Source organism: Nuphar pumila, chromosome 4 (genome assembly GCF_984573655.1).
Source record: "Nuphar pumila chromosome 4, dmNupPumi1.hap1.1, whole genome shotgun sequence".
Classification (NCBI taxonomy): Eukaryota; Viridiplantae; Streptophyta; class Magnoliopsida; order Nymphaeales; family Nymphaeaceae; genus Nuphar; species Nuphar pumila.
Window position 1 is genome coordinate 115183990 of NC_143252.1, and position 72089 is coordinate 115256078.

General features: G+C 36.5%; 1 protein-coding gene and 1 long non-coding RNA gene across 2 annotated transcripts; one reads left to right on the top strand and one right to left on the bottom strand.

The window, feature by feature from the left end:
* The first annotated feature begins 19690 nt into the window (after positions 1–19690).
* LOC149840704 (uncharacterized) lies at positions 19691–24776 on the top strand. The gene is made up of 3 exons (XR_016431584.1): positions 19691–21064; positions 22952–23343; positions 23464–24776. It is a non-coding gene; the product is annotated as an uncharacterized LOC149840704 (long non-coding RNA).
* Positions 24777–25726: 950 nt separating this feature from the next.
* On the bottom strand, positions 25727–44590 carry LOC149840705 (uncharacterized). The gene is made up of 6 exons (XM_090004530.1): positions 44463–44590; positions 43318–43418; positions 40679–40756; positions 40426–40497; positions 27804–27901; positions 25727–27159 (listed from the first exon to the last, which is right to left on the bottom strand). Exons 1-6 carry the CDS (start codon positions 44478–44480, stop codon positions 26552–26554), a joined length of 975 nt encoding a protein of 324 aa, XP_089860656.1. The 5' UTR covers positions 44481–44590; the 3' UTR covers positions 25727–26551.
* Between the last annotated feature and the right edge of the window lie 27499 nt (positions 44591–72089).

Genomic DNA, 72089 nt, shown 5'->3' on the forward strand with positions numbered 1-72089 from the left:
AGTAGGTAGCCTTATGAAGTTGGGATAAAAGCTTGATGATGATGATTGTGCGTACAAGCCAACCAATCCCTTTATAGCTTACACTGAAGTGGTAGCAGGCTTGCACTCCATTCTTTAAGTAATCAACAAGCTAAAAGGCAACTTGGCTTGAACATACTTGCAAGCAAAATTTTAAAAAGAAAAAAAAAGAGCAAAGAGCAAAAAGTGAATAGTTTTTTTTTTCTATATGCAAGCTGGGGTTAGGCTGACTTAGGGGTGTCAATGGGTCTGGTTTACCCGGACCTGACCCAGACCAAACCTTATAGGGTCCGATATGGTGATTAATAATAAGATCCGATTAACCCGAGTCTGGATTCAAAGGTCCGATTAATACATAGATCAGGGTATAGTTTGTCAAATTTCGTACCAGACCTGTGCCCAACCCAAGTTTCAATTAAGACCCACAAATTTTCAATGTAAAAATAATAAAAATTATTATTTTACCTTTATGTAATTCTTATCAGGTCTGGGTATGGTTTTTCTTATATTAGACCGTGGTTTGAACCCGATATCATACCTGAAAATCGAGCTCAAGTCTGGTTCTACTTGGGTGCAAACCAAAACCGACCCGACACCCTAGGCAGACTGGAAGCAGATCCAACCATAGGTTCCGGGTCGGAGTAGGGTCAGAGCCGACTTGCATCTCTTAGATGTAAAAGGGCTAACTTTACAAACTGGGTCGGTTCGACCTGTGAAACTTAGATCCAATTTTCAAGGGTATTTCCGTCAATAAGAAAGAACGTGAGGGCCCACATGAGAGGGAGGCGGCCCCTTCGCGTGCGCTCCCACGCTCTTGAGTGGAGTGGGGTTGACATTTGGGCCCACATTCCCCCCCCCCCTGATTGACACGTGGAATTATCCAATTGGATGATGCCTTAAATTTAAAAAAAAGATCAACACGCAGCCAATCTCTCCCCCACATATTCCTGTGAATGCTTCCGTGCTACCAAATTACTAAAGTATCTTCATTTTTGTCGTTTATTAGGGTGTTGTCTTCTTTTTCTATCGTTCATTTTTTATTATCCCCATTATGCCCTTGTTTATTTTTAATAAAGTAAAAGAACATAGTACGGATGGATTTTACAAGTCGATCCATATGCGCAACCAAATAGAGCCAACTATATTTAACATGCTTAACTTTGGCAATATTTCATTCAAAAAATGATTATTTAAAAAAAACACTTTGACAATATCATATTTTATTAAGTACGTTTTTTTTTAAACCCTGTTGGATTGCAAGGAAAAAAGGTTTTTTAAAAGAAAGGATTTCAAACAGCGCCCAAACTTTTTAGTTTGAGAGTTTGTAAATTCATACCAAAGCTTTGGGTTAATCAAATTGCCTTAATCATAAACAATTACTCATGTTTTAAAGTTACCATTTTACCCCTATAACTCATATAAAAAAATTATTAATTTGCCCGTATGTCAACAGAATGTATTTAATGTAAAAAAGGTTTTCGTTTGCAATGATGCTTAAACTCATGCTAATTTTTTTTTTGAAACAAATTATATAACTATGTATAAATTCCACCAAGCCAATTCAACAAATGACCCAACCACTTATAGCACATTCGGGTCCGTGTTTGGTATGCATGATCGTCACTTGGCAAAACTTGAACCCAATAATTTATTATTTTACTGGGTTTGAGTATATTTTTATGAGTCAGAATACCAAACCTCTTGACAGTCTTAAAACCAATCAACATAACAATGACCCAACCCACTAATAGCACAACCAAGTTCATGTTTGAAAACTTGAAACTTTATTCATACCAAACACTGATTCAATTGTGCTATTAGTGGGTTGAGTCATTATTGGGTTTTGATTGCTTTGCTGAAATTTACACAAAGTTATATAAGTTGTTTTTTGAATTGTTAACATTTGGGTATTTGGTGCAGTGGTTAGCCTCTTGTTACGTTATCATTACAAACTGTACTTAGTCAAACTTTTAAAATAAAGGTAAATTGGTATTTTTATTTCATGAATTATATGTGTAAAATGGTAACTTCAAAACATGAGAATAATTCATGATTGGGGGCAATCAAGGAAAAACTTTGATGTGAATTTGCAAACTCTCAAACCTTCGGTGTGCAGATGAATTAGACTAAAAAAGTTTGAAGGTAATTAAAATTTCCATTTTTTTCTTTTTATGCGGGAAACCCTTGCCAAGCCACTTAATGGACCCACCCCCCCAAGGCAAACCTGAGTGGAGCCCACAGCCACTCAACCTTATGTAGCCCACTTTCGAAGGCACCTTGGATACAGCTGTGCACCAGTGGGGTTTGATCCTACAACTTCACCCTCAACGCCTTCACAATCACCTTGTTGGGCACATGGGCAACCCCCAAGGTGGTATAGCAAGGAGAAGGTTGAAAAAATAAGTTCTCTCAAAATGGTGTAGGGTTCTCTGAATTTGTTTTTGTGCATAGCATGCACTAAGAAAAGTTTCTTCAAAAAAGAGGTCACTTTAGATTTTTTTTTTTTTAGGAAAAATGTCTTGGAGTGGGGACATTTGACTATTTTTCTTTAGATAAACATCACCCAAAATCGATTCACATTTGAAATGAATCATCTATATCGCCCATTTTTCGTATCAATCTCCGCATTCATTCAAATAAGTTATGCATTACATCGTTGTTTGATTCCTATTTGCTGCCAACCTGATTGTCCTTGGGATCATAGTGATACTTATTAGCGATAAAAGATATTTTAATAATATATTTTTCGTTGTGGCTTGATTGGAAAGTCTCGTCAAAATTAATTAATTAATTACAACTACACAGGAAAGAAACACAAATTGATAAAAAAAAATGATCATAGTTTTTACATTTCATGAAATAATTTTGATGTATTGAATGTGACCACAAAACCATGATATTTTTCATTCATCACGCCCTTAACTAGATGCTTTTGTTGCCTATCAAAATACCATTTTTAGTCTATTTTCAAAAGAAAAAATGCAATGTTTATCACAGTGCTTGGATGTTAATCTCACAACTCTTACGTCTATTATGTACACAAGTAGAAAGACTTTTTGCAGAAGAAAAGGTTTCTGTCAATTACTCATAAATGCAAGGAAGCATGAACCGTGGTTTGGTAGAAGGTGGGTGGGCAGTGATCTTTGTGGTAGCGGTAGAACTCTGAAGGCTGGCCGGGGTTGTGACCTTCCTGCTCCTTGACCTCGTTTTCTCTTCTTGCTTCCCGACCTGAGGAAAGATAGATGAATTGCTTGCTGACCGAGAAGAGAGTATGCGCAAAGTAAAGGAGGGAATACTCTTTAAATAAAGTTCGGGATCTGTCTTTAAGTAATTTTGCTTTGATACCTCTTAGCAAGCCAGCTGATCCTTCTTTTGTTGATCTGGGCACTGATTTAGGGGTTCTTAGTTGGATTTCCCTGTTCGAAATGCTGGGTAGACCTTGAGTTTTCTGGCGAAACAAGTGAAGCACAGAGCCTTGGTGGGCGAAGGTGTGTGAAGCACAGAGCCTTGATGAGTAAGGGTGTGTGCTGCTTATGCCTTGGGGATGTGTGTGTTTCATTTTCTCCTCATGAGTGGCGGAGTTGCTCATGGGGCATACATGTGGGTTACAGGTTGCTGAAGGGCACTCTATGTCTTGTCTCCATGGTTGGAAGTGGTCGGCCATGGATGGTGCAGAGGCCTTGGGGGATGCATGAACTGCACGTCCGTGTGTGTAGCAGGTTTGGTATGCAAAAACAGAGTCCCTATACGATGTTCACCCAAGGGCTAAGGGGCAACAACTATATATAGTGTATTCTTATATGCTATGCTATTTAGCCTCGCGATACTTGGTTGTGGCTCAAAGGAGCAATTCACAAGGTTGATCGATGCAATGCACTATGGTGGGCTAAATGATATGCTGCGCGAGATAAGATCCTGAGCAAGTTGGTGTCTAGCAAAGATGTGGATATGCACAAGTGACATTGGTACTTGGCCTATAGTGCCTTGTATTGGAGAAGGCTGACTTCAGCATGCGAGTGTGTTGGAGAGCCGCACAGACGCGAGGCGAAATATTAATGCCTCAAATTATAGAAAACTAAAAGTCTGTGATAATTGGTATTAGATTTTGGTTGGTCATGCACATCGCTCTGACTTTATAAGGATGACGAAGGGCGGTGAGACCCGCTTGTACAATCGGTGGAACCCAAGCAATAAGTCTAAGGCCACAAAGGATCGGCCCTGGAGGCACATATTGCACCATTGGCAGTGACAATTTTGAGTGTCCCTAACTTTGAAGGGAGGGTTAAAACCCTCAAAGCAAAAGGTAGGCAGTTTGCAGATGTGGTGGAAGGCCTCTCGAAAGACGTTAAAACTCTAGTAGAGGTCCTTCGAGCCGAGGATATAAGCATTTGTCTTAATGTCATGATGAGGGCTTGTGGTAAAGGGGAATGGTAATGTGGGTCAAGGGGATACTTCCAAACGTGTGAAGATCCCTAAACCTAAGAAATACAAGGGTGCCCGTGATGCCAAAGAGCTGGAGAATTTCTTGTTTGATGTTGAACAAGACTTTTGGGTAGTACACCCTGAGTTGGAGGAGGAAAAGGTCTCGCTGGCCACATTTTGACTTTTTGATAATGCTAAGCTATGGTGGGGAACCCACCAAGAAGACATTGTCAATGGATGGGTTAAAAATATCTGAACTGAAGGGACAAGAGGAGGAATTCAATACTCTGATCTTCTTGGGGATTCATCACTGGCTAGGGGTTTAAAAAAAAGCATGGGGATCTATAACTAAGAGGGAGCAGCAGATCGTCGATTGAAGGGCCAGGTCAATCAACTTCTATTGGGACTTCTATTGTTTATTTTTTCGAAAAGAGGCACTCTTAGCAGCAAACTTGGCAGAAGGGGGCCCCTAGGATACACAGGAGATGTAAGATCCGCTAGTCGGGTCGACCAATGAATGATAGGCCAGAGGGAGGGGCTCATTCGACTAATCACTGATCCCTGGGCCTACCTAACACAAATTCCCTTGAAATAAGGGACTAGTTGATCGAAAAGTTCAGGCAGGAGTAGGACATTCCATACAAATCTTTTTGATCCACTAGCAGGTGGTCCTCTCCAATCAAATTTCTTCATTGATATGTAGGGTTAATTCTAAGGTTCCTTATTCCAGTTGCGAAAATGAAGAGAGCCCGCGATGCAATGTTTGACTTCGGTACATACGATTGCACATTCTTCGTTAAGGTCAAGTCTTCAGTTTCTTCACAGGGATAGCAGGGTAACTGTTTAGTTTCTGGATGTGTTTGATCCAAGGAGTGCAGATTTCTGCATCGATTTGATCCTGTTTGGGTAGATAGTGGTGCTACTTGGTTCGTTATAGGACAGACCGAGTTTTGCTCCAGGGGGGCTACTAATAGTATAGTAAATGTCCACTGATTTCTACAGATGTTTAGGAGAGTTTTGATTCACTCTCAGTTTAGCAGTCATAGGATTATCGATTGTCAGTTTTTGATGAGGTCAGAGTTTATCGTAGCAGATGCGTTCGAAGACAGAGATCAGAAGGTCGTTTCAGAGAGGTTATCGTGGCATATAGGCGGCAACTATACTTTTCTCAATCCATTTTAAATGGTGCCAGAGAGACTTGCTGGTCAGGATGTTCGACGATCGTGCTTTCTGTGTGTAGGCGAGCAGAGGGATCCAAGAGAGGGACATAAGCACTTCGATAGGTGCATTGCCCCTAGCCCACCCAATGCCCTCCCTCTCTCCTGACTCTTAATGAGAATCTGAGTTTAGGTTTCTGGAGGTTCTAGGGAAAGCATGATATGGTTGTTGGTCTGAATGTCTCGGTAGTATAAAGAGAAAAAGAAGTCCTTAATTGTCTATCCAAAGGTTCGCCTGTGTGTGTATTTAGCAGAATCAAGTGGGTAGGAATGATCTGAGTCTCCTAAGGTAAGGTAACAAAGGGGGTGACTAGGGTTGACCATAAAGAGCTCCATATTAGTAGTGTACAACCTGGCAGTTGTATCTATCAAGTAGTTAGTCGCTTGGTCATTTGCCGATACCTAATTCCCCTGGGTTGATCCTCATCTAGCGAGGGGAACCAACTGGTATGGATCAATGGATTACCCTGTCTTAATGGGTGTATTTCATTCTACATCCAGTCCCCGATCCTAAAGCAGACCGTCTATGCCATCATCACATCCGGATCTCCATCTATTCGCATACTGCCATATCAAGCATCCATTTGGGCATGATATAAAGTGGGTGGCACTTCCTATCCCACTCGTCAAAGTTGTTGGGGAAGCACTTGATGTAGAAAAAGTTGATCTGATCCTAGCTAGTGGTTTTAAACTCTTCGATGTCAAGCATGGTTTAGGGGCAGGGTTGACTAAAGATTTCATTTTAGATATGGAAACTAAAACTTAAAATCCACCATTTATTCTTCTTTCTTCAGTGAGGGAAATCCACCCAACACTATCAGAAGAGGTTTTAATATATGTGAGCCCCACCTCTCCCACTGGTTTATCAGGATCTTCTTCCCGGGATATTAATTCGGAATGGAAAGTCTGGAGACAAAAGAAGATTTTTTTCATATGATTGTACATCTGCACCATCATACATCCGTGTATAGTACTGGTGCACCCCAAAAACGGTGACAATTGACTCGCTCAGAGCCCTACAGCCCTGATTCCTCTACCAATCATAAAATAGCTCTACTTTGTTAACTCATAACAATAGAGGTTTTGTAGGGCTCATTATAATCACACGCTCAGCTCTACTTTTCATTAGTTAGAAAGGGTTAGATACAACAATTACAAAAGTAGCCTTGGGTAAAAGAAATCCTAATAATGTAGAATTAATGACAAGGTTGTGCCCTTCATTTAGAATACTTTTACTTGACAATACTCTCCCTCAAGCTAGAGCATAGATATCAATCATGCCAAGCTTGCCCAATATATCTTATAGCCTGTCCTTCCTAAGAGCTTGAGTAAACATATCAGCCAACTGATCCTCAAACTTCCCATACGGTGTACAGATTTCCTTTGTAGTTACCTTGTCTCTCACAAAATGATAGTCTACTTCCATATTAATTGTCCTCTCCTCATGGAAGACTGGGTTGGAGGAAATTTGTATCGCTGCCTTATTATCACAGTGCATGTCCATAGGAAGTTTCACATCGACCCCAACCTCTGTAATGAGAGTTTTTCACCAAGTTAGTTCACATGCTGTAAGCACTATAACTTTGTACTCTACCTCTGCACTAGATCTTGCCACATCTTGCTTCTGACTCTTCCAAGTAACAATTTTTTCTCTAATGAGGGTGCAATAACCAGAAGTAGATCGTCTATCACTAGGAGAACCAACTCAATCTGCATATGAGTTTATAAACTTCTATGTGTAAGAAGCATACAAGATCCCTCCCTCGTCCAGGTGATGCCTTTTTCTAAGAATCCTGTGAACAACTTCCAATTGTGACCTCCGGGGAGCATGCATGAACTGACTTACCACCCGACAACATATGGAAGATTTGGTCTGAGGATGGTCAAATAGTTGAGCTTACCTACCAGTCTCTGATAGTGACCCGGGTCCTCCAATAGTTCTTTGTCATCTGGACTTAAATGGTGATGAAGTTCCATGGAAGAAGAAATTGGTTTCACTCCCAATTTCCCAGTTTCCTTTAGCAAATCAAGTGTATACTTACATTAGGAAATGAAGATCCATTTCTGTGAGCGAGCAACTTCAATCCCTAGGAAGTACTTCAAAGGTCCAAGATCTTTGATATCAAAGACTTCGTCGTTGTACTTTTTCAGTTCTCTTGTAGACTCATTATCTTCATCAGTAAGGACAATGTCATCCACATAAACCAATAAGATAGATAATAGTACTTTTCTTCCACTTCTTGACAAAGACCGAATGATCAATATTCCTTCTGTTAAAACCAATATCTAACATAGCAGCACTGAACCTCTCAAACCACGCTTAGGGTGATTGCTTGAGTCCAAGGTTGTCTTCACTACACACTTTCCCTTCCTCTCCCTGGCCTAAAAAACCAGGTGGTGGTAAAATAGAAACTTTCGCCAGAAGCGCTTCGTGCAAAAAGACATTCTTAACATCTAATTGGTGCAAATCTGTTATCATGAAAAAATTTACTTTTACAAGTCAAACTTACCTTTTAAAAAAGATTTTGAAAATAACTTGTCTTCGTTTTAAAAATGCAGAAAAATTCTGTAGAATGGGACTCGCATGTTGGTACAAGGTTCAACCGTTCTTGGCACCATAACTATGGGTAATCAAACCAATTATCAATCATGTGCTTTGCTTTGCTCAACTGTCAGGCAACCAAAGGGGACATAGGGGAGATGGAACAACGTCCAAGCGAACCCAGCAGCAACAACCTACTTCTCATCAAAGACAGTTCCACTCCCAAACCTAGCAACAATCTCAAGTTCAGAGTCAACCACCTCAACAACAAGACTCTTGTGCTCTACTCCAATTAGGGCAACAAACAAAAATCTCCTTCATCCCAACAACATCAAAATTAGCAACCATACCAGTCCCATTGCTTCAATAGTCCAGAGTGCTCCTATTCAACAGTCCAATTTCCAAGGTCAAATCAATGGCCAACGTAGGCATCGACAATGGACTCGTGCTACCCTGACCGGGTTATCTTTGACAAGTTAAGTGCATTATTAATGATGTGCTTGCCTACCAATCGACCGCCTCTAGAATCGATGCCTCTAGGCATTGACCCCATATTATAAATTCCATCATTATGTTGGGCATAGCACTAACAACTCTTAGGCATTTTGTTCAAGTTGTTTAGGCTAAGATCCAACTTGATGGGAATTCTACCCAACCCTCAACATCTACCGCTGCTCCATCGAACCCGAATCTGAATATGATCAGGAAGTGGGTTCGTGAACCATGTTCAGAGAGGGGCAAGGCTCCCATGGAGAGCCAAACGTCTTTAAGCATGCCAAAACCAACAACAAGTTAGCGTTAATCAGATTACTCATCTTTATGGTGCAGTGCCACCCTGTTAGGAAAACTTTGACAAGTAGTCTACGAAACCTAAACAACCAACCGCTAGTGACGATTTCTCCTCCTATGGTTATGCCCACTTTTGTAGCAAAAAATCCTCAACCATTTGCTATGACTACAAACATCTCAGTCCTCAAGGTGGCAGATCCTCGAGAACTGCTAAACACAAAAAAAGAATATGAACTGGAAGGGGAAGCAGTACTAACATAGGTTGGTTCAAACTAGATAGAAGGGCAAGCAAGCAGACATAGCTCTTGAACTATTTATCTTTGCTCAAGACTCCCTTTTACTTGACTAAGGGATCAAACTTACAAAAGGGTAAGGTGGGCTAGGCAGACATAGGAACTCCGTAAAGGCAATAAAAAATAGAGGATAGAGAGCGCATGAGCTTTTTTCATTTTGCTTCAAAAGCTTCCACTCTGGAAGATCCTCGCTTTTCTCAATTTCACATGGATGGGCACAATCCACTCAAAAATCCACTTCCACTATGGAGAGAATTGTGGTTGGTAAGAAGATTGAGATCTCGTGTTGCTATTTCAGTTAGCCTGAGCCTACTCACTTTTTAAAGAAAACTACCTATCATTTTGTTCCGCAGAAGCAGGAAGTGTTTGAACATTGACTATTTGACTTATTATCACATTTACTAGAAAAAGAATGGACATTCTTTCCATAATGATTTTAGTTAAGAATGGTGATGAAACTCATTTCAATAGTACAAAAAGAGGTCAAACGAAGGCTATAAGTGGATTGGGGAGGGTCCCGCACTACGAGTGATTGAAACTTGGTGAATGCCACATAAGACAGGTTGTAGGAAACACTCGCTTATGGAGGGCCTGGTCCTAAGCTTGAGTGAAAAGCCCATTTCGACACAAAACTTTCCTTCTCACAAAAAAAAAACCAAAAAAAAAACACACGCTTTCTTTTTTGGATCCAAATTAGAGGGTGGCAAAAAAGCCAGGTTTTCATGAAATGTTCCATTTTTGAAGTCAAGTGATGAGTCAAACTTTGTTGATGCTACAATGATCGATAAATCATGATTGTGAAAAGTAGAGGGAGGTAGAGTTCCGAGGGAGACTTGGTGAATGTCCATTGATGAGGGGGCCTAAAGCAAGGGTTTGGTCAAACCTTTTGGACAAGTGCTTACGCTCAGCCTTTGCTTTGACTGCCTGTCACATATGGAGGTTTCAATTTGCCTCCCAAGAGGCTTTTTGCCATCATATCAACTTCCTCAATCTTTGTTCATGTGTGCTTTCTTACTGATAAATTGGAAGGGTCAAAGCAACTTCCTATGAATGGGAGGGGTCTCCATTTTGCCTTTGAAGCTCAAACAATGGTCTTATTTTCTGAATCAAAGAACACGGGTCAAAGATTGGTTGATTGATTCATTTTTTACTAAAAAAGTGTCTTCTAGAGAAAGTCCAAGAGTTGAATAAAAAGAATAAGTTGAATAAAAAGATGTAAATGATGAGTCAAAATAGCATATTAATGAGTTGCTAAGCAATGGGGAACAAAACTTCTCTCAAACATCCGTCTTTGACTACTCAACCATCGAAAGAAGGACAAATAGTGTAATAGGGCAGATGTTGCTGAAGTAAAGGCCATTTTGTTGGGGTGATTGGCAATTTTGATTTTTAAAAAAGAATCTCAAGCTCAACCATATGCTTTGGATCATATATTAAATGGATGATTGGCTTTTGCAACTACAGGGGGTTCTTATTGCATTTGCGGGTCCGTTCTCTTAGGTACCTTTTGTTGATGCAGAGGACAATGCAAACAAACTGCTTTCTCTGACGATAGAAAGGGAAAGAGGTGCCATTATGAGAACAAAGAATAGAACCTACCTTGGAAAGAGCGGAAAGCCTAAGCCAGCCTAAGCTCTTTCATTTCCACATACGCTATTTGTAGTGAAGTTCTTTGCCTTAACTTCATACCAACTGAATCTCGATTCAAGTAGAAGCAAGGGGTCATGAGTGAAGATTAGAATCGTTCCATTCATTCTGTAGCATAACATTAGAAGTAACTAAGTCATCACTGCATCTTGTTGTTCTAAAAGAAGAAAGAAGATTAGCAAAGGACAAGAAGGAATGAAGCGAAAAAGATGATTGATTGATGAATGAACAAGATCTAATGAATGCTTAAATCAAAGCAGAGGTTTTATGCCTTATTTTTTTGGGGCTCTCCAACACCTCTAGCCCGCTGCCATGCATGCCCAAATAAGTTTTTTTAGTCCTTTTTCCTTTTCTTTTTGTTACCATATTCAGGCTTCAACTCAGAGACCCTGACTAGGGTTTCAACCATGTGGTTCAAACTTGGTCAGTCTGCCCAGACTAGCGTGCCCCAAGTCTGAGTCTATTCAGAAGAGACCTGGGCACTCATTTTGTTCCAGCCGCAAATCTCCTAGCCACTGGGCGGCTGCATTGTGCTGGGTGCACTCACTCGGCTGGGCCGAGTTGGGTGCAGCCCAGGTGAACCCTAGAGCAACCCAACACCCTGGGGTTTGCTCAGAACCAGACCTGCTTGCGTACAATATATATATATATAATAATGAAAAACATTTCCAAGTCAAATCGATATTTCAAAAAAAATGCATAGGCTTTTCCCTTGTTACTTCAGTTTTTAGCTCACGTTTTTGGGCTGAGCAGGTGAGCCCAGATCAGCTGGCCAGCAAGTTGACCAGACTGTGTGTCAGCCCCGTTGTGGCAGCAACTCGTGGCTGCCCGGTTCAGCTGCTGGGTGCCTCAGCCGCATGAGCTCGGACAACTTGCACATGCTTAGTGTGTATGGTTTTCCTTCAGCAGTGGGCTGAGTACCTGCCACTCCAACCTCTGCCCAACAGGAGTTGCAACTTGTGCACTTGCATAGCAAGCCTCTGAACTCCGCCTACACGAGAACCAACATGTGCCGGTGTGCACCTTAGCATTAGGGAAACCAACCCGTGGGTCCCTTCGCCAGCCACTTTCTAGCGTTAGGACGGCGGGTTGACAACACCATAAGTGTTGGTTTTTTCCTACGATTACAGCTTTGTGTCAGCACCATATGTGCTGCAAAAGTTCTACGGTAGTGTGTGACACAACATCATGCTTCAGGCTGCAAATTTTTTTGTTGTATTATGCTAGTTGGCAGCACCTTGTGCACAACAATTTCCTTGTATTACTACGCTTGCTGGCAGCAGTTAGCAGGTTGTATTTTCCCTACACACTTTGAGTGCATGGCAGCAAAGGGTTTGCTATGTTTTCTCTATGCAATTGGCACACATTTGGCAACACCTAGCTACTGCAGTTTTCTTGCATCATTGGCGCTTTTGGGCAGCACCTTGGCTGCCGAGGTTGCGGCAGTTAGAGCACCCCTTAGACAATATATATACACTTTTGTGTAGTGTTGCAAATTCATCGCACCTACGACATCATTTGGATGCATTCATATTCCTATTAAATAGCATAATTCGAGTCAGATAAAGATTATTGCAACATGAATGTGATGTATCACACTTTTTTCTAAGCATGGTTGTGAACTTTCCAATCTTGAATATGACATTCAAGTGTTGTAGCTTTTTCACAATATATGTGATAAAATGACTTATGTCACGTGCACTTGTCGCACATCTTGACACATTGCAAGTATACAGATGAGCATGATATGACATGAAAATATTGATGTTATAGCACGAATAAACACTTATCACTTGCACATCATGTCACTGAACTCAAATGGATTGATTGAATTATGCTTTTAGTTAAGTGCCTATGCCTATGGTTGAGCTATGAATGTGTAATGTTACTACTTGTATAAATGTCTTGAATAGACTCTTGTATGATTCACATCACATGGATGTATATGCATATTTGATACTTGACTCATCCTAAATGACAAGGGGACATGAGCATCACAATAGGGTTATGACACACGTTTGCAAATCTAGATGCATGTTTGGAACTCCATGGCGAGTTGTGTGAGGCTTGAGCACGTGAATGGGCAAGCTAGACCTTTATGTGTTGTTCGTGTTTGCTCTGCGGGGAACACAAGGCCAGATGGGCCTAAGTACCTCGAAATGAGGAAATGTTTACTAACTAAAGCCCTAAAAAGATAAACCGCCCAATTACCCATTCACAAAATAGTTCACTTTAGAGAGGGTAGATGGTACAACCCTGAGTGATCGATTGATTTTATGACATGTTTAAGGAGTAAATGCATCCTTTGACTTCCAGTCACTTAGAGTTAGAGAGGTCGAGGTGACCTATTGAGGTGCCTCAGCTACTACAGTAGTGTGGATTGTAATTCATTACCTATGTGAGGTTTTCTCTCGGCCACGGGACGACCGCATGAGATTTACTCGGTCTGTAGGTACCTCGGTTATCACATAACATAGAATAATAAACGCCAACAATATTTTTTACAGAATGTGAGGTTCCTTCGCATACCCGAATGAGTAATCAAGACAAAACAATTAAACTAACTTGCTAACTACTGACTCATGAATCAATGCTTATGTCATAGTTCAATTCTTAGTTGTTTAAATGCTTAATTTCACCGTCTCAGCATGCTAGTTACTTAATATGTTACCTATTGCTCCTCTTGCTTACTGTTCTTTACTTGTTACAATTGCACCTGTTTAATTATTGCAAATGTTTCTTACTGTTCCATCATGCTAAAGTTACTTATATTGTTATAATAGTTAGCCATGTTGATATTTGCATTCATGCTATACTACTTATGTTTTTCATAAATGGATAGTTGTGGATATTATCTCACTAACCCGTAAGAGTACTGACCCCATTTCATGGGGATACAAGTGATGATTGCTAGAGTTGTGATCGCGACAGATGTGCGGCAGAGACTTTGGACCCACACCTTGGACATACACAGTCTTGGCGGTTGGTTTGGGAAATCCTCTATTTTGTTTTGTGAGACCCTTTTATAAATAAATTGATGTATATCCTCTTGGTTTCATTTTGTAAATCAATAGTGAAGGAAAGTTTCTATTTGTTGATCATTCTGTAACTCGCTCAAATTTTTCAACTGATTTCTCTTATAGTTTTTTTTGCTTGCGCAATGTTTTCAAAAAAAAACTCTAAAAATTTAAGGATTTTTCAAGTTGGGATTTTGAGGCGTTACACTCTGAACTCACTCACTCTTCTTTCTGCCTAGTCATACGGAGTTCTTAGAGTATAGGAGGAATGATTAAATGAATATTGTCGTTATCTAATAAGAGTCTCTATCGTCCCTGTATTGTATTATATCATATAAGTAGCTCCAGATAGGGGATGACTTCTTTTCCATAATAAGTAGAAAGAACCACTCTATAGAAGGAGAGTCAGAACATCTTAGTCACTGACTGGTCAACCATCGATGGCAAGATTGTTTCCACTTTGTTCAACATATACTTACTACAGTCAAAGACAGATCTCAAGAACGAAACACATCACTGGTAATGAAAGGCAAGCGCTTGTGCTCAATAGAATCTCTCTCGTTCGTCTCTCAATCAATTAGGTTTTCGATAAAAAAGAAGGGTTTCTATGCTTGGCTATCTTTTGTTTCAGGAGAAAGAGTTCAAGTATTTTAGAGACCATTCCAGTGAGTCTTTCTATGTTAGATGGAGATGATGTGCCTTTTTTTGAAGCAAGGACCATTTTCTTAGTCCTTTAAAACTAGCTAGTAGGGCATCTTTACATCATTAAGATACCTGGGTATATACCAACATCCAGCAATAAGTCAGTTTACTGCACAGGCTAGGTCTGATCGACAACATACTCTGAATCTAGAGTAGTATGTAAGGAAGAGTTTCCGGCGAGAGGGTAGGCAAGAAGACATTCCGCTCAGGGACATAAAGCACGAAGTAATGCATAGTGAATGTGAAAAGCTTAGTGTTTATTGAAAATATTCCCATTAGTCTTATAGTTAAGTCAAAGCAAAGTCCAATACAGGCTCTTTGTGACCAACCACATAGTCAAACATCTACTATAAGCAAGTGTGCTCTTCAACTATAAGGCAGCAACAGCAGCATGGAACCCGCAGAGATCCGCCCGAGAGTCCAACTGATGGTCCACGACCACCCTGCCTAAAGTGACACACCTTCAAAAGCTATGGACATGCTCATGTGCTAGCGAGGTCTCGTCCGGGGCCTTCATCTCAACACCTTCACAACCTGCACCTTGCCGGCCGCATGGGCGACCCCGCCGCGGTAGGATGATGCAATCATGATTCATCAATTACGCTTGAATAGTAAATCGACCTCTTCTGATGTGGGTTGGAAAATTTTGTTGGGGAGAAGGGAAGTAGTTCCAAAATATCAACTTAATTTGACATCACACAAGGAGGGTGTTGCTAGTTGACTAGATGCAAAAATGAAAGGCAACCACATGTTCCCTTGTTCTCGTGGGCTAGGAATTGAAGTGCATGGAGACAAATAAGACTGAGGAATTCACAAATGTAGCAAGAATTTCTTGTGTCTAACTACATTCCCTTGCATACATTATTATTTAATTAATCTCCATAAGTTGACCCCTTAAATGTTTTTGAATTAAAATATTTCTCAAAGATCTCGCATGCAATAAAATTCTCAAGAAAAGACAAAGTTTGGTGACTAGATGTTTCGTAAGATTTAGACAATGGGGATCACCTAGAGACAAAATAATACTTACCGATTTAAACGATTTTAATCAAGATTAATAAATGCAAAGCAAATAAAGAGCATAAATATTGGATCAAGCTTCTGTAATATAGAATAAAGTAGAACAAGGAAGATGCCGTACACTTCTTGTGTTTGTGTCAATGTTGTCAGCATCGGTATCGGCCCTGAATCGTTTGGCCAACGATTCAGTTGTATTGGCAATACCGATACTCAAGTGAATCGTTTTGTATCTGCCAAAAAATAATAAAAAATCATTACATGTCAATCATAACATGACACATGTTAAAACCATTAAAATAATGTTTAAAAATACTAAACAATTAATTTTTAGTATATTTTTACATTTATTAAAAATAGCCGAATCAGGGGTGATGCGCATCTATTTTCTGCTGCCTATACGATATGTGTCAGTTGATACAGGCCGATACTCACCTATACTGATAACATTGGTTTGTGTGTTGCTTGTTGCGTTTGTGTCTGTAGTTCTGTACACGAGAGGACAGTTGCAGCAAGGCTGCGTCTGGTGCAATCACATTGCACATTTTTGAAGTGCTACTGTACCTGAACACCCTCAATGTTTCCCATACAGCCTGTCAGCTGATAGTCGTAGGGCTGTCAACAGGTCAGGCTTGCATCGGATATCAGACCAGACTCAAACCGAAATTACAGGGCAATATGTGGGTTGGGTTTAGGTCATGATTTTTGCTGGGTACTTGACCCGAGTATTTTATATGTATCTTTAATAAAAATATTTTTTTTACGCAGATCTGGGTTTAGCATTTCGTTTTTATGACCTGACAAAACCCGAATCCGAACTTGAAACTGGTAACTTGTTATTTGGGCAGGTTCAGGTATACCATGATGGGTCAGATACCTGACGCATTGACAGCCCTCATTTTTTTTTTTTGAAATGTGCAATGTGATTGCACCTGATCTTTTTTCAGTCAGGACACCTTAACAAATGGGCCTTGCACGTAGCGCAACTAAATCAAAATCATGTGTGGTTTTAGCTGTGTGTGACATAAGGCTGGAACATAATCTAAAGAAACGATAGTACCATACTCTGTAGCAAAATTTCATACATACAAGCTTTATATGATCAATCTCATCATACAGATGCATTGGGAGTAGTTCATTTATTAAGAATCACACTTAGATTGAGTGGTTTTCACAGGAAATTATGATTTATTCAATCATAGAGTAGTGCTTTAAGAGGCATTTAATTAATAATTTTATAGTTATGCATGCATGCAATTATGTATTTGTGTTCTTCACCAACATTCGAAATCTTTTGCTATTATGATGAAAAGCATGAGGCTAAAATGAAAACAAGGGGATTAATATATAGCAAATTCACATTTAAAACAATTCAGTTAAGTCAAATGCCTGCCTTTAGGCACTTAATTTATAGCGAATTCACATTTAAAACACTTCAGTCAAGACTAATGCTTACCTTTCCAAGAAATTGAGTAGATGATCCCTTGTGTAATCACTGTACTATTTATACCTTTTAAAATAATGTACTTTTTCGTAATAGTAGTTATCAAGACTAGAAGATAAGTAGTGACATTCAAAAATAAAAAAGAGAAAGGTGAAAGGTTTGGTTCTAAAGCGTTAACTAAAGTTAGGTGACAATGAAAGTAACTTGGGTGGTGATGTGAGCAATTATGTTGAAAAGGTAGGCGTTTAGGTTCTCAAAAATATTTGAAATCTGAGGTGGCTAAAAATAAAATTGTCTTATGTTAACTGCCTGTATGTAAATTATTCTAATACAAACCAAAATTTCAGACAAGTTAATAAACAAATTATTAATAGATGAAAAATTTTCAAAAAAGCACCGAAGTTTTGAATGATAATAAAAAAACACCTACGGTTTTTAAAATCACACCTAAAAATTTTGTTGTTAATCAAAATGTAGTGTCTTCAACCTTTAAACCTGTTTTTAAATATTTTACCAGCTCTCTCTTTCTCCCTCCAATTATTCTCCATTCTTTCTCAGGTGAAAAGATCAGGTGCAATATGATGCACAAATTTTGGTGCAGTCATATTACTCTCGATCCGGACTCCTTTCTCAGCCACCACAGCTTTCTTTTCCAGTCTCTATATCAGCTTGGTGCCACCACCATTATCATCATCATCATCTCTCTCTCTCTCTCTCTCTATATATATATATATATATATATATATATATATATATATATATATATATATATGCACGCACACAGTTCCTTCTCCTTTGGGCTTCTTTCTTTTCTACTCTCCGATCCCATATCTTTTATTTTCATTTCTTTGTTATTTTTTTTTATATTTACACGGAAAAACAGCCTTCAGGATCATAAACCTAGACTGCCTGCCTAGTGGGCTAGGCCCCTTTCCACTATGCCAAACCCCTTTGGGGCCTTTCCTTGTTATTGTTTATTTATGTATATTTCATTTTCTCACATCTCCTTTAATTAACCACCCATCGTTCTTCACTTTTATTATTCTTTTATTTTCTGTTATACCCACCTACCTTTGTGTTTTTTATATTTTATCAACATAGTAACAATGAAGAGACTTCAATGACAGGCCAAATTAAGAGAAAAACTTGGTGGCAACCATTGAGAAGGGTATATGAGAGAGAGGATTTTGAATAAAGCAAGAGTAAAAATGTAAAGTTGACTTCCTAACCTTATTTGAGTTAATATAAAGAAAAAATTTCAAATACACGACAACCTTTTGGCTCTATTTTATGCGTCCACCAAACTTTTGGAGGTTTTCAATTATGCACCAAAGGTTTCTCACTGTTAATCAAATGCCCCTTCCTAAACTGCCGTTCGTTGGCTTTTGAGTTAACACTAACAGACTAACTATTATTTTAAAGTTACTATTTTCCCCTTGCAGCAATTGAACTGAAGGTTTGGGCTTTTCTTCATGTTTTGATTAAAATGACTTTTTTTCCTCCAAAATTGCATGGATAAAATGGTCATTTTAACAGTTAAGAAAGGTTGTTGACTGTAACTGATTTGGGTGTTATTTGTCTTAACCTAGGCAAAACAACAACAACAACTACGCCTTCATCCCAAAACAATTGGGGTCGGGTCAGCGATATGAACCAAAAAAGAAATTCATTTTGGGTCTTCCACATGAATCCTTTTCCTTCAATCATTTCTATCTAATGCCATGTCCTCGGTGAGGTTCAGAGCATTCATATCCTTTTCTATCATCTCCATCCAAGTCTTTTTAGGCCTACCCTGACCTTTTTTAACTAATATATTTTTCCATTTATCCAACCTTCTAACTGAAGCATCATTAAGCTTTCACCGAATATGTCCAAACCACCGTAAACGATTCTCTCGCATCTTATTTTCAATGGGTACAACACCTACCTTCTTAAGTATCTTCTCGTTCTGAATCTTATCTTTTATTGTATTTCTACACATCCATCTAAGCATCTGCATCTCAGCTACACTCATTTTTTTTGAATATGATGTTTCTCTTAACCCAGGCAAAACCTTGGGTGGATAACTGAAAACTCCATGGGGCGTTTGCATGTATTGCTGCGGAAATGGAATCGGACACCCACAGAAACGGTTTCTGCTAAAAACCTACCTCCAGCATATAAAATGGCATGCCCGACGAGGGTTTTCCATGAAAACACACGTTTCTGGTGTTTGTGTTATCAATGTGGGTCCTGCCAGAACGCACACCCGTCGATCTATGAGTTTCTGCGAAGAAGAATCCACTTTCCGTGACACACAAACTCGTCCTTCAGCGTTTGGTGTGCAAATGAATTCCATCCAAAAGTTTTGGTGTGCATTTAAAAATTTTCTTAATTATAAACCCAGGTAATTTACTCACCAGCCTATATTTTTAATATGGAAAAATAGGTTTGGTGCGTTTTTAACAATATGAAACCCTTAGGTGTGTTTTCTTATTACTGGCAATTGTTTAGGAGCTGTTTTATCTTTTTCTTTTTTTAAATATCAAATAAGGGTAAAAAGGACTTTTTTTATTTAGCCTTCCTCGCCCGAGGCACACGCCGATCGCGGACCACCGAGGAATTGCCGAGGAGCATCCTTCGTCATCGCCCCATTGCTTCCCACGCCCTTAAATTCCCGCCTTCTGCATAAGCCCTCTCCCTGTATCGTCCCTCTTTACAAATTAGGGTTAGGGTTTTTCTTCTCCTTTTTCTTGTCTTCTCTCTCTCACAAATTAGGGTTAGAGTTTCCTTCCAGTTCCTGATCCGTTCTTGCTAAGTGATTTCTTTTTCTTTTTTTGTCAGTTTTGTTTTCCTGTTTCGGTTTCTTGGTTCATTTCTCGTTTATTTTGTGTTCTGGTTGATTTCAGCCATGGCTCGGCCTCCTTGATTTTTTTCCATTCGTTCATTTTCGGGTCGAATTTTGAAGTTTTTCTCATCTTGGGTTTTGCCGATTCGTTCCTTTTTGCACTCGCTCGATATATATAATGGATCTCTTTTTGGGCAGTTTTTAGCGCTTGATTATCGTAAAAATTCATCGATTTTCTTGGGTTTTGTTTAAGGTGGTGGTTTTTCGTGCGTTTCTCTTTGATGTGTCTTCTGGGTTCTCGAACTTGATCTTTTAGGGAGGAATTGTGGTTGAGATTTCGATCTTTAGTCTTCTAGTTTTCGGGCGAGATCGGCTAAGAGTTTGAAAAAATTCTGGTTTTCTTTCTCTTTTGTTCGTCTTTTCTGGGTGTTTTTTTTTTTTCAAAAAAAGTTTGTTAAGTGAGATCGTTAGTTGAGCAGGAAACCCCTGGAAATTTGGTTGTCTTTCTCTTTTGTTCGTCTTTTTTTGGATCTGTGTCCGTTAAATCTTGTTTATCTCTGAAGAGCTGACCCCATCTGGAATTGCTTGAAAATTTTGGCATCAGGGATTTTGGTTTTGAAGCACTAAGATATCATCTTTAAGTGTTTCTTCGCCTTCCCTTTTTATTGAATTGAAACCCGTTTCATTGTTGTAGTTTCTGGTACCACCATCATGCTCCTGAAGACCTCTTTGGATTGTCTCTGCCAGAAAATTGCAGTTTTAGTGTTCGTTCTCTAAAATTGAGAGCTTTATTGGATCTGGGAGCGTCTGTTTGTCATTGTTTTCCTGATGGGTTTGGTTTATCTAGGCTGCTTTGATCCTTTTATTTAATCCTTTATCTGCTTCTGCATTGGAATTGATAATCCCCATAGTTTTATCTTCGGAATTTGGTACCCAAAATTCTGTAGTTTGTTTGCTTTCCTAGGCGACCTACAAAAGAAGGTATTATAAGGGAATGGAAGTGTTGATGTGCCAGTTAGCCAATGTAACCAGATTTCGAGCGTTTATCCACAAGGGAAAAATCACGGATGAGACGGATATAATGATTGAGAGAATTGCAGTCTTCTTCCATCTTCTATATGATTGCCAGGTCGGTCATTTCTATCTCCTCGATGTTCTCTCCTGTGATTCATGTTAATTGCATCATTTCACTGTTGAGGTTGCGCTGTTGTTGTGAGTGTTAGCAATCTTTCAGGCCTAGTGAAGCTTTCCCTTAGTTTTTGTGATTGTTTGGAGGTGGTTCCGTTACTTTTCTCGAATCTTTTTCTCCGCCTTGTTCTTTATCTGTCGTTGGAACATTGTGGAGAATTTAGATGTTATGAAGCATTTGACCAAGTTCATGTTCTGAATAAACTTTATCATTAGTAAAAATGAAGAACACAGAAAGGTCGTTCTTTGTCACGCCTTCAAGAGAATCAAAACTCATTATAGCACTATAGATTGCTTGGGTTCTTTTACTAGAAAAAGTTAACTGGATAACATCTCTTGGATCCACGTCACAGTGCTTTGCGTGTGAAACATGACATGTGGATGGAAAATTAGAAAAGGAAAGAGGAAAAAAGAAAAGCACTGCCTGGATAAAGTAACTTGATCCTTGATACTAGATCAAACGTTACTGAAGAAGCTTGGGACATCACAATTTGAACTACTAGAGATGAAAGAATGATGCATGGAGAAATTTAAACTTCCAATTCATGTTAGGACCATTGTTGTCAAGGAAGGTGGAGATGTGCTTCTGCTTTTCCATGGAGAAGTTTGCCATATCCTACATGGAGGAATGAGTCCCCATATTTGAACCCTTTTTTCAGTTAATGACAGAAAGGTTCCTTCTTTTGTTTGGTTGGCACCAAGAATTCATGGAAAGCATATTTATGCATTCTAAAGGTGACCGTATTTTTACCCCAGGGTTTTCATCTTGGCTTTTGTGAGATGCGGATGGAACCAAACAAGATGTAACTGTGAGGCACTTAATTAAGCCCTTAGCAGCTTGCAAAAAACTTTGTCTTTAAATAGTTTATTTGTTCTCCAATGAGGTCATGTTTGGTATCTGTAGAATATTTCTACCATATGAGCTTGAATTCTTAGATTGAAAATTGTCCCTTTCTATTTAGCAGAGACGCCTTCACTAATGATACCTTTAGAAGCTAGAGAGTGGTGGTGAGATAGGTTGATGCAAATTACGAGATGTACTGATGGGTGGTGATGATGCTTTTAAAACACAATTTGAACACAGTGAATTAAAATAATATTTTAAGAGCTGTAGATGCCGATTTTATTTGATTTTTCTCAACTTTTCTACAACACAGAACCTTATTGTTTTCTTCTTCGCCAATACATTTCATGAACAAGGAGGTCTTTTTGATGCATGAGATGTGTTATGGGGTTCATATATTGTAAACACTCCAGCATTGCTGGGAAGTGTCAGACACATATCGAGTATGAAGAACTTGTAAGTGGCTTTTAAGATATCAAAGGACATTGAGTCTTAATGTGCTGCGGTCCATTCAAAACTTTTATGTTGTTGAGAACTAATTGGCCACAGTTAATCATGATCTTTATATAGAACATTTTCTGTTTGAAACTATGAATCTAAATGCTAGCTACTAAAGCTTTATAATGTTTGTTTTCTTGTATTATATTGGTTTTATCATTGGAATGTTTTGTCGTCTTCTCTATTAATTGTGACATGCTTGAGTGGGTTTGGAATCTTTGAACTAACAAAGTGAGATTATATTGCCATTTTCTATTAGTATCTTTTCCCATAAAAATTCATCTACATATTTAAGATGCCTGTAAACATAGTATATACTATTTCATGAATTTGGCATGTTCAGGCAAAGTACATTTAGCTAACAGTGCTGCAATCATATTGTTATCCTTTTGTAATTCAATTCTATTTGTTTCTTTTTCCTTATCTCAGATTTAAGGTGCATGGAATTGTAGTCCATAACAAAGTTCATGAATTTGACATGTGCAGGCTAAGTATTTCCGCCAGCTTCTTAAACCTGTAACGTAACAATCTAGTGATCAGTAAATTTTTTGGAGGAAGCACCAAGGGACAGTTAATGGAAAAGTGTTCATAACTATTTGTGGTCAACATCACTCCTTGATACGAAACACCATTCTCCTTTCAATTCTGAGGTTTGCTCAGCAGTTCTATTGACATGTTGATCAGGATCTGTCCCTTTGCATCCCATTTGTGTTTTTGCTCTTCATAGAGCATAGTTTAAAGCAAGTTGATACAAAATTTCACTGTGATTGCCACAAATTACGTGTGATAGTCTTTAAGACTAACATTCAGGTTGTTATTGAAGTTTGATTATTTCTATCTGGGACTGGTTGGTGTCTAATTGAAAGCACTTGGAACAGGTAAGTATTTCCAATGTCAGAGGACTAAATATGTTATTTCACACCTTATGACATCATTCAATTGGTTTTATTCTTTAATCCTTTTAGCAGGCCTTGATTGTGTATTTTATTTTGTTGCAGCCACATGGGGCCTATGCCACTTCAGGAAGCGTAGACAATTTAAGTGACCTATGCTAGTCACCTGTCATGGAAGTGGTCAGCTGGTGCCGTCTTGAGCCTCAAGGATTTACAGCATTTTCTGGACAACCATTTTGATTTACCGTAGTTCCAGTTTTGTCCCTTAGGGAGTATAAAACAAAGCTTGATCTGGGTCCTTCAGTAACCCTTTCAACATTGATAAGCAGGAAGATCTTGTATTGCATGAGATGACGCCGCATCATGATTTACACGGGCATCCTGATGATGACTGGCGGAAGAGATTTGTAATAGTTGATCAGACGGGAGGTACTTGCAGGATAGTGTCTCATCCAATTATGTTCAGTGGTGCCATGCGCCCATTGCATGACACAAGGTTATCGACTTCCCGTAGCTGTGATATTGAGAAAAATGCAGCAAGCATGTTGCCTACTTTTCTATCAGTGTCTTTCCCAAACCTTGTGGATTCATCATCAAATGGTAAAGTAGACCTACATACTTTTAAAAGCAGTGAAACTACACTTTGTCAATCATTTGACAAATGCAATTGGAAGTTGCTGGACGACATGCCTGAGCATGAATCTGGCAGTCAATCTTCCTGTTCCAGCAACGATTGGAGAGAAAAATCTGAAGACATAGATGCTTTATTGAGCTCTGATGAAGAGGTGAGCACTGGGCGATGTCCAAGCATGGCCGACAAGACAACTTCAGAGGAGATATCTGATTGTGGCAGTGACAAGTTAGTGAACAAGTTGGAGTTGTCGGATGATGAGGATGAAGAAGTTAACTCGAGGGCGTCAACATGCAATTTGTTCAACAATAAGGAGTTCTTTGGAGCACCAAGCAAGTCTTCAGAAACTCAAAGTAAGCGCAAAAAGGTCTGTCGTTATCATGAAGATCCCAAATCAGTTAAGAGATGGACCCCATCATTCAAAAATATCTCGAGAAGACAGTGTCAGGTGGAACCCTGTTTTGCTGAGAAGTGTACTTTCGAAGCGGCAGATGATGAATGCCCAGCTGGTTCTGGATGAGGCTATTAAAACTGAAATCATTTCAATAGAAAGTGAAGTGTCAGGGTCATTGCTCCTCTGGTCAAAAGAGCCATTAAAAGATAGTGCAGACAAAGCTACCTTTCCTGCATAGACATCTTACAGGCACTGTGATCAGAACCGTTTGTGGCTCATGACAAGGTTCAGCCTCCTGAACTCAGGATCACTCGAGTTACTGGAGTTAAAGGAACATGCTAGAGTGGACTTTCTGTGGACAGTAAAAACCAATAATAAGATAGTGTTAGCAGTGGATTTTCTTGTGTATACGGGTTTGGTCTGTTGGTGTCATGGTTTCATGCATCAACAAGGTCTATGTTCAGGTTTGCTGTGTTGGTTGATTGTTCTCAACGTTCTCCATTCACGTCTGTTTCTTTTGCCTAAATTTGCATCTTTTTTTTTTTTAAAGTACCTCCCCTCTTTGGTTTGGGCAGGCTTTGGTATTACTTGTTGCAGGGTTCAAATTTAGAGACCCCCTTTCTAGCACCAGGCTCTGTTTGGTAGCTGGAGATGAGAGTGGAGATGGGGAATCCCACACATGGGAGTGTGTCCCATTTCCAACTACTTACTGAAAGGGATGTAGTTGACAAATCTACTTTTTATCTCCCCCATTTCTACCTCCACTCTCATGTCCACTACCTTCTCCGTTGCATCTCTGGCTCCCAAATAGAGCCTTATGTGACATCTTGGTCCTGCTAATCACATTACAACTTCAAAATTTATGAATGTTTCTTGGTGAAATTTTGTCCAGGATGACAGTTCTATTTTCAGACAGTGATTTTGGTATCAGTGTTTTTGACTTTCTCCTGCTCATGATATGGATTTCTGCTTTGAAATGCTTTCTGGTGCCGCCACTAACAAATAGGAAGTAGGAGGTATTGTTATGCACCCCAGTGTGAGCGCCGCAAGATGGTATATCAAAAGCAAATAGTCTTTTTCAGAAATACATGATCATAATCCAGTTGCAAATCCTATCAATGAATATAGGAAACGATGAATTAATAGGTAACCAACATCTCGAAAACCATGTCTATGCAAGTTTTCAGATCAGGCTGTTGCCATTTTAAGTTCATTTGAGCTCTTTCATCCGGGCATTGCTGCCTATACCTGTTTGTCAGTTCTAATGCAAAATAGTGACCGAATGCAAGTTATGCAGAAAAATGAAACCAAGAAAAATATGAATAGCTTAACAAAATAAGTACGAAGAAAATTCAATTTACTCTTATAAACAGTCTCATCAGTTCCGTAACTGTAGTTGTGCATGTATCCCCCAACGTTATGAAATGTGCTACAGTATGCACAGGGGCGACCAATACATAGAAAAGCAGCAAGCAGATTCTTCAAACCATGTTGCAAATGCTTATGAAATTTCCAAAGCTAATGTGAACGTCTTACAGATGCACCAGCATACTTCAGTCTCTTCATCGGAGATGGGGCCATAGTACAGAAGCTATTCTCACCTGATGGGCATCAAGCATTATCTATGAGGGCATAAAAAAAAAAGAAATGCTAACATTCAGGATCGGTTCCTTAATTGAGTTGTCTCTGAGACATGATGTAAGTTTCCCGTATTCTTAGACTGCTCAATAGCATAAGCCAACAACCTTGCAAGGGCCACAAGCTAAATATGAGGGAAGTTGAATTTAATCGGACAAAAGAACAGTTACTGCAAAAACCAAGCCAGAAACCAATCTTTGGTAGGAATACACTTCTCATATATCTATATCAACCCAAAGTTTCTGACTCGATCTGGAAGATATAAGACTAATGGTCCAAGCCTTTTTCTTAGCTTCCTTGGACTAACCATGCCAATCACTAGGCTTGACTATTCAGCCAACTATTAAATCTTTGAACACATCTTCAGATGTAAAATGTGCACACTAGCATCATGCCAACAACAAATAGCAGGCCACAATGAATCTCATCAGTAGACCAGGCCCTTTGAACTTCATCCATTGTTACAGTGGTATGTTTTTGTGGATTCAACGGTAAGAGAAGTCAAAATTTTCTTTCAACTAGAAATCTTCTCAACCTCTTGATCTGCCTGACTTCTGGTCCTTAATTAAACCACCACAATTAAGTGGAAGATTGTTTGCTTCCTTTGCTGAAGGAAGCCCCAAAGCTTGGGCAAATATTCTCTTTGCTGCTCCCAGATGTTCTGAATTCTCCCTGACACCAGTCCTTCCCCTTCTTTCGTTCTGCAAAACCTCACCACTAGAGCTTTCACTTCCAATGGCTGATATAGTGATAATCTCTCCTGCATTCAGTTTTAAGCTTTGGTTATGCAATGGACGGGATCCCTGCACAGATTCTATATTCATATCTGCAATACATGCACTTCCAAAGCCATCAGAAATGACTGTACTCTTCTCTACTAAACCACCACAAATATCATTTTGCTTTTGGCACTCTGTATCCAGTGAAGTGGAATAGATCCTATGCCCCAGTGCATGAGCAATCATTCTCCTAGCAACCACGGGGACATTTCGTGGCTTCGATGTGGTAGGTTCCTTCATGTCAGAGTCATTACCCTTGCCTGATGAAAAGATGCGTTTACGTGCAGCCAGATAAGCTGATTCTCTCTCCTCGAGGGACATTGAAGGTGAAAAGGAAGCCCTTTGCATGATCTTGGAGTCTGCAAGGTGCAAAAAGCAGGACTGAGTCAACTGACTGGATGGAACAGCAACATGACAAAAACACAATGAAACAATGCACTTGCAATTTGAATGGCCACATCCATGCTAGTACCAAATATAATTAAATTCATTAACTATATATTACCCACTGTTGCAAGAAGAACATATCAACCACAGCAACAGTAACCAATTTCTTTTGCAATCAGTCATATCAAGCACTTAGATGATTTCCTGAAGAGAACAAGGTACAAACAGTTCCAGACCACCATTTGACATAGCAATTAAAAGATGGTCCACCTTTAACCAATTCGGCCTAGAGAAGTAAGGATAAATACCATGATTTTCAAATATGAGCCACCATTGTGTAAGGATATGCCTTTATGACTCAAGACTCGAGGCTTAAGCTCCATCCCCCAACAACTACTATGTACATTGTCCATGTGCACATCTTACATCCATTTAATGGTTTCATTAGATTTCTTGGACAATTTGCTAGAATATTCTTCCTTATTGTGGTTTTTTTCTCTGTGGTTCATCTCATCTTCTAGAGGGAGGAATCAACAAAATAGAAAAATGACAAAACATAAAAGGGGTGTGTGGGGGTGGGGGTGGGGGTGGTCCGGCAATGGGAATACAATTTCACCTGGTAGGACTTCTTTCCGTCTTAGCAATTGATGGGAAGCCATTGGAGATTGATGCTGATCATACTGCCATAAGATGTCACTAACCAAAACAGCAGGTCTACAACACAATCATTCAGCATAAGACACATGTTAACAATCAATTTTAAATCACAAATATCAGGGTGTAATTATACAATAAAAATGAACAATAAACAACCACAGGAAACTCATACTTAATTTTTAAGAACCAATAATATTTGAATCAAATACTTTAACAGCTAACTAGCAAATTGAAAATGAAAAAGCAATGCATGTGAAAAAGTAAAAGAAAAAATCCCTGGACATTTTCTGGAACCATTTCCAGTTAAAAGCTGAGACAGTAAATGGACATACAACATAACAACAAGAATTGACATACTGATCTCTTTAAGATGGGATTAGTTAGTGACTTTAGCGTGTGGAAATATAGCATTATATGTGTAATGAGTATGCGACATTGTAGGAACAAAGTGCAAAAGCACATAAGTCCAATAGTGGATAATACAAAGGAACAAAGGTGTCACGGGCCTATTTCCTTCAATAGGCCAGCGCGGCACAACGATCCTTCCTTACTGCCGCAAGCCTACTTATCGCTCGCTTGCCAGTCATGGAAGCTTGTAATCAGAGTGCAAGAGAGCAAGAGAGAATAGATGGAGAAGAATTGCAATCACAAGAAGCAATCACAACGAGGGTGAACAAAAGAAAGCTCAACGCATTTTATTCATTCACAATTTTGCCCGCAGGCACATTACAGTTCAAGTATACGAGCTACCCCTTCGGGGTATTGATTCACCTGAACCGGGCAGCTTACATCAAACTCAGCAAAAGCGAACAGACTCTATACGCAACTTTACAATGTAAGTCACAAAGGAACATGCTCCTCCCTTCAAATCATGTGTCGTCCTCGGTGCCGTTTGTTTCATGGTAAGGCCTGACTTCAGTCGGGTAGCGGTTGTTCATCCGAAAAGCTGGCTCCCACGTAGGTTCCGTTGTTTCTTCCCACTGCACTAGGTATTTCTTCGCTTCGCCCAAGTAGTTGACCTTATGGCGAAGGATCTGTCTGAGGTGCTTCTTGGCCCGTTATATTGTCGGAGCCCTCTGCATGATGGGAGCACGTTATGGCACGCTGCGTTCTAGATCTCCATCGTCTAGATGAAACTGCTTGAGGTTGCACACGTGGAACACCGGGTACACCTTGAAATCTGGGGGCAACTCCAGCTTGCACGCCAGTTTGCCCACCTTCTTTGTGATGGTGAATGATCCTTCATACTTTCTGATTAGTTCGTGGTGCCGCCCGCGGAAGATACTTGTGCGACCATGATAAAACTTCACCAACACTTGGTCCCCAACTTGAAACTCAGCGGCCCGACGATGCTTGTCTGCCCACTTCTTCATTCTCTTTGTCGCCTTGTGTAGAAATGCATTCGCCAACTCATTCTACTTGTGCCAGTCTCGAACAAACTAAAGGATGACCTTCCCTTTTCTTGCGCAGTAAGAGTGTGCGGGGTCAGTGGATGTTGCCCCGTAGCTATCTCAAATGGGTTGTGGCCGAAAGACTCGCTATTCTGCAGATTATAACAAAACTGTGTCACGTCCAGGAGCTTTACCCATTTTTTTTTATTGATACTAACAAAGTGCCTAAGGTACTGCTCGAGTATCCCGTTGATGCGCTCTGTTTGCCCATCTGTCTGCAGATGGAAGCTTGTTGAAAACAACAAATTAGAGCCAAGTAGCCAAAATACTTTACGTCAGAACTTGCCCGTGAACCAAGCATCGCGATTACTCACAATGCTCTTTGGTATGCCCCAGTACTTCACCACATGCCTTACAAACAACTCTGTATGGCACTCCTTCAAAGTTGGGATGAAGGTGACATACTTTGAGAAATGATCCACCACAACCGAGATAGAACTGAAGCCCTCTACCTTTGGCAGACTAACAATGAAGTCCATAAAGATGCTATCTCAAGGACGTTCCGAAATTGGTAGAGGCTCAAGGAGACCGACAATCTTCTGGTTTGTCTTCTTATCTTGTTGGCAGATGAGGCATGTTCGCATATACCCCTCCACGTCGTCTCTCATCTGCGGCCAATAGTAGCCGCGCTCAAGGAGTACTAAGGTCCGCTCCTAACCAGGATGGTCGACTCATAGTGTATCATGGCACTCCTTAAGCAGTTCTCAGCGGAGGCTTCCCCACTGCGGCACGAAGACGCGTCCTCCTTTTGTCACAAGGAGGTTATCTTGTAGTCAAAATCGTCGAGTCTTCCCTAACTGTGCTAGAGAAATAAGGTACTGTGTTGTCAGATCCAGCTGTGTACCTTCGCAGATGCGGCTCAGCAATGCGCCCTCCAAATGCACTTTAGAAGGCTCCGCGCACACAGCTGTCAGTTCAGCCCTGTGGCTCAAGGCATCCGCCACAACATTGGTCTTTCCAACCTTGTACTCCAAGGCAAAGTCGAACTCAGCCAAAAACATCTACCACCGAGCTTGCTTAGGCGTCAACTTCTTATGTATCTGAAAATAGTTCATGGCCATATTGTCCGTCTTGACGACAAACTGAGCACCTAGAAAGTAGTGTCGCTAAGTCCTGAGGCAATACACGATGATTATCATCTCACATTCATGCACCATGTAACGCCTTTCTGCATCCTTTAGCTTACGACTCTCATATGTGATCGGATGACCATCCTGCATAATAACTCCGCCAATGGCAAAGTCTGAGGCGTCTGTGTAGACCTTAAAGGGTTTTGAGTGATCAGGCAGTCGCAACACTGGCTCCCTCACTAAGGCTTTTTTCAAGCCATCGAAGGCATCTTGGAACGCTCCTGTCCAGAGCCATGCCCGATTCTTCTTTAACAAATCTGTGAGAAGCGCAGCAATGAGGGGATTGTAATGAGATATTGCAAAAATATAAAGAGTGCTTATAAGCACTTGCAACAATGAATAAAAGAGACAATATCACAAGTCCACTAAGGGACAATACAAGCACAAGCCTTTAAGAAGGCAACAATATAAAAAGCCTCTTATTGAAAAGAGAGAGCTCTCAAGAATGAAAATATACAAGGGGTTCACCCCTATTTATACAAAAGGGAGAGGAGAGAGAGGGAGGCCAAAGACTCAAAAGAAGAGCCCAAAAGGTGGCTCCCATGGAGTCATTGGGAGCCCCCAACGGTCACATTTGTGACCGTTGGGGGCTCCAACGACTCTATGGTTGGAGCCCCTTTTGGTCCTTAAAAAATACAAAAAAATAAAAGTAAAAAATAAAAAAAGAAAAATACATTTTAACAAAAACCGAAAATAGTTGTTTTCTAAAACAACTATGTGAAATTACAAAAATACCCCTATTGGGTATTGATGTAATATAATATATGTATATATATATTATATATATATATAAGAGGTACATTTTAACACCCCCCCCTCAAAATTTACGGGGAAATAACGGAAAGTTTGCCAAGAAGGAACATGAAGCGAGGAGCCGGAAGAGCTTTAGTAAAGAAGTCCGCCAACTGATATTCTGAAGTGGCATACGGTAGAGCAATTGTTCCTCGTAAGAATTCGTCGCGAACATAGTGGCAATCCATTTTGATATGTTTTGTACGCTCATGGAAGGTATGATTGCTCGCAATATAGATGACACTCTTGTTGTCGCAAGATAATTTTGAGGCTTCGGTAATATCAACCCGCATGTCTTTAAGCAGACTGCGAAGCCATACAAGTTCCATTGTCGTGGTTGCCATAGCCCGATACTCAGCTTCAGTGGATGATAGCGAGACTTTCTACTGCTTCTTGCATCGCCAGGCAATCAAAGAGTCCCTTAAAAAGATACAAAAACTAGTAGTTGAGACTCGATCATTGAGATTACCTCCCCAATCTGCATCAGTATAAGCAAGAAGATTCAAGGAAGAAAAGGAGGATATAAATAGCCCTTTATTGATGGTATTCCGAATGTAGCGGATGATCCGGAGAACAACACTCATATGCACAGTTGTAGGAGCATGCTGAAATTGGCTAACTGAATGAACCGCATGGGCGATATCTGGTCTGGTGATGGTTAAATAGGTAAGAGACCCAATGAGTTGTCTGTAGGGTGTGGGGTCTTCCAAAAGAACCCCATCCTCCAACCATAATTTGGCATTAATAACCTCGAGAGTCTCTACTTTCTTGTCATCAGAAATCCCAGACTTAGAACAGATATCTGCAGCAAGCTTCATCTGTGACAAAATATATCCTCGAGAAGAGTATGCAACTTCAATTCCAAGAAAATATCTAAGAAAACCTAAATCAGACATATTAAAATTAGTTTTTAACATATTTTTAACATCAATAATACTATTTTGATCATTCCCAGTGATGATCATATCATCAACATAAAGTAACAATATTACAATACTAGTACCTGCATTTTTAACAAAAAGAGCAGTGTCAGTATAACAAGAGTGAAATCCTAATTTTATCATGATATCACTGAAACGATCATACCAAGCCTTAGGAGCTTCTTTAAGGCCATACAATGCCTTCAAAAGCCGAAGTATTTGACCTTGCTTAATATTAATTCCGGGTGGCGGATCCATGTAAACTTCTTCACTCAAACTTCCATTTAAAAAAGCATTTTTTACGTCAAGTTGATAAATAAGCCATTTTTTGGTTGATGCGATAACTATTAAGGTCCTGACACTGGTCATTCGAGCTACAGGAGCAAATGTTTCTTCATAATCAATGCCATATTCTTGGGAGTATCCCTTAGCGACTAATCTAGCTTTATATCATTCCAAATAGCCATCGCTTTTAGTTTTAACTTTGAAGACCCAACGACACCCAATAGGTTTTTTGTGTGAGGGTAGATTAACTATTTCCCAAGTATTAGCCTTTTTTAATGCATTTAGTTCAACTTGCATTGCTTCAACCCAATGTGGTATAGATTTAACTTGATTATAGTGAGCAGGTTCAAAATAAGAATGTAGGGTTATTAAACACGCCCTATAGTTGGGTGTTAAGGAATCATAGGATACAAACCTATTTGGGGGTATTGATATTCTAGAAGAATGTCTAACTTGTGGTTCCTCAGAAGATTCAGAAATTTGAGAGTATTTTTTGAGAGCACTAATAGGATTTTCTTGATTTCTTCTTGAGTAAACATTCATATTTGTATCACTATCATTTGAGGGTATTATATCAAGATGGGACGCCTCACATGTATCCTCTATGTTTTCAAGAAAATCTTCTTGTATGTCATCAATAAGATCATATAAAAATATGTAATCAATTTCATTTGTTTCTTCTATTTTATCAAAACCGTTCTCTTCTTCTAGAAATGTTACATCTTTTGAAACATATAGTTTATCATTCTTAAAATCATAACATCTATACCCTTTTTTATTTTCACCATATCTTAGAAAAACACATTCAATTGCTTTTGGAGATAACTTATCCCTTTTATGTAATAGGACAAAACATTTGCAACCAAAAATACGAAGACGATTGAAATCGGGTGAAAGTTTAAAGAGCTTTTCATAGGGAGAAGCATTTTTTAATTTAGAAAAGGGCATTCTATTGATTAGATAAGTTGCGGTTAGAACGGCTTCGGCCCAAAACTTCTTTGGAATATTCATAAAAACAAGTAATGTTCTAGCGGTTTCTATAATGTGCCTAGGTTTCCTTTCCGCTAGGCCGTTTTGTTAAGGAGTCCTAGGACATGACTTTTGATGGCAAATTCTATTTTGGGTTAAATAGTTTTGAAATTCGTGAGATAAATATTCGCCACCGGAATCAGATCTTAAAATAGATATGTTATTTTGGAATTGATTTTGATTTTTTTTATGAAAATCTCTAAAGAAGGTAAATACTTCTGATTTATGACTAAGAAAATAAATCCAAACATACTGAGTAAAATCATCAATAAAAGTAACATAATACGAATAGCCTCCTTTAGACATAACCGGAGAAGGCCCCCAAACATCCGAATGCACCAATTCAAAAGGTCTTGATGAAAGAAAAGTTCTAGTTGAAAATGGAATAGACTTCATTTTTCCAAAAATGCAATCTTTGCAATTAATTTCTTTTTTCTTACAAAATTTGTTTCCAAAAGGAAAGAGATACATTTTGGAATAACTTGGATGACCAAGTCTTTTATACCAAGTTTCCATGTTTTTTTCTTAGACATAAGAACAAAAATAATTTGTAGGGAGATCAAGATAGTCTATATAATAGAGGTCTCCCTTTCTATGGCCTTGCCCAATCCGCTTCTCGGACCGGAGATCCTGCACAAAGCAACCATTAGATGAGAAAGATATTTCACATCCATGATCGGCAATTTGAGAGACCGAAAAAAGGTTTAAATTTAGTTTGGGAATAACTCTTACTTTTGGAACACAAAAATTTTGAGAATCTTTAAAAGAGCCAATACTTGAAATTTTTAAAAAGGTTCCATCGGCCGTAGAGACACAAGAGTCCTTTGAATTGGTGCAAACATCAATAAGTGCATTTTCATGGGGGGTCATATGAAAAGAGGCTCCGGAGTCAAGAATCCAAGAATACATATCGGGTGATGATGTAGAAGCAATAGCCGCACCCGATGTGGAGGAAGAAACTTTTAGAATTTGTTGGAGAGCCATAGATATTTGTCCAAGAGTTTCCTTGAGGTCATTGTTCTTGCCTTCATCTTCTTTGGTGGTAGTTTCTTCAAGAGAGGCCACCTTAGGCTTGAAAGTTCCATTAAGCTTTGGGCAAGCGGGTTTAATGTGACCCGGCTCATAGCAATGATGACAAACAATCATTTTTCTTCCTCCATTGTAGTTTCCTTGTTTCCCAAAATGAGGAGGTTTATAGGTTCTTACATTGTTAACCGGTTTTGATACGGCAAGTACTTCATCAACATGCTTACTCATGCCAAGCCTTGTCTCCTCTTGAGTGATTTCGGCAATAGCATCCTCAATAGGAGGAAAAATAGATCTATGGAGAAGTGAGGATCTCACTTGCTCAAATTCGGGACGTAGCCCAAAAAGAAATTGAAACAATCGTTCTTGTTCGATTTGTTTTTGTCTTAAATCAATATCTTCCATAGAAACCCATTTTGGCTCTAAAAGAGCCAATTTATCCCATAGTGGGTTTAGGGCACTATAATAGTCTTGAATGCTAGAATCACCTTGTTTGGTGGTTCTAATCTTTTCTTGCAAGAAGTATGCTCTTGCAAGATCCTTTTGGGTATACATACCCTTCATAAAGGACCAAGCCTCATTGGCTCTACGAAATTTAGCTATATTAGCACATACTTTAAGCTCAACATTGTTCATAAACCATGCAAGGATTTTTGTGTGATTGTTTTCCTAATCTTCCACTTCTTTTTTATGGTTTTTAATGGCCTTGAGGCGAGCATCTCCTTCAAGAGCCTTTTCTTAACCTCCTTCGTTCTTCGTGAGCATAAGCTTAGGTTCTGAAACGGTACCCTTGACAAAACCCCAAAGTTTCTTTCCTTTGAGATTATTTTCCATTGTCGATGCCCACATCATATAATTCTTTCCATTGAGCTTGAAGGATAGAGAAATCTTTGCCTCCATGATGTTGCCAAGAAATGAGAAGAGATCCACCAAATATGAAATACACGAACCACACCTTTCCTTCAAGAATCGAGTGGTTCTGATACCATGTAATGAGATATTGCGGAAATATAAAGAGTGCTTATAAGCACTTACAACAATGAATAAAAGAGACAATATCACAAGTCCACTAAGGGACAATACAAGCACAAGCCTTTAAGAAGGCAACAATATAAAAAGCCTCTTATTGAAAAGAGAGAGAGAGCTCTCAAAAATGAAAATATACAAGGGGGGGCTCCCATGGAGACGTTGGGAGCCCCCAACGATCACATTTGTGACCGTTGGGGGCTCCAACGACTCTATGGTTGGAGCCCCTCTTTGGTTCTAAAAAATACAAAAATAAAACCAAAAAAATAAATAAAGAAATTTACATTTAAACAAAATAGTTGTTTTCTAAAACAACTATGTAAAATTACAAAAATACCCCTATTGGGTATTGATGTAATATATATATTTATATATATATATATATTTATATATATATATATATACGTGTATATATATATATATAAGAGGTACATTTTAACAGAGGTGTCATATGAAAGGAGGCTCCTGAATCAAGGATCCAAGAAAACATACATGGAGGAGAAGATGAGGCTATCACAACACCCGATGTGGATAGAGATTTAAGTAATTGTTGAAGTGATTCCGATAGTTGAACAAATGAAAAAAAATATCTTCCCTTACTTTGTCCATCCTTCTTTGGTATGGATTCTTCAACGGAAGCCACCTTAATTTTTGAAGAATCATTCAACTTGGGGCAATTAGGTCTTATGTGCCCCAATTCATGGCAATAATGACAAATAGCCTTTTTATAGTTATCATTATAAGTATTTTGCCTCCCAAAGTGTGGAGGCTTGTAAGATTTCACATGATTGTCGGGTTTAGAAACGGCCAACACTTCATCTACTCCCTTAATCATACCAACACGAGTTTCTTCTTTGCATATTTCAGCAACGACATCTTTCAAAGGAAGAAGTTTAGATCGATGGAAGAGAAAAAATCTTACTTATTCAAAATTGGGCCTAAGCCCATGCAAAAATTAGAAAAAGTGCTCATTTCCATTTGTTTCCTTCTTATCTCAACATCCTAACTAGCAACCCATTTGGGTTCAAGAAAGGATAATTCGTCCAATAGAGGACCAAGAGTACTAAAGTAGTCACGGACATTCATGTCCCCTTGTTTGATGGTACGTATTTTTTCTTAAAGAAAAAATTGTCTTCTAAGGTATTTTGGGGTATACATACCTTTCATAAAGAACCATGACTCATTACCTTTCCGAAACTTAGCAATGTTGGCACATATTTTGAGCTCAACATTGTTCATAAACCATGCAAGAAATTTTGCATGTTTGCTTTCTCAATTCTCTACCTTAGATTGATGATTTTCAATGGCTTTGATTCGAGCATCTCCTTTAACGCTTTTTCTTGATTTGCTTCCAACTTAGTGAGTTCTAGTTGAGGCTCTAGAATAGAGTCCATCACGTATCCCCAAAACTTCTAGCCTTTGAGGTTATTTTTCATAGTAGACACCCATATCATGTAGTTGAAACCATTTAATTTGAATGAGAGATCTATTTTTTGTTCATTCTTCATTTTCATTTGATAGAAAAAGGAAGAGAAAATATGAAAAACCATAAAAAAAGCTCCTCTACCTTGAGTTCCGCAAGCACAACCAACCCATGAACACTTTCCTAAAGGACCAAGAGCTTTGATACCACGTAATGAAGTATATGAAATTATAGGAACAAAGTGCAAAAGCACATATAAGTCCAATAGTGGATAATGCAAAGGCACGATATAAGTAGAAGAGTGCAAAGACACAAGTCCAATATGAGACAATACAAAGAGCCAACACAGGGCTATACAAACAAGTAAAAGAATATAATCTTATTGAAAATATGCTTAGAAAGCATTGAAAAATAGGGGAAAACACATCTCTTATTTATATACAAACAACAAGGAGGGAGGCCATTGGGAGCTCCCCACATAGAGTTGTTGGGGAGCTCTCAACGGTCATATTTATGACCGTTGGGGCCCCAACAACTCTATGGACTGGAGCCCCCCAATGGCAAAGGAAACTACCAGTGTTGTGAAAAGCGTTGAGGCGTAGCGAGGCGCTCCACCAAAATCTGAGGCGAGGCGTAAGCCTTGAAGCGCAAAGCGTAAGCCTCAAAAAATTTTTTTTTTAAATCTTAAAAAAACTATAAAAATTATCTAAAATTATAAATAAATAAGAAATGTTTTATTGATGAAGCACCAACCAACACGAAATAAAAAATCTCAAATAAATACGGAAAAAAATATGAGATAATTAGTATAAAAAAAATAATGTCTATATTTTTTTATAGAAAGAAAAATTTAGACAAAACCTTAGCTTATATTAGTATCTTTTCTGGGGTACATTAATTCACGGGAAACAGAACTAGGAGACAGAATTCTGCACAGAATTTCATATCAACAATAACTAATCATACTTCACAGAATATTTGCAATGTTGAGAGAAAAAACTGAAGCAAAACATCAATGAGAGAGACATCAACTGGAGGAAATCAAGGCAACATGATAATGTAAGAATCGCTATAGTTTATAGTGGCTTTTTTTTCTTTGACTTAGACCTTAGTTGAGATTATGGCTGAAGAGACAAATAAAATAGAGTTGCATACGATTTAGTGTTGGTTGCAGTGAGGTGGTCTACTCTATACCATTCTGACAATGAGATGAGCACCATAAGGTGAATTCTATCATAAGGAGTTGAAATTGAAACAAATGATGTATACGTCTCAATTTGAAAAAAGAAGAAATTTGTTATTTCTGCACCATCCACCACAGGTAATACTGTTGGGAATGAGAAAATTTGCTCTACTGGTCCTAAGTCATGCTTTTGAGAGTGACTTCCTCTGACCCAATGACAGCTGCTCACTCTCAGTTGCTTGAACAAATTCAGCAGCTGCTTGCTCAATTTATAACTACTTATTCTTTATCGACAGCGAAAGTTGGGGTTAGGCAGACCCCTACCAGTTAATACAACCATACCATTTGGGGTTCGAACTTGCAACGTCCCAACTCAAGGAGACGTGCACTGACTACATATTCTCCTTCCTTGCTTTGCTTCTTCCCTTACTGTTATGGATCCCACAGTTTTTTTTGAGCCATCCATTTTCTAGAAAAACAGCATCTAGAGCATACAAAATGGACAATGGAGTAAGCACAAGTTCCCTCTGAGAGAACCATCGGTGGTTTTGCATGGCTGAACAACATCTAAGGGGTCGGTAAAGGGTACCCCTGACCTCACAGAATTCCCGGTAGCTCTGTAATGGCTTGGGTGTTGGTGACCCCACCCAGGGTTTACCTTTCAGTGGGATCCCCCCATTAAGTGACCCAGTTCTCAGCGAGAGTTCCTTGTCATTAAAAAAAAGTCTGAGAGAGAGAGAGAGATGGGAAAGGGGCTGCGAGAGAGGGAGAGAGGCTGCGAGAGAGAGGGAGAGATTGTGAGAGACGAGGGACAGAGGGGCTGCGAGAGACTATTTAGGGCCCCCGACCCTCGTTAGGGTCGGGGGCAAGATTTTAATTATGGTCAAATGAGGGCTTTGACCCTCATTTGACCATAATAATAAGGCGTGCACGCCTCACCCTGAGGCGCGCCTCGCCTCGAGGCGTACGCCTCAAAGGCCTTGAGGCGTACGCCTCAAAGGCCTTGAGGCGTACGCCTCTGTGCATTTGCGCCTCAAGCCTGCGCCTCAAGGCACAAAGGCCCTCGCCTTGAGGCGAGGCGCGCTTTTTGCGCCTTGAGGCGCGTTTTTAATAACACTGGAAACTACAAAAAAAAATAATAATAAAGAATAATAAAAAAAGAAAAAGATAACTGTTTCTAATAAACAGCTATACTTGCATGTGAAAAGACTAAAATACCCCTATAGGGCAAACTATTACAATATATATATATATATATATATATATATATATGCATACATATATATTTTAATAATATGTATGCCAAAATATTCATTTGCAGAGTAGAGAATTACTATGTAAGCTTTGTCCTGATTGCAACTCTCAAATGGCATGACAATTAAGCATTATATCTACATAGAATATTCATTTGCAGAGGGTAGAGAATGCATTAGAAACTATGTAAGCTTTGTTCAGATCATAGTTTTAAAACCCAATAACTTGTCACTGGGCTCATCCATGATTGAATTGTGACTCAGCCGGGTCAACCCGGTGACTCGGTCGGGTCATGTTAAAATATGTAAATATATGTATACACTATGTATATTTTATAGCATATTACTAATATATTGTATATAATATGCATTATATAATATTTTTATATTAGCAACATATAATTTTATTAATATATGTGTAACCATTTTTTTATGTATTATATACATAATATTTATATTATATTTCATATAATATATATAAATATTATATATAGGTGACTCGGTCAAGTCATGACAAAACTTGGCCGAGTCATGCTAAAACTTGACAGACTCAGTCAAGTCAGCCCATGACTCACCGAGTTTTGTTCATTTCTGGATCATTCGCTGGTTCGACCCAGTAAATGACCGAGTCAAACAAGTCACTGGGTTGACTTGGCGTGGTTTTAAACAATGGCCAATATTGATGCAAATTGGCCTGAATCGACTCGTATCGGCCCAAAATAGATTCGATAAGGGCCGACTTGGACCTCAAACGATTTTTAATCTTTTAATATTTTTAAAAAAAGTTTTAGTATTTCTTAAATTTTTTAATATTTTAATAATATTTTTTTAAAATTTTAATGAATTTTTACGTTAGAAAACTAAAAATGGCTGATTAAGCTTGAGTTGGTTCAAGTCCAAATCGGCTGATTATCTGAATTGATTTGATAATCGTTTTGGATCAGAAACCGATACTGACAACAGTGGTCCTGGTCTTTAGAAACAAAATATTGTCAAGCATCAAACAACAAAAAGAAAGTAGGATAAAAAAGGCATGGAAAAAATGCCTGGAAATTCAACACACATTGCAGACTCTGGAGATCGCTCCAAAACCAAATGCCGATCATCTCCTTCTCCTATAGATTCATGGGCAAACCTGGGAAACATAAAAAACAAATAGTAACTTATAATATAAAAAAGACAGGCACACGGTAAACAACATTTGAAAAGCTAAAAGCGAAAGAAATTTCTGCAAGACAAAAATAATCTGTATAAGAAAAACAATGATTTTTAGAAACAAGAATTTAGGGCAGAACAAATGTGAGAAACAGGTATACCCAAATATATCTGCTAGTCGATGAAGAAGCATGCGGTGATAAGAAGACATCGGTTCCAGCTCCAAAACCCCATTTGGACTAAGAACCAAAAAAGTTAGATTGTTGCATAATGTAAGAATGAATCAATATAAACATAATTCCAAAATAAAGAACCATTGTAAACATAATTTCAAAACAAACTTTGGGTCTAAACATATTGATAATATAAGATATTCTTGGCCAACTTCATACTACACACTAGATCTCTGTCATATGTAACTCATAAAGATACCAAGGAAGAGAAACAAAATATGACACATTCACTAGAAAGCAGTCTGATTGTGGCCTAACATATAAATCCATGACACATTCACTAGAAAGCAGTCCGCCTGTGGCTTAACATATAAATCCAATATATGGTCACTGCTACTACTCAATGCGTGTGTGGCACACGCGGATGCGTAGATGCATGGGCAGTGCTTGTGTTGTGTCAAAGTTGTTCAAGTTAAGATCTGCACAATCTCAATTAACATATTAGGTAACTCTAACTATTTATGGACATGCTTAAAAGTTTAAATTATCTTCTTTCAGCTTGGGCTGCCATTGAACGTTGTAAATGAACTTGATTAAGAGCTTCAAATTTTAGTTCTACATCATGGCCAAACGAGCAGATGCCCAATCTATGATTAGAAAACTTATCCATGGCAAGAAAGTAGAATACCCTTCAGAGAGGGAAGGGTGAACATAAAAGGAGAATTCCTTTGGTTAACTACCTAGTAGGAAAGGGATCCAGTATCATTAATTGCCGAACAGGAAAACATAGCACACAAATTCATTTGGGAAAGGTAATAGTATGGCCAGTACTCAAATGAGAACAGTTAAAAGCATCTCCAGTACCCATCTGCTAAGCAAGATGATTTATCCACATGGACATCTACATCTGTTAATATGATTCCCAAGCCTTGCTCCATAAAAATTCCTATGCTAGCATAAGGTATTTGTCATTTTAACCCACCCTTATAGAGAGTATAGATCCTGAGAATCAACAATCACAATATTGAATAGGGAAATAGATACCATATGCTATGTCACACAGATACTTCACTTAGCATGCATATCCCGTGTTAGAGATTGCATGACACTTAGACACACTATGAAACTTCATGGACACAGTCAAAACAGTATCGGACACAGTCAACATTATGTCATTAATGTTATCTATTTCCTTTTATTATCTCGATTACTTATTTTAAAAGTAAAAGAATTAAAAAAATTCATCAATTACATTACATTTTAATTTCAACTTAGTTTCATTATTTGATGTAGGAACAAATCATGGTCACAAACATCTCCAATGTATGGAAATGTTCCTACAATAAGAATAAATTTATATCTTCTCTTTTTTCCTTTTTTATACTTTGTCACTGACTCTGCTGGTAGCTTCATATCATGTATACTAAGGGCATTCCCGTTAGCAGGATATGATGTGCATGAAAAGGGTTCAAAAGAACATAGTCAGAATGAGGTAGCATAATGGTTTTTTTTAATTATGAATGGGTTCCCTTCCTCCTTATGGTTGTGTGAGCCTCTGCACATAGCACCAGACAATTAAAATATATCCCATGGCCTATTGGAAAAAGGATATACTGGAAACATCAAGCCCCAAACATCAGTCTCCAGTGTTAGTGCATCAGATTTCTATTATCAATGTGTTCCATTCCTCCTTACAAATGTGTGAACTTCTGAAGATTAGGAAAAGAAAATTCAAATATGACCCAAGGAACAGTCCATTTTAAAAAAGACATCAGAAACAACATCAGAAACATTAGGCCCCAAGCATCAGATGTCACATCCTTCACCTGCAGGTATTGTTTCCAGCAATTCATTTATGCTTACCATTTTTACACTATCGATCTCTGGAAAATAGGCACATATTCAAAAAAATAAGAACTCTTCCACTGTCTTTACTGTTTGATAAATCTTAAACATTTCATACATCCAAAAAATGTCTTCCTTTATCTCTCTTGTTTCTCAACAACCCCAATGAACCTCCAGATAGTTAAGGATGACTTTGTCCAATTTTCTAATAAATAATATTGTTGCCTCATTTCATCTGAACAGAAGTACAACCCCCCTCAATAACCTGTTCTTTTCATCAATCGAAAAGGAAACACATGGCCACATCGTGATAACATGAAGCATTTTTAATATGGTAACCATAGCATGCATCCTGAGAAAATCAACACAGTAACAGTAAAACGGCATCACTAGTATGAGCTCTACTGAACTTTCTCCTTTTTATTTGTTACCTACCCAATAAGAACATGCCGTACTATAGGATGTTGGTGAACAAGAAAAAACTTGGAAACATGCCAAAAGTTATAAGCCATAGAAAATAAACAAACGTTAAAATTACTACAATGACACACCAAGAAATGTTTGGATTCCTTGACCCCTGCATAGGTCAACCTAGACTAAATCAAATGATTTAGAAACTTGAAGGAAGACTATCTTATTATTACAGAAAACACATTCTTCATTTAGAACTTTGAAAGAAAACAATCTTAATATCACAAGACACATTCTGGAAGCTGGAAGTTGAGAACTTCAATATGAACATATAGCATTGCCATGAAAAAAAAACTTTCAAAAAGTGATACCTTGTACTATTTTGGAGGAAGTCAACCAAACATTCTTCCATAGAAAGAACAAGATGCTTGCAAGATAAGTTATCCTTAATAAGAAGAGCCAACTCCTCAACCTAAGCATATTTACATATAGGTTAACTTGCATCTCTTGTAATAGTAAAAATGGAAAAGTGAGGGAGGTTTTAGTTGAACCAACTTTACAGTTGAACACAAACCACTACTTAGGTCAAGAACACACGCACGCACGCACGCGCACACACACACAAGTGCACACAGAAGCATGCATACATGTTCAGCATACGCTTTTAATGTCAAGCATTTACTAGATATCAATTGGATACCTATACAAAATGCTATACATATGAAATTACAGATTGCCAATTACGAACTAAAAATCTAAAGCACATCAAAGGTATATAGTTCACTAACACATAATCAATCATCAACAAACAGTGTACACTTCTAATGTTGAACATTGACTATACATCAATTTGATCATAAGATGATTAAAATGGGTCGACTTAAGATCGAAACCCAGTTGATCCGTACCAAGAAGTACCCAATACCAGCATGGGTATGACAATGCTACGGGAGGCGTAGTATTGCCCATGTTACACAGCCATTCTTCAATTTACCAATTAAAGATCTTAGCGGAAAAGAAAAAAATTCATTCACATTCGGCACAATTCCTAATAACAAATAACCAACTACAATGATATGAAAAAGGAAAAGAAGTATCAGCAAACCAGTTACTCAAAATTGCACACATACCAATAGTCAGAATCGATGCAATACACTCATTCACAAGGTCAGCACCCACAAACCCAATAAAAAAACAAAACAAAAAGAGCGCAAGATGCCTACTGCCGAACTCTACAAAAACCACCAAAACCCATGAATTTTGACGAACTGATGATCAGGAAAAAATTGATGCAACACGATATCCCTTCTCCAAAACAACCGGTTAAGCCCTAATTCGAGAATTTCTTCCCTTTTTTTGTTTTGGGCAAATAAGACTAAACCCCAGAGCGAGAAATTTTTTTTCTTCTATTCTTTCGACGGTTATAAACCTTAATAAGGCGAGAATTCACAAGAAAACCAAGCAATTCATCCAAATCCACAAGGAACGGAAGGGGAATTCCAGTTGTTGGACTGACCATCTTGAGTTGAGCCATCTTTTCCCACCCTTTTTCCGAGAGTTTTCCCACCGAGACAGCCTCTGCAGAGAGAGAGAGAGGCCGATCCGAGTGAGAAAATCGTTACCCGTTCCGTCAATTACCTGCCAGACAACGCACTCATGAAGGTATTTTTATGTGGGGGCCGTTAAAAAATTTAGGGACGTAAGTGCCCCTAAACTTTGATAAACTTTTTCCTTGGTATATATATGTATATATATGAGAAAATGGTAGCTCCTCGTAGGTTAGGTGCGAAATGATACGTGCTAAATCCCATGCGTCGGAATGGAACGATCCCTGTAAAATCAAGTACATAGATGGCATCTGTACGGTTAGGATTTAAAAATAAAATGAAAAAAAAGTTGAAAACCCCATTTAGCATGTTCATTTCAGCTATAGATACATGAGTGATTGGAAATTGTTCAGGCATTTAGTGCGAAAACATGCTAAATGGAGTTTTTAGCCTTTTTTTCATTTTATTTGTAAATTCTGATCGTACAGATGTCATCTATCTACTTGGTTTTACAGGTATCGTTCGATTCCAACACATGAGTATTAGTGGTTTTTTATAAGGTTCAAAAAATCAAAAGTCTAAAATCTTTATAAATTTTTAAGGCTTCCAATATCATTTTTTTCATCCAAAACACATGATTGGATTTCTCATAAATCGACCATGCCTGACACATTTATGACGTCAAAACTGCAAAAAAAACACTAAAAAGATAGAAAAACCTATTTAGCACATATCACTTCGCACCTAACGCATGAACAACTATTATATATATATAAGAAATTAATTATATATAAAGAGAAATTGGTAAGGTTAGGTGCTAAATGATGTGTTAAATGAGTTTTTCTAGCCTTCTGCTGTTTTTTTTGCAGTTCCAACCTGGTAAATGTGTTGGGCATGGTCAATTTACGAGGAATCCACACTTGAATCATGTGTTTTTTATGAAAAAAATGATATTTGGTCCTTAAAATTTTTACATAGATTTTAGACCATTGATTTTTAGAACCTTATAAAAATTCACCCATGTGTTGGAATTGAACGCTTCAAAAGCTAATTCTTATAAAATAAAGTACATCTGTACAGTCAAAATTTATAAATAAAATGAAAAAAGATTAAAAAACCCATTTAGCACCTAACATGAGCCGCTACCAATCACTGTATATATATAGAAAGAGAGAGTGTGTGATTGGTAGCTACCTGAATGAATGAGCACTGAGCATCCAACGTGCCCCGTGATGGACACTCAGCGAAAAAATTCCACTGTAACACCTTTAGCGTGACAAAAAAGTAACCACTAAAGGTAGCAACGCTTTTTGTAGCTGCTAAAAGTCCCACTGAGACTTTTAGCCAACAAAAGTCACTGCTAAAAGTTTGGCACCGTTAAAACGGTGACGTTTCTAAAGGTGTTTCAGCGAGATTTTTCCACTGAGTGTCCATCGCGATGCACAACGGACGCTCAGTGCGTGTCCATTTTGGTCAGGCAGCTGCCACTTTTTGTGTATATATATATATATATATATATATATATATATATATATATATATATATATATAGTAGCACCTTACTTGTTAAGTGCTCAAACAAAGGTCATTCACGCTAAGCGTCCAATGCACGGTGATGAATGCTCAGCGCTATTTTGCGCAAAAAAACTTTTAGTGGCGCTAAGATAGTTCCATTAAAAGTCTTAGCGGACACTTTTAGACCTTTACTGGCACTAAAATAGTGCCAGTAAAAGTTTATTTGAACAAAAAGGATGCTGAGCATTGATCCGCTGCGCGTTGGACGCTCAGCGTGAGTGACACCCGTTTGAGCACATAATGAGTGAGCAGCTCTCTTTCTCTCTCTCTCTTTTTTTTTTATATATATATATATATATATATATATTTTAGATAATCCAAGAAAAAAAAACCATCACCCACCCCACATTACTCATGAAGGTATTTTTATGTGGGGATCGTTAAAAACTTTAGGGATGTAAGTACCCCTAAACTTTTATAAAATTATGAAAGCCACATTGTCCTTGAGAAACATATATATATATATATATATATATATATATATATATATATATATATGAAAAACGTTAGGTGCGAAATGATACATGCTAAATGGGTTTTTTTGTTCTTTTGATATTTTTTTCGCAGTTCCTACCCCATAAATGTGTCCGGCATGGTCGATTTACGAGGAATCCACACATAGATCATGTGTTTTCAATAAAAAATGGTATTTAGAGCATAAAAAATTTACAAAGATTTTGGACCGTTGATTTTTTGAACCTTATAAAAACTCACCCATGTGTCAGAATCGAATGCCTCAAGAGCTGATCCTTATAAAATCAAATAAAATAGATCTCATCGGTATGATCAGAATTTAAAAATAAAATGAAAAATGTTGAAAACCCCATTTAGCATGTTCATTTCACGCTTCACGTGTGAACAACTAACTACCAATCACTCATATATATATATATATATATATATATATATATATATAGCTGCTCACACATTAGGTGTGAAATGAACGTGCTAAATGTGGTTTTCAGCCTTTTTTTTCATTTTATTTGTAAATTCTGACCGTACAGATGTCATCTATGTACTTAGATTTAATAAGATTTAGTAGGGATCGTTTGATTCCTACGCATAGGTGGTTTTTTATAAGGTCCAAAATATCAAAAGTTCAAAATCTTTGTAAATTTTTTAGGCTCCAAATATCATTTTTTTCATCCAAAACACATGAATCAAGTGTGGTTTCCTCATAAATTGACCGTGCTTGACACATTTATGAGGTCAAAACTGCGAAAAAAACACTAAACCCATTTAGCACATATCATTTTGCACCTAATGTGTGAGCAGCTACCATATATTTATATAAGAGAATTTGATTTTATATATATATAGAGAGAGAGAGAGAAATTGGTAGCTGTTCAGAGGTGCTAAATGAACCGTGGTAAATGGGTTTTTCTGCCCTTTTGGTGTTTTTTTTCAGTTCCAACCTCATAAATGTGTTGGGCATGGTCAATTTAAAAGGATTCCCCTTCTGGATCATGTGTTTTTTATGAAAAAAATGATATTTGGAGCCTAAAAAATTTATAAAGATTTTGGACCATTGATTTGCTGAACCTTATAAAAACCCACCTATGTGTCGTAATGGAATGCTTTAACAGCTGATCCATATAAAATAAAGTGCATAGAATTTATAAATAAAATGAAAAAAGATTAAAAGACCCATTTACCATCTAACGTGTGAGCAGCTACCACTCACTCTCTATATGTCTGACCACTTTCATGCCTGACCAAAATGGGCGTGTACTGAGCATCCATCGAGCGTCGCAATAGACGCTCAACAAAAAAATCCTGCTGAAACACCTTTAGGTATCGATGATTTTTGTGGCTGCTAAAAGTCTGTGGCGACAAAAAAAATCGCTGCTAAAAGTCTGGCACATGTAGCAGTGATGTTTTTGTCCCCGCTAAAGGTGTTTCAGTGAGATTTTTCCACTAAGCGTCCATCATGCATCCGTCAGTTTTGGCCAGGCAGCCACCACTTTTTGTATATATATATATAGCACCTCACTCGTTAGGTGCTCAAACAGTGGTCACTCATGCTGAGCATCCATCGCATGGCGTGATAAGCTCAGCGTTATTTTGCACAAAAATACTTTTAGTGGCACAAAAATACTTTTAGTGGCACTAAAATAGCGCTAGTAAAAGTCTTAGTGAACACTTTTAGACTTTTACTGGCACTAAAATAGAACCAGTAAAAGTTTATTTGAGCAAAAAGGATGCTGAGCGTTGATCTGCTGCGCGATGGACACTCAGCGTGAATAACCTCCATTTGAGCACGTGAGCAGCTATGCATCACTCTCTCTCCATATATATTATTTTAGATAATGCAAGAAAAAAACCCCATCACCAAACCCACATTGTCTGACCCATTGGTAAAACTATTGAGGTCACCCCTGCCCACCGGGGAGTACACCCAACTTCGACCTTATGGCAAGGGACGCCACCCATGGATTTTGAACTTGTGACTTCGGGTCAACTTGGTGACATTCACAAGTCACCCCCACTAGGGCGAAACAGATTCTTCAGTTTCGATCAATGTTGTCAGTATCAGTGTCGACCCTGTGTCGTTTGGCCAAGGAATCAACAAATACTGATACTCAAGTGAATTGTTTTGAATCTGCCAAAAAATAATTAAAAAAATATTACATGTCAATCAGAACGTGACATGTGTAACAAAAATTGAAATAATATTTTAAATAATTTTTATATTTATTAAAAAATAGCCAATTTCCTTTCGATATACACACTGATACTGATAACATTGGTTTGGATCATAGATTAATAGTTTTTTTTTGGATAGTGTAAAGGAAACCCCTATCACTGATCGGTTGACCCCTAGTTGGTAAAACCCTTGTTGTCCCTTGTCCCCAATAAAGTACAACTAGCTTCGACTTTGTAGCAAGGGACACCACCATTGGGTTTAGAACTTATGACATGCTGTCAACTTGGTGACTTCGAACTTACCAGATGAATGAAGCCTTTGTGGGCATCACTTCATAGATTCATAGTTGGCAATAAGTAGTGCCTGACCCTTTTTGTGCCTATTGTGTGCCTACCGAGCTTGGATAGGGGTTTTTAGGTTGTTTTTAAAAAAATATGATCCTATAGATGTGTTCTGCGTGATCAATTTACTAGAAAATCACACTTGGATCATGATTTTTTGACAAAAAAATGATTTTTTAGGTATTGATTATTTTTTGAAATTCTAGACTGTTGATTATTGAATCTTATAAAACCTAACTTGGTGTTGGAATCAGACCGTTTAAAAGCCGATTCCCATAAAATGAATCATGTAGATCACATCTGTATGGTCAAATTTTAGAAAAAATAGAAACAATCTTTCCAAAGGTTGGTAGGCACACGGTGGGCACAAAAAAGCACCAGGCACCTACCCCTTACTCTTGAATACATTATTTATGAGGTCATCTGAAAAAGGGCATAAAAAAATAAATCGTAAAAAAATGACAAAAAATACATATGGGTTTAATTCTGTTTTAATTTATAAAACAAGGTTAAAAAGGCATATGTATGAAATTTTTTGTTGGAAAACAAGTTAGGATATAAGAACTGTGAGATTCGTGTTAAGGAATCACTCTGATTCAAATACAAGATTCTATCCACTTGGATCCAAAATTGAGTTTTTCTGAAAAGTATCTTCTTGTCTTTTTAAAAGTATATATTTTTCATGTTCTAGACACTTCTCTAAAAAAAACACATTTTTAGCTGATTTTTTGAAAAAAAACTTAAGTCTTAGTTGTTTTTTCTTTAATTTTCATAATTTTATTGAAGTTTTGCTATGGCTTGGATTAGGTGATTTTTCATTTTCAGAGTTTCAATTCTTGTTATTATTTGACTCAAAATTATCTCTTTTGAACCAAGGTATTTGGCAATATGACCCTTTCTATTGCCTAATTTTTTGAGAATGCATTTTGGAGGAAAAAACTTACTTTATGAAAAAGTTTAGTCTCATATTGATCATCTTTGAAAAACTCTTTAAGTTTAAAATATAGAGAGTTAGCTTATAGGTCAAGGCCCTCAAGGAGCTTGGGATTTGGGCTTGTCAAATAAACTTCAAACTTTAGACATTGGACATACATTTCGCTTTGACTTTGACTTTGGATTTGGTCTGGTCTTGGCTTGACTTTGACCAATCTTTTTATTTCTCCTTTTTGAACTATTTTGAATATCATAAAACCTCTTTAAAAGAGATTTAATGCATTCTTAAAGAGATTTAACACTACATCAGTTTGTGAGTTTGACTAGCCAGTCAAGGGTTATTCTAGACCTATATTGAGTGTGCCACCTAGCCTTAACACGATGGGACGATAATAGCAGATGGGATATTGGTGGTGTGTGACACCCCATTAGTGGGTGCATACAAATGGCTTTAAGAGCCATAATGGGGCATGCTTTATAATATGGTCAATGGACTTTTGAAGACCTATTGACCAACCTCTATCCCAAGTTTATATATACCTTGGAAGGTCCCTTAGTCCAAAGATAGAGACTTGAATGGCACAACTGGTGCATACTCCATTCTTCTTCCTCCTTTTCACTCTCATATCAAAGTAGTTTTTTTTTTCGTTGTAGGGTTGCTCAGGGTATTTGTGTCTATAATACTCAATATTTTTTTTATGATTATTAAATAAATAAAAATAGAATTTAGTCTTAATGATGGTTTGAAATTTTACTATGTATTTAAATTAGTATTTAATTTTAATTTAAGTTTAAATACCCATTTGAAACTTAATTAGGTCTAATATGGTATTTAGACCCAATGGGGACCCAAGTGTGGGAAGCACTGAACATTGTCATTACTGTTCTAACGTATATTTTTGCCAATCAGTAGCTCACCAATTAAATTAAAGTTAACTTTGACATTCCTCATTTGGAGAGCATCGAAATCAACTATCTATATGCCCAAATTGGTGCTGATTTGAGTATTTTATCATCGACTAAAGTTTATGCATAATTACAGTCCAAAAATCAATATTTTTTTATCTTGACTATTTTTTTTTGACTGATCTGTGTAAGTATAATTAAATTTAAGACCACCACGATGATCTATGTTTCGAGGGCTATCGAATCAACTATTTAAATATTGAATTTGATTGAGTTTTTATGTTTGTAAGTCTCTTGAAAGAATAGAGTTCTCATAGAGATAGGAGTCTCTTTGAGAAAAGGACTCTATAAAAATCTATAAAATGAGTGGATGATACCCCCACACTCAATTTTGTTCCCCCTCAGTCTCTACTCTCTTATTTCTCAAACCCTAGGTTCAGACCTACATTGGAGATTAGAAGTGGGGTTGTACATCCATTGGTGGTGAAGCTACGCACTTACATCGAACGTTCAACAATTTTTTTGTCTACGCATTTTTAGGTAGAGAACCCTTTCAATATGTGTGTGTATACGTAGCACCAATGGTGCATTCATATGCTGAAATATAGTTCCAGACATGTATTAGAGGTGATACTAGTTCCAGCCATGTGCTAAGATAGATATTGATTGTACTCTGTTGGCAATTTTATTTCTCTTAATTTGTATTGTGGTTATAGGTAAAAAAATTACATTTATTAGATTACATATTAAGAAAATTTGAATAAAAATTTGGTAAACAAATTCATTAGGGTCTGTGAGTTAAAAATCATGAAAGTTAGCTCAAAAACCTGAAAATTTCTGCAGTCATGCCTATCCAAGAACCGAACTAGGCTGCAGTCCATGAATTTTAATTCACAGCTCCAATAGAGTTTGCAACTAATCTTAGTGAAATATTATTCTAGACATATTTTTCTATTTACAATATTTTTTAAAGAATTTTTCTGGTTCTGTAAAGATGTTGAATTAATACTTCTTTGAAAGGACAGAACCGAATAGGTTAGTCTAAGAGTAAGAAAATCAATTTCAGTAAATTAATTATTTCTCTCTGCTTTGAACTCTAAATGAGGCAAGGTTTGTTGCTAGGTTTAGCTAACACATTCATACATATACTGTTAAAATTTTAGATTTTTCTCACTGTAATCGAGTCAAAACAAAATTTACACCGACTGATAAAATTTAGTCTTTATAGTTCTGAGTTGAAACTTGTGCTCATGTTGTTTGGGTTTCGAAAGTGAACCAGTTGGAACATGATTTAGCTTCAAAACTGAATCAAATAAATATATAAATGGTTGAATATTAATATGTATTGTTATTGATGCTTATAATATGCACTTGAAGATTATGCATGCTTTTATGTTATGATGATTAACATAAATTGATATATGATATGTGCTTATATGGAATAGTATGTTTATGATATGCATGCAATATGTCTCAATGCATATATGACTATGACATGTAGTAAGTGTGCATATGATGCATATCAGGTTCTATTTGCATAAGTGTTTTGAAATATAGCATGGGGCCATGTGATTGTTGCATATGATGTCCAATGCACATACGATAATGGTTAAGTGCAGTATGCCATGATTATGTATAAAATTTGACATGTGTATGTGTGTATTTACATAATAACAAACATGCATTTGGTTCTAAAAGTATAGACCATGAGACACATAGTGTGGGTGGACAACCCAGATGCATTGACCTATTGCCTTAATAAAAAGAACCTTAAGGGCGATTTTCAAGTGGAATTAGTCACTGAAATCATAAGATAATGAATCACATTGTGGTTCTAGGCAAAATTAGTCGTTGAACTTGCATGATTGGACTTCTTAGACCTACCTTGAAGAGAGTAGCAATACAACTTGCATGAACCCTATTTTTTTTTTGTCAAACATAAAGGATTGTGTCCAAGAGTACGTATGTTGATATGCAGTCTATTAGGACAATAAGTATGGAGTGATGAAACTGCCCGGGTTATTGTGGCCACTGTTGATTCCCAAACATGCATACCAAGATATATTTATGGACTTCGTGGAAGCCCTGGCGTCTCACTAGTTCTCAGTCCACGGAGTTAGTGGGCTAGACTACACCTTAACTTATCCTAAGTGGTATGTCAGTGTCCCTGCAGAGTTAGAATTGATCCTATTTGTAGCCACTGGTGAGTTTCTCTCAGCGTTGGACCGCTCCCAAGTGGTTTTAGCTCAGCTGGTCACTCAGTTTTAATTAAATCGCATTGAATAATATACTCTAAGTGATTTTGACTAGGTTATGCGATTCTTTGGCATACCCATTGAGTTGTTAAAAGTGAAACAATACATTAATTGAATAGGGACACTTTACAAATATGACATGCATGTTTATAGTTGCATTTGTGTTTAAAGCAAGTTCTTGATTATGTGATGATTAACAGTGATATAACTGAATATTATGTTCCCTGAAATTATCTGTTTAATTGAATGCTTATGACTATTGATGGCATGTGCATGTATGCTTTATATATATATATATATATATATATATATATATATATATATATATATATATATATATATATATATGCCTTATTGATATGATTCCTAATGAGATTGTGGAAGTCTGACCCCATAAAATAAAAAAAAATAGATACAAATAGTTGAGCTAGAGCAGTTGCAAAATGTTGTGGAGGTACCATGTGAATCAACTATTGATCCTTGGGAGACATTTTAGACTTTTCTAATTATTTATTTTAGTTAATTGACACTTTTAAACGTTTGATTTATTGAATAAATGGACTGGCTTGGTAGAGACATTTTGACATACCTATAACTCACTTAAATTGTTTAACCGATTTCAAATATTATTTTTGCTATGATTTCGAACCAAACAAGTTTTATTAATTGGTCATCTTATCTCAAATATTGTTCTAGAGAGCTAGTAAATGCTAGTGCTTGCGTAGGCTGACTCTTGACAACTTGATTTGATTAAGGCAATGTCCTTGATGAGATACTTAATGATTCTTTTATGTAGTGTGTTCAATCAGCTGATAATGGTGTTCTATACTTGATCTGACATTAGAAGGCTAAGATACGCTCACGCTTGTGCTCAGGGCCATCTAGTGCTTGGCACGATTGTAACTTATCCATTAGCAAAACCTTTGGATAATTACATATTTGAATTTAAAAAAAATCATGTATTTTTGGTTAAAATTTTTGGGGAGTTGCAGTATCATAGTAGTCATTTGCCTTGGTGCGAAAGGTGATTGAGAATATCACAAGAGATGCGAGCTTAGTTGTATACCATAAGTAAAGTTGTAGCTAAGCCTACTGCACCTAGTTTTTATTTGGAGAGGCAACTGTCACTTTCAAGAGAGTGTCATAGTGTGCGCCTCCAAATCAATTTTGATCTTATCATCACCATTATCTTCATTCGGATCATGCAAAAATTTTCAACAATTAGAAAGCGACATCATGCTCCACGACGACCGCATATGAAGATGTTTGATTGATCATAGAAAATTGAATAGAGTGAGGTACACTATTAATCCTATATATAACATTTTGTTCTGTTCTCTTGGCAAGACACTATAATCTTTGCTTTTTGGACCGAGTGATTGTGTGTTCATGCATTCTTGAACCTAATTATGGAGAATCTATAGGGATTTTTGGTGGGTTTTTTTTAATCTCTTGAAACCATTATTATATAGATGAATTATTTGGATCTAAATTTGGATTTTTGGATCACTTTTATGTTATCATCAAAAAATTTTCTCCCCTCCCTATGCAAGAGAGAGAAACGATTATGCGAGTCAAACTCGACCAAAGTTTTAAAATTTTGTTTTGAAAATTACTCGCCTCCGTTTTGAAAATTTGCGAAGAAATTCCATGGAATGGGATCCGCCTGTCGGTATGAGGTTCGATCGTTCTTGGCGCCTTTACCAGGGGTAATTGAACAAGAATCAATTGCGTGATTTGACTAAGTTAAATTATCTAAATTATGCTCTATTTTTCCTAGAATGCACAGAGAATCAGGCATGCATTATAGAATTTTAAAAAGATCAAGTTTGAGAAATATGATGTTTGCTTTGGAAAATTGAAATGTGCTTGGAAAATACTTTCGAAAAGTGATTGAAAATGGAATTCTTGGGAAAATCATTGAATTTTATTGGAAATCAGAAATTGTATTGGAACATGATTTTTTGAATGAAAAATGGATTCTCAGGAAACCTTGAACTTTGAGAAATCAATTTTGAGATTTGGACTATTTTCCTTAGGAGATGGATTAGAGAATTCTGAGAAAATCAGAAAGTTCATTAGAAAATGACTTTTGAAATGGAAAATAGATTCTCGAAAAAATCATATCTTTGAGAAAATTAATTTTTGAGATTAGAATTGCTTTTTCTAAGAAAATCGATTTCTGAATAGGATTTGAGAATTCTAGGAAAAATCAATTTCAGAAGTAATTCAAAGTTTTTGAGAAAATCGATTTTGGGATTTTAAAATGAAATTGAGAATATGGAAATCTTGGGAAATCATGATTTGAACTTGAAAAATATTTGGAATCTCATTTGAAAATTCAAAGTTTTGAGAAAATCAAATCCTGAGAAAGACTTGGAAATTTTTGGGAAAATCGATTTCTCTGAAATGGAATTGGGAAATGAGTTTGAAAATGATACAAATTGAATGAATAAATATGAATTTGAAAGAGAATTCTTCGAGGAATTGGGAAAATTCTTTTGAGCTTTGAGAAATGCAGTGCATTTTTGAAATTAGCCTAAGAGTGTAGGCTGAATGTGGCTAATACGAAGATCACAAATCTTGGTTTTCTTCGTATTCTGACTATAGTCATAAATACGAATCTCACCGAGTTTATGAACTCCCTAAGAGCTTGTGCACATGCCATTCGTGTTAACCATAGTGAATTTGTAAAAATATGCACGTGAATGATACATCATATATTAAAATTTGCAGAAATTAAACTATATGCAATGCAGTCCTATTCTATGTAGGAAATGTAACTCTTATTCCAAACATTACATATGCTATTACATTGAATTGAATAAAATAAATAAATAAAACTCTTCTTCTTGAATATTCCTGCAAAACTATAAAATAAGTTAGCACAAAAATGTAGGTTTATCTGGATTTATCCAAAAATATTGAAAATTATTGTATATTATTCAGATATAAACCCTAATTCATACCCCTTTTGATATAAGCATGATAAATAAGTAATAAAATTTTAAAATAAACTTGAAAAATCAAAATTGGAGTAAAAATGACCAAAATACCCCTAACGACCTTGAAATCAGGGTTTTTTGAGAGGATTTTTATCAAATTTGGAAATTTGAAAATCAAATGAAATAAAATTAAAAATAAGATGATACAATATGATGATATGTATGAAAACTTAGAAAATTAAAGATTGAAATTTCGAAATTGAGGTCAAAATGACTAAAATGTCCCTGATAACAAGACTATAGCCTTGAAACCATGGTTTTCTGAAATAAATTTTGCAAAAAATTGAAATGTGAAATGCAAATGAAATTGAAATGTGAAATGAAAATGATATTGAAATTAACCCTAATATGACGTGATATGTTTATTCACATGATAAAAACCCTAAAATGGCAAAAATATCACAAATTATCAAATTTAACTTGATTTTCGCTTGATTTTTTACTCTGAATTTAAAAGTAAACTAACACATAAGGTAAATGAACTTGGAATTGAGCCAAATTTTGCATGGACACTTAGACTAACCCTAAAAATAGAATGGAACTCAAAAATCTATTTTTTGATATTTTTTAATATAAAAAATAACTAAAAATCCTAAAAATCAAGATTTTGCCTAAAATGCTAACTCTAAATTGAATTTTGGGTACTAAACTACCATAAAAATTCCCCAAATTTTATGGGGTGACAGAGGATAGTCAGGCAAAAAAAAATTCCTTTTACAGATTCTGGTTTTGACCTATGGTCAGAGCTTGACATCTTCGGCAAGTCGGATCGGAATACGGCGACTCTAGGACTTAGGGCAAACTGACAAGTTTTGGGAAAAATTATAGGAAAAATAGCAAATTGTAGATAAAATGACTAAAATTTTGGAAGAATGTCCCTGACAAACAGAAAAAAATTTCTTCTTTTGACTATTTTGGGATTAAATAAACGGTTTGGAAAAGAGCAGAGGATTATCAGAGATCTAGATCTCTGTAATTCTCAGGCCCTGGAATTTGACAGACAAAGAATTTAATTTTGGGAAAAATACCTAGGTGCTCGTAAATTTCTCAAATTTTGAGGAATGACAGAGTGAATAGTGAAGAATAACTTCACTGTTGAAAGTTTTGATATCCAACCTATAGATTGAAGCATCACAACATATTAGGGTCGGTCTAGACCCTGACAAGGAAAACTCAAGGTTTTCACAGGGACTTGAGAAATTCGATTTTTGACAGAAATCAAACCTCATTGGAAAAATCTGGGAAAATACTGAAAAACAATATGTTCTAACAGGGATGCACTGTATTTTTTGGAGGAGGATTTGGATCGTCCATCTGAGAGATCTCGGATTCTTGTCTGCTAAAACAAAACCTGGAATTTCCAGAAGGGTAAAATCCCAGTTTGGGATTCAGTTTTTTTGTTGGAATTCAAAAACTCAAATGGATTCAAATTTTTTGTAGAATATCACAGATAGATAAAGGCATTCTCAACAAAAAAATTTAAGATTTATTGGTGGGAAATTAAACATGAAATTACGACTGGACTGGATGCCTAAGGTAGAACATAACAAACTATCAATATAAATTGAAATAAGTAACATAAAACATAAAAGTTTATCTAAAACCTGGAATAAAACATAAAAACTTAGGGAAATACGAATTATATTCTTTTATTTTTGTGGCTATGAGAAAGGAGGGCCCAGTCCATTGATTGGACGGATCCTTCTCTCAATAGCAAAAATATGAAACAAAGGAAAAATCGAAAAAAGCAAAGTGGATATCTTACCTTGGGATAGCTTGGTTTGGTTGGCGAGAAGGTTGTGGTGGTAGCAGGTGGCGTCACCAAGGAGGTGGTTGCTGTTTGATATGGTGGATGTCACCACTTTGATGTAGCTGAACCCATTGCAATGAAGGAACTGGAGGTGGTGCTGGAGATGTTGGAAGGTGGAAGGTGGAAGGCGCCAGCTGAAGGTTGAAGTTGCTGCCTATAGGAGGTTGGAACAAAGGTTGAAGTTGCTGCTTGCTGTGGTTGGAGTTGTAGCTGCTGAAGGCAAGAGTGGAGGAGGCTGCAATTGAGGTTTTGGTGAACCGATGGTGAAGGTGGTGGCTGCCGGCTGGATGAGAGGGATGGTCTCTTTGCTCCCTTTGTGAAAAATGAGAAAACCATCAAGATTTGGTGGCTTGACCCAAAGAGTGATCAAGAGAGAGGGAAGGGAGAGAGAGAGAGAGACTCCAAGGGGAGGCATGTAGTGTTGTTGGATTCTATTAAAAGGCAAACTTAGGTTTTTAATGAGGATGATAAGATTAGGGCTAAGTCCAATGAAAGATAGGAGAGGCATCCGTATGGTGCCTTGGGGCCAAAATATAAAGAGGAGGGGAAGGAAAGAAGGGAAAGAAAAAGAAAGAAGAAGGAAAGAAAAGAGGAAAAAGAAAGAAAGGAAGAAAAAGGAAAAAGGGAAGAAGGGGAAAGAGCTGATCGACCCTCTTGTGGGTCCCACAAAATGAAAGAAAATAAAATAATAAACAAGAAAATATACTTATTTTATTTTATTTATTTTTTATTTAAAATAAAAATATAAATATAAATGTAAATGTAAATGAAGAAGTCATCTCAGAGTGGGCTCACTTTCCAAATTTGAAATTCATTTTGAGGATCGTAGGGGTATAATAGTCTTTTTAGAATTTTTTTGGATGAAACAAGCTATTTTTGGCAATTTTTGAAACGAGCTCAAAATTTAAAGTTTCATACCCCGTTGCGAAGCAAATCCAGTTTAGAATTTAAAAATTTGATTTTGAAAAGAATCCAAATTAGTTTTCTCGAGAAAATATTTCCAAATTTAGAATCCTGGGGATAAAAATGTTAATTTTGGAAACCCAGGGTTTGAAATTGATTTTTGAAAACTTTTAAAACTTAATCTGGATTGGAATTTATAAAACTGAAGTTCTGGATCTCGAAAATGAAATGAAATGTGATGAAATGTTATGAAATGATGAGAAATGATATAAAATGATGTGAAATGATATGAAATATTATGCGAAATGCAGACCCTGAATGAAGAATTTTGGATATTGGACTTTGAGTGATAGTTGTACTAGTTCAAAAAATGATAATTTTGATAAAAATTACAAAATGGTTCAAGAAATAGTTTTTGGGCTCTATTGGGCTAGAGTGACATTAAAAATTAGAGTGTGAGCTAGATTGAACTAAAATGAATTGGATTGAGCTGGGTTCTAGGGTTTCATAACTCAAATAAACTTACAAGACACTCATTCAACAGAACTTCTCGACTAAATTATCAAGAAAAGTTGTCATTTTTAGAGAAATGGTCACTGGAGTGAAGTGAATTGCGGACCAGAGTTGGGTTTGAGCTGAAACAAAGGTCAGTAATACTGATATGAACTAAAATCGTAGCTCAAACACTAGCTCAACTGGCTGGACTCAGCTCAATTTCAGCTGAAAGAGCTGAAACAGACTAAAATGGGCTCCTAGACACTTGAAAGTGGTTTTGAACTAAAACTAGGGTGCTTGAACTTCTGGTGAGCTCAAACTAGACTCAGGGTAATAGGATTGACCGAGAATGACTGACTTTGAGACAATTGGCTTAGATTTAAGTGAGAAATGAGCTCATTTCTGAAGAAATGATCTCATTTTGGCATGAATGGTCATAAATGAAAATGGTTTGTTCATCATGAGCTCAGATGAGCTAGAAATGATTGACATTCTAACTGTTCTAAGCTTGAGAATGAGCTTGACTGACTCTGACTGACCAGAGGTCTGGGGTGACCTAGGGGTAAAATGGTAATTTTCCTAATAAAAGTGGGTAAAATGGTCATTTTTCTAATGAAAGTGAGTAAAATGGTAATTTTCTGATACAAACTTAGGGTTTTACTCCTACACTGACCTACCAGGGTTGGCACTGCACGAGGGGTGTGTCTGAAAATGGATGAGAAAAATTTTGGGTGTTTACATCTTAGAACCAACTTCTCATCCTAATCCACTTTAAGATTTTTGTTTTATATGAATCCATTTAGCTATTTTATTCTTGTGAGCTGAATTTCAGTGTTTACTTAAGGTCCTGTTTTGAATCTTTTTTACATAAGCATGTTTATCATGATCTTTGTTTTTTGGATCCATATTTACTTTTATGTTTTGGATTCATTTTGGATTAATGATCATTTATTTCTACTTATTAACCATGCAAGTTGAATCTTATATGTTATGTTGATTTAATATCACTAATAATTTTTTATTGGTCCTATGAGTAGCATGATTCATATGTTCTTGGTTGTGGATCCATACTTATACCTACTTTCGTTCCTTGCATTCTTTTTGAGATTAATGATATTGGGAGTTGATTTTATGTGATTGTATGTTGTTTAAGTTGAAATTGAGTATTGCATTGGGTTTTTTTTATATTTGTCAAGTTATGTGTTTGGATCTAGACCCATATCTATTTGATTCATTTATCTAGATCCTATTGTTGTCGGTGTTCCTAAAAATGGTTATGTGCATATGCTACTAAATTTTACTTTTATGGAGGTGGTTTGAACCCTTACTAAATTGTCTTAGGTTTATACCTAAATTTTTTGTTGTTTTTGGATCTATACTCATATTCGTATTTTTGGATCAAAGTATGGTTTTGTATCTATATTTGTGATATAAATCAACATGTCTATTCATTGTGACAATTTTGATCAACATGTATCTTGGTTGATTTATTAATGTCATATGATGTTTATTAAGATATGGATACATGAATGTTCTCACCTTATTGTGTAAAGATAATACCCATATTATCACTGGGATAGACTCTTTAATATCAAGAGTTCTTTGATGTAAATATCCAAAGTTTTGCTTAAATGACATATTGAATTTTTCTATAACCCACCTATATGGATATAAATGAGACTCTCATATGCCTTTATGCAAATTCAAAAGAAAATGTGATATTTATGATTCTTTTAGGAAATGGTATTTGATCCAAGATTTATATTTTTAACCTTGACCCTTTATCTTAGTCACGAGAATATGAATCTTGATGTTCCTTGTGTTATAAATTGTCTTTAACATGAGAAGTTTCTCATATATTTAAGATAAATTTTTAGCCTATTGTGAATTAAATAAGATTATTTGATAGAACATATAACATGTGCATGTATTGAAACATATGAGGGTTTAATTGTGCATGATTCAATTTGAATTTGTATTAAGGATCAAGAATGAAATAGCTTATTATGTTTCATGTGTTGCTCTCATTTTTTGGTTAACTGAGTAGTGTTGCTTGGGTGTGCCAATTCAGATTGTATTCTCATGGCACTAAAGCAGTCATACACAATGATATGCGAAGATGTTTTTTTATTTGGATTAAGAGTGGAACATGGGTTGGGATCTTTGATCCATTCTGAAGCCAAATGATGGCAATATGATTGTGGAGTTCTACTTCACCTAAGTATATGGCTTATCCCCTTGAGATTTGTATCATGTATCTACCGCGATGAATCTACTCATCTACCTATTTTGATGGTTAGTAGGCTAAACCTACTCTTAATGTTTTGATAGAATTAATTATTGGAGGTTAGTATGACTTTGTCAAAATCAATTTAAATATTAAGTTGATGTTATTTTGCCTTCACATTTATTTTATAATGTTATTTTGCCTTCACATTTGAAAAGTTAATTGTTGATATGAGATCCTTAGATGCTTGGAATCGTGAGTATATTATGATCCGTTCTCAAATCTTATTAAGCATTGATCTATATATGTGCGACATCATAGACAAAGTGATAAAATAACTTCTTAATTATAATTAGTTTGTTTTTTACTAAGTTGTTAAATAAGATTTGTCATACACTCTAACTCATGGGGTATTAACTAATTCAATCAAATATGCAAATGATTTTTTTATTTGTCACACTTGAAATTTAAGTGGGATTTTAGTGCTCGTATTTTTTTAAAAAAAGAATTGTTTTGAAAATCATATTATGAGTTGTTAAAACAGAAAGAAGATAATTTATTGTTTTTTAGAAGATTTCTTTAACCAATGGATATCCACTATATTTATATAGTGATGAATTTGAGAATGGTTCCTATATCACATATCATTTTGAAAACTGGTTTTTTGTGTCTTTATTAGACAAACTCAATGGATAATTGATTTTATTATTTTACTATGGTATTATTGAATTTTAATACATTTCATATGGGTGATGTGTTAATTATGAGTAACAAAATTGATTGCAATGTTTATTCTCACAAATTTTTATGTTATAAGATTGAATGTTATAATGTGTGGTGTGATAACTAATTTATTATGCAAGTGGATCACAATTCATTCATATTGAAAAGATTTAAAGAAAATTTAATCATTGATATATGACAAAATCCTAGTGTTAATCTATACTATAAGATATTAGTCCCAACTAAGTGTATGGTATTATTAGCAATTTTTTGTTTACGCAAAGTGTTGGACTAGATCAATCATATCATAAGTGAGATAAAGCAAAAGATTAACAATCTAGGGAAACAAGCAATATAAATACTTTTCATGCCTTGAAGAATCTTGAGAATTTAATATTATGAGACATGATGTATTTAAAAGTATAATGATGAGAATGACAATTCTATTTTCAATTTTGTTAGATAAGATGAGTGGATGAATTTTACATTCGTATGTTTAGATGTTCAAGAATTTTTATCTAAACACACAGTGACAACTCACTTGATTCCATGAATACAATTGACGATACTAGTTTTTGCTAGTATGAAAGTCACCTTTTATATAGAAGCTCAAATAAATCAAACAATTGCATAAAGGTGGGGAATATGGACTTAGAAAAATCTAGACTTATAATGTGTAAAGCTCAATTATGTGAATCGTTACTCAAGCAATGAGTATTTTTTGTTAATTATGAGAGATCATGCTAAAATCAGTCAGATCTATATACGAAAGGCCTTCCATGAAAAGATTATCCAAAATATATCTGAGAGAATGCGATTAAAACCTATCAAAGAAATTATCTATGATGAGAATCCAACTAAGTGACTCGGTTTACTTGAGTTTTTGGTTTAATAGAAAGAACAAGTCATTGAAGTAATTGGATAAACATCATAATATATATATAAAGAGTATCTTTATATCTCATTCTGATGTAAGTGCTCGAAAAACCTGTGACATAAGGATGAGTCCCAAGATTCTTAATGAGATCCATATGCCAATTTGGCTAAAGTGGTTTAAACAAGTCTCCACTTTTGATGAACTGAACTATATGAGTGTGAAGGTATGAGTTGCCTTTTATGATATTGAGGTTGTCTCTAGAGCACTCATGAAATATGATATTTCATATGACCCTTAATATATGCAACCTCTATATATTGATGATACATATGGTTACCTTAAAGTATGGTTCACCAAATTTTTGTAAACAAAAACAAGGGTTTTTAAGAAAAAGAGTTTTTCTTTTTAAATAGATGGGTCTAAAACCAAATACGAATTTAAGATGAATGTGGGGGTTGTTCTTTAAGGTTGTGCATCTTTACTCCTCCGTTGAGCAGAGATCAACCGAACCAGAAACCTCAAATCTTCAGTTTTTTGGGTGGCAGCATTGCGAAAGCACATACCTCATGCACAATCCTAAATAAAGATGAGTTTGTTGGTGAAAACAAATAAAACTTAAAAAAAAATATGAAAACAACAACAATATACAAATGTTACGGCTATCAAAACTTTAAAAAATACATAAAATAAATAAAATAAAGATTAAAAATAATTAAATCTCACCTTAGGCTTAGGTAACCCTTTCTATGTTGACAAATGCACATGCAATACTTCAGCTTGGCACAAACTTCAAAATAGGTATGAGATAAGGGATCTGTGTCCTAGACTAGGCTCAATGTAGGCTTGAACAAGGTTAGGTCAGCTAGACTATGTTCTGCAGGGATTTTGGTAGAGTAAGGGTGCTAAGAGAGACAAAGATCAGATCTAAAATATGGATAGCCCCCTTATTAATAGTTTTTTTGGTAGATCAAGATACTTTTTCTGTATATTCGAGATCAAAAAATGATAGACAATTTATATTGGATGAGTTTGAAATAAAGGTCTAGGATTTGTCCAAGGTATGTTGTCTTCAATGAAGGTTTTATTTTTGTAAATGAGATTTGGAAAGGAGGATATTCTGATTTAATTCTGGAAAGCTAGTGTGCGCAGATAAAGATAAGATGCACTTTTTGAAAATGGTAAGCATCCAATTACGACAAATTGTGTTAACATCAAAGTTTTTGATAAAGACAAATTAATTTGTTGTTATCGTATCTAATAATAACAAATCATGGGGATGACCAGCTCTTGACGATAATCGAATGTGTCATTAAGGGATGTTGATGTCACAACCCCAAAAATGACTACTTCTAATTATAATTCAAAAGAGTTGACAAAAATTCAGGATATGATAAGGACAATTCAATGTATCATGATGACAATTCAAGATATGATAATGACAATTCAAGGTATGATGACGACAATTAAATGTGTTGTTATCACCCAAAAACTTATTTTGGTCATAATTTTTTATCCACATGTTAATTTAACCTGTTTTTTGGTGTGTTGGAGAGCTAAGAACTTCCTCTTTAACTTTTTTTTGGTCAAAAACCTTAAAAAGATCATTTTTAGGGTTTAAAATCATATTGAAGTAAGGCTTAGTAATAAAATTTAGGCATTTTAACATAAAAATATATTGATCCAAAATGGGGTGTCTACAAAATGCTCATCTTTATTGTCGAGTGTGCGAATTTTGATCGATAACAAAGAAGTAGACACACCGGCTTGAAAAGAGTGAAAAGTTGACTTAGATAAAGTATTTTTGAAAAAAAAAATTGACAAATATAAATATGACTTGATGGTGCAAGATGATAACTAAAAACACATACATAGCTTAACACGAGGGTCTCCCTATACTGTTTTTCTTATAGGCAGAGAAGTCTGACCAAATGAGGTTGGTCTGCAGACTAAGATAATACCTTATTTCACATGAGGGCTTTCCCTTAAACTCGATGATTGTGAGAGAAAAGTCTTGCTTGAACGAGATCAAATAAAGATGAAACAAGTGCCTTGTCACTTGAAATCTCACGAAAGACAACTGATGATTTTGAGACAAAGACTTCTTTTTTTAAAAGACAAAGGCAGAGACAAGCTTTTGAGGCAAAAACATTGAAAAAAGACTTAAGATATTTTTGAACTTTTTTAAAAACATGAAATGGTTCCACTTCAGAAATGCACCTTTTAGGATAAAGGATTGAGTTTAGGAAAGTTCATGTAATTATCAAATGCGTTTCAGATTGCTACATCAATATGTGGGATGACTATAAGCCTAATGTCCATCTATGTACAAGATTATCCTAAAATAGAATTGGGTAGACTTTTCCTAATGAGACAATTGAGTTCCTAAGAACTATGTCAACTACAAGAATCTGTTTAGTAACATGTAAAAAATGCATATGACATGACATGATGATGCATGATAAAATTCTCTAATTTGACCCATTTTGATCAAAGTGATCACAAAACAAGTTCTTAAGATGAATTTTCTAACTTATGAAAGATCACATTTTTGAGAAAATAATGCAGAATATACTTGGCCTTAGCTTGCCCGAAGTTTATATTGTCATCTTTGACAAAAAAAGATTATCTTAGTAAAATGCATTTTTAGTGTTCCTCACTCCCTAGCTTAATGATCAACCATTCAAGGTGGAAGGGTCTTGTTGATGACCAACCATTGTTCTAAAGACAAAGTAGGAACCTTGTTTCACATGAGGGTCTTCCCAGTATAATGGATAGTCATTTAAGGTGGGAGGTCTTGTCGATGACCAACCATCAGTCTCAAGATGAAATGTAGGAAGACAAAAACATATTTTTAAAAGATTGACTCAAAATGGTACTTCTTGCAAAAGTTGTGACAATGATCCATGCATTGTGAAAAACCCAATTTGAATAAAACTGACAAAGATTGCAAAAAAAATTGTCAAAACAAATCGTGTTATAAGATCAACTTGTAGACCTTTATGGGTCAAATGAGACAACATGAACGGATGACTACAATATGAATGCTATTGATGAGAAAATAAAATCATGATGCTAAAGAACTTTATGACAAACAAATGACAATACAAATATGACATTCATGATTACAAGGGTGTATGACATAATATTGAGTGTCAGGATGGGACTTATGAAATACAATGTACATGATGACCTAAGTCTAAAAATGATGCTTTAATTTTTTTTCAAAGAAAAAATAACTGCTCCTTTATAAAAATTTTGAAAATAAATGTTGAAAATAAAAATGTTCATATAACTAGATACTTGTCATAGAAAGTGTTGAGGACATGAGAAGAGTGAGTGCAAAATAAGTGTGTGTGACTTGCATTACTTCGTAATAGTCTATTTTTTTTGCCAATGTTGATTTGACTTCACTTTTCAGTTTTTTTTTCCTAATTGAAGTTATCATAAAATAAACAAGCTTGCTCTTCTTCACTAGAATAAATCCTTTATTTGACCCTCAGCTTTCAAAGTGACCAGTTGTGATCGTTGAAAAAAAAAATCCCTTTCTCTTTCTTTTGAGGGGAAAAAGAGAAAACTCTTTGCAAGGTCCACTTGACCTTTTTGAAAAAGATAGATTTGATTTTCAAATAACTCGCCTTCGTTTTGAAATTTGTGAGAAAATGAGGAGATGGGGTTCGCTCGTCGGTACGAGGTTTAACCATTTTTGGCATTTTTACCAGGAGTAATCAAACCAAGGATCAAATTTATGCCTTTGCCTTGCCTAAATTTGTATAAGTAATTATCCTACGCTCTAAATGCACACAGAATCATGCTTATGCTATGAATTTAAACTTTTTAAAAGAATGTTTATGCCCCTTGGAAATATTTCGGAAATTTAGATTTTTCCAAGTGATTCTAAAATGGATTTCAAGATATCCTTTTAAGAAGTAGACTTTGAGGTTTAGAAATCAATTTTTGAATTGAAAGGTTAAAATTTGAAATGAACTTGAATTGAAAGCTTGAAATTGAATTTAAGAACTTTGAAATTTGATTGAAAATCGAATTTTGAGTTTGATTTTGAATTGAGAATTGATCTTAGAAATCATTTTTTTTTATTTGAAGTCAGAATTGAATTTAAAATTTGAACTTTAAACTTGAAATTAGAATTGAAATTTGGAATTTGAATTTAAAATCGAATTTGAATTTGAAGATTGAAATGGAAATTGAAGTCAAAATTGAAATTATTTTTTGGATTTTGAAAATGATTCTGAAAATACTTTGAATTTACAAATTTGAAATTGAATTTCATCTTTAGAAATAATTTTGAACTTAATTCTTGAAAATAAAATTAAATAGAAAATAAATTTCAAAAATCACTTGGAAAATATTTTGAAAATGTTTTGAATAATTTGAAAAATAATGATATAATTCTATCTTAAATGATGAATGTATTTAAAAGAATTTATTTGAAATTAGAATCAAAATCAAATTCTATTCTTTAATAGAATTGAAATAAGATTAAATTTTAATATATCCATGACTATGGTCACAAACATATTCTAATTTAATCTTTATTTAAATTCCAAGAAAGAATAAAATAAATTTTTGTGTCTTTATAGAATTAAAACAAGATTATTTTTTTGTATATTTTTTACTATGGTCACGAATATACTTTGATTTAATCTTTATTTTAGATTCTAATAAAGGAAAAAAATGTATTTGAAAATATGATGATTTTTTAAAATGAATTGCATTTTAATAAAGAACAATAATTCTAAGTATTATTCGTATTCCGACTATGGCCATAAATATGAACTTTATTTGGTGTTATTTATCCTCTATTAAAGTGTGTGCGTGCCATTCGTGTTTCCCATTGTGTTCTTTTTGAAAGAAAATAAAAATAGCATGCCACAGTCAATTATGAAAATTAAAATACAACTACATGCTCATCCATTCTAATCTATGTACATAAATATAAAATTTCATTAAAGGAAATTATTACAATCCCAAATTAAAATTGAATACTGAAATTTCTTAATTTAAAAGAAACCATAATTTAGATCAAATCCATTGCATTCAGTCCTATCCAAATCCAGACTCGAATCGACAAACTGCTTCTTTTTCAAAAAAATGTGATTTTCAGACCAACCACGATTCTGTGATATAGAGTAGGGTCTTCAAAAGCAATTCCACTAAAGGCAAATAATGAAAGATGGGTCGCCATTGGTGAAGCAATGGGTTTGGTGCCAAGCATGTTAATCCGACTAAGAAGATCCAAAATATACTTATGTTGATATAAAAGCAACCCAGTGGAGAGAGAAAGAACCTCAATGCCGAGAAAAAATGCAGCGAACCCAAATCCTTGCGAGCAAACTCATGCTCCATATTAGATATGAGGGACCGAATGTGAACAGTAGAGTTATCTGTCACAATAATATCATCCACATAAATTAGCACAAAAATAATAACAGACGAAGTCTAGAAAATAAAGAGAGAAGTGTCCATCTGGGAACCAATAAAACCCTTGTTCAAGAGAATGGAACTAAGTCGATAATACCATGCGCGCAGAGCTTGTTTTAGGCCATATAAGGCACAACACAACTTGCACACATAGTGGGGAAACCGAGTGTCTTGAGAGCTAGGGGGTTGTGCCATGTAAACATCTTCATTGAGAACACCATGGAGAAAGGCATTTTGCACATCAAGTTGACGAATCGACCAGTTGTGACCAGTGGCAAGAGCAAGGATAATGCGAATAGTAGTGGGTTTAACCACCGGGCTGAACGTTTCAAAATAATTCACACTTTCTTGTTAACTGAATCTTGTGGTGACAAGCTGAGCTTTAAAGCATTCAAGACTGTCATCTGACCGCTGTTTAATTTTGTAAATTCATTTGCATCAAATAATGTGATGATTAACGAGAGGAATAAGCACCCAAGTGTCATTCTGGGTTAGGGCATTAAACTCTAAGTACATAGCTTGCCACCACTGAGGATCTTAGTTGGCAATGGTAAAAGAAGTCAGTTCTATATCCTGGTTTAGCTTTGAGAGAAGAGCAATCAGAAGAGGGTGTTTGGTGGAGAGGAAAAGTTTTGGTTTGTGAGTGCCATCCATGATGCTAGTAACTATGGGGTGAGTTCAGAGCAATGCCAGAGAGGGAGGCACGGATCCCATGGAGACGGGATTAGTAGGTGGAGAACGGGGGGAAGGGGGTCCACAAAAACCGATAGGGGAGAGGAGAGAGAAGAAGTGGAAGGGATAGGTATAGGGGCTGCCGAAGGAGGGTAGGGTGGATGAGGTATGGAAAGTGAAACCGACGTAGGAGAGAGAGAGGGTGGAGATGGGATTAGAGAAAGACGACTAAGTTGAGAGAAAGGAAACTGGGATTCATAAAAACATGTCGGGAAATGAAAAGTTTAAAGGTGGTCATGTTGAGACACACATATCCCTTGTGATGGGGGATATACCCTAAGAAGGTACACAAAGTGGAGCGATGACCAAGTTTATGATGGTGATAAGGACGAAGATAGGGAAAATAGGCACAATCGAAAACACACAAAAAGAATAATCGGTAGGGACTTTAAAAAGAATTTCTAGAGGAGTTTTATGGGTAATGGTGTGTGACGAGAGGTAACTGATAAGATAAACTACAGTTTGAAAAGCATAAGGCCAAAATTGCAATGGGATGACAGAGTGGGCCATAAGTGTGAGACCAATATCGACAATGTGTTGATGTTTGCATTCGGCACTCCCATTTTGCTCATGAGTATAGAGACAAGAGACTCAGTGACCAATCCCGCAAGCATGTAAATAGGTAGAAACATTACGATATACATTGCCCTAATCTGTGTAGAGGAATTTAATCTTACCATTACAAACATTCTCAATAGTAAATCCAACAATAACAAGAATATGCATCAATAAAATTGAAGCAATAGGGATTAGTCCCTATGTAACACCCAATTTTTTTAGAGAATTTTTTTCATATAACAGCAAAAATATTTAAATTTAAACAAGCTAAGCATTTTAGGCACGTCACAAGAATTCTTAAAGCAATTACCATTCATTTCATTTCTAATAAAAAGTTTAAAACATAAGGTCAGAGTTTCTGAATGACTGATTGACATAATTAATAATAGCCAAATTAACTTTTGATATTTCAGGAACACAATAGATCATATATCTAGGTTCACACACCATCCCACAACCTCTCTTGATCTTTTACTCTTCTCCTAAAAAAATAATAAAATAATTTATGTCAGACTACAACCAGTCTGCGTAGGAGAATACTTTGATTTTGCATATGTACTATGTAACAGGTATGCAATATGTTTGCTTAATTATAAACAATGAAGCATGATACTAAACATGGCATAAAGAAGCAAGTAATATGGAAATAATTTATTGCATATCACTATTCTAACTCACAAAAACATAGCATGAATTAACATCTAATCAGATAAATAAACACTGGTTTAAATACTTAATTACATGCTCAATTATCTAATCACAAGTTAACAAGTTCAAGTACAAAGCTCACAATGTTTTGTCTGATTGATAAGAAGTAAAATTTAATATTTTTCTTGAATTATCCTGTAGGTACACGCAGGCCAAGACATCCGTAATAGAAGAGAACATTCGAGGGTTTATTATGCAATGATGTTTTATTAACCCAAATGTCTAACTGAAACTGAAATCCTAAGGGAGCGATTGAATGACCGAGAGAACCTCCCAAAAGCTCAAGACAATAGAATGCATCCCTAACTTTTGCAGAAGAACATGAAGCTGCCGCCTAGGACAAAATTGGTAGTTCGGGTCCCCTAACTTTGAGAACTGGGGACCAACGAGCCATTGTTACTCGAAGCCAGGAGCACATGTTTCCAGACCTATGTACCACCTACCCTCTCCAAGGTAAGCCTGAATATGAGTGGGTTGCTCTCATATTAATTTGTATTTCTCGATGTGTCAAGGTTTTCCCTTATCTAAACCCAGTAGCTCAAAGACACTGAAATTCCCAAAATTTTGAATCATACCACCGGAGTAGTAGATCTCCAACCCTTCATACCTTAAGTAGGTATGTTAACCAAAACTTTAACCATTTAATTGTGCAGATCCACCCAGAGTGCTCTGGTACCTTTAAACCGTCAAGCACAAGAATATTAAAATTTGCATTCACTTGTGTATTAAGCTTATAAGCTCGAGGCACCAATGTAGAACCCCTGAATTGGCAACTCAGATGCCAGCACCAAACCAACCCACAGGCTCGGTTGTGAGTTCACTTCTAGGTAAAGTACACTGTCAAGTTAATCACATGAATGTAATTGTAAAGTTTCCTCCCAACATTCATTTCTTCCAACAAAAATCTTGTTATTACCCAATCTTGGAGTTAACACTTTATATGAGTCAAGTATGTGAAATCAGTCTATTATTGGGCTTAAACTAGGCGGTTTAGTGGTAAGATATACCCTCAGTCCAAAATTTTTGTTTTAACATGCTTAAACTTGAAAATTTCTAAAGTGAACCCGTAGGCACAAATGTTCATTCTCGGATTCACACAGAGGTTGATTTTTCAACCTTTGCTATTTAACATTATGTAAGAAAAAAAAACATCCAAGGTATACACATGAGTTGATGTCTCTTTTTGTGAAATTAATTTTTGAAAATATTTTTATGTGAAAAGCAATGTGAAAACCAGACACCAAATGTAAAATTGGTTCTCACAAGTGGTAGAGGCCGGGTCAAACTTAGGGAACGAGGAATACTTTGTATTCAAACAAGCAATTAACTATTCTTTATTGCCAAAATGAAGAAAAATACAAGAAAAGTAAAACTAATTAACTATTACAACAAATGAATAGCCTACGCAGAGGGTTTAAAATAGTTTTATTACAACCCAAAATTAAATTCCAAAAATTCTAAAA

Bases quoted from the DNA above. Each gene is read 5' to 3' on its own strand.
- LOC149840705 (XM_090004530.1), bottom strand. The intron at 40,757-43,317 runs GTATCACTTTTT...TTTGGTTCTTAG, and splicing joins TTCCTCCAAAATAGTACAAG to TCCAAATGGGGTTTTGGAGC. The intron at 27,902-40,425 runs GTGTGTTGAATT...ATTGTGTTGTAG, and splicing joins CGATCTCCAGAGTCTGCAAT to ACCTGCTGTTTTGGTTAGTG.